The following is a 72,089-nucleotide window of genomic DNA, read 5'->3' on the forward strand; positions in this document are numbered from 1 at the left end:
GTATTGACTCGAAACTAACTAGCAAAAAAAGTGAAATTTCCTTTATCTGAGCTGATTCAAATTCAAATAGAAGTAGACAGCAACTGTTATACATCATCTAGCAAAATGGGGCCCGGATCCTGGGTCCTTTGGGTCCTTCTGTTACCCAAATAATAAATAGTCAAATAGTATAAACAATGCAAAACATCTGGGCCCGATCCTGGAAACTCTTACTAGCACAAGACATTCCACTGAGTCAAACTGATCCCTGTGCAGAAGCGCAGTGCCCATGCACGACTTAATCCCTCAAAACAGAGTGTAGGTGGCACATAAGTAGTATGGATGCACTGAGCTGACCTCTGCAGAGAGATCAATTTCTCCCATTGAAAATAGCCTAATTAAAATAAACGACATTACTAACCTCAGTAAGGGCTTGCAGGATTAGGCCCTTTCTTTGTGTCTAGAAGGAGATAAATAGGCAGCACAAAACCACACATGTAATTTGTCAAGTTACAAAAGGTTTCACCTACAATTTTCTTTAGTTGTTAACATAAAAAATTGACAATATTTGTTGATTTTGTTATCTGAAGTTATTACCATTAGAGAATAAACTTTCATGTAACAAAATTATATCTGCAAGAATCAAGAGTCTCCAAACTGGATTTCATTAATATTATAACCTTTACCAAATTAATATCGGTAGCACTATTTGGTTTTCTTTATAGGAATTTTTAAAAGATCATTCCATCCCCTAAATGTAAGCATTCACAGCTACAACTAAAATGTTTTGCTTTCATGACAAACTGCAGTAACTCTCAGGTGACCTTTTATAGCAGTGAAGCACATGCAAGTACTCAAAGAGTGGACTAAGAATTTAATTGGAAAAGGTATAATCTTTGTATATTCAGTTCATAGCTGTTTGGTTTTCCTTTGCATGTCATGTTATTACAAGTGTGAGCAATTATATGGAATAATAATAATTAACAATTGTAATTATGAAGATCTCTTTGCCCAAGAATGTACATTATAATACAATAAAAAACAGAGCCCTGTCTTGCAATCCCTATGCACTTAAGTGATTTTTGCATAGGTGAGGAGTAAAGATTATTCACAGGAGTAAAAGCTGAAGGGTCAAGCCCATAATTAAAACCCTTTTGCAATCCAAAAAGATAAAGACACTTGTAAACTCTAAGGATTTCATTTCAAATGCCTTATGGGGAACTGACAAATTCAAAGTGACAGGGGTGAGCAAATACATTGCTTTGCTGTTGTTCCAGTGACACCTGAGAGAAGTACAAGTATTCCCCACACTCACTAAGATGCAGCCACTGAGACTTCATCCTCTAGATCAGTGGTTTTCAATCTGTGGTCCACAGCTCCCTGAGAGACCACAGACTATGTCTAAGAGGGATCTGCAAAAGGTTGTTGTTACCACAGAACAGTGGGTTCTCAACCCTGGGGGTACTCAGAAGTCTTCCAGGGAGCACATCAACTCATCTAGAAATTTGCCTAGTTTTACAACAGACTACACAAAAAGCATCAGCGAAGTCAGTACAAACTAAAATTTCATACAGACAACAACTTGTTTATACTGCTCTACGTACTATACACTGAAATGTAAGTACAATATATTCCAATTGATTTATTTTATAATGATACGGCAAAAATGAGGAAGTCAGCAGTTTCTCAGTATTAGTGTGTGGTGACACTTCGTATTTTTATGTCTGATTTTGTAAGCAAATAGTTTTTAGGTGAGGTGCAACTTGGGGGTATGCAAGACAAATCAGACTCCTGAAAGGGGTACCAGAGTCTGGAAAGGTTGAGAGTCACTTCTGGGGTCCGCGGACTACGTCTAAGATTTCCAAAAGCGGCCATGCTTCCATTCAAAAGTGTTTAGGGGTGTCTGCAAATTAAAAAAGGTTGAAAACCACAGACCTGGCCTACAGGACCCAGCTTCTCTGCTCTACAGATTCCCAGCCTACACCTTTCTAACTCAGTGGTGGTACTGCCTAGAGCTAAGCTCACTCCCACAAACCCTTTTACAAACCACTGAAAAGAGATTTGGAGGCTAAACATGTAAACATTAGGAAAAAACACTTAGAAGGGGTGGGAAAAAATCCAGGTGTTTTTCTTTAATTTCTTCCCCCCAAACTTTGCCACTTCTCCCCCTGTGCCAGAGCTGAAGATGGTACAGCCCGCTGCAGGCTTTGTCTTGGAACTGAGTTGATGTTAGCCTAGCAACCAGGGGAGAGGAGCTGGGCTGGGGAGATGCTGCTGCTGGCCCTGTTGTGCCCAGGCCAGGCAGGTTGCTAGGCTGGGCTGCCCTGCTCCCCCTCCCTGCCCATCGCCCCCTCTCACTCATGGCTGTGGACAAGGCTCTGGGCTGTGGCCTGCACGTGAGGTAGGTGCAGAAGTTGGCTGCAGGCTGAGTGCAGGTGAGTGGCTGGCAGCCTGCCCTGTGGTGGGTGTCCAGGACTCTGGTGCAGCAGCGTACAAGCCCCCCACAGCACCTCAGTGCAAACAGACCCGCTGCCCTACATCTCCTGCCCTTCTCTGAGCCTGGGGACTCGCTTTAAGGGAGTCTATCCCTCTGGGGGAGGCAGGGACTTTTGCCACATGTGTGTGTTTCAGTGAGATGTTTAGGGGCAGCGTTTTAACAATGGAGAATTTGCAAGCGTGTCTGTTTGCAGGTACCAGTCAGGTAATTGTGTATCTGGAGTCCATCTGAATGCACACTAACCCAGTTTACGTGCAGAAACCTGAGTGTGTGCATGCCAGTCAGGTAACTAAGCACCTCAGGCGTAGATCCTCAAAGTTGTTTAGGTGCCTAATTCCCACTGATTTTAATCCTCGTTACTGTGGTCCTGAGCCTGCAAACAGCTCCACACAGGTGGTCTCTGCCTGCACAGAGCCCATGCAGGATCAGGGCTATGATTTCCAAATACAATTGTGTGGGTTTTGTGCGTGCCAAGGATATGTGTCCTCCTGGGCACAATTATATTGAAACTTTGGCTCTTATAATCCAACACTGAATTATTTTAAATCTCCTCCATTCAGATTCTCACCTGGTGTGAGACACAGCCCAGTACTAATAATTAAGGCAGTCAGTCTCAAGACAGCGTGCTTTACCTTTTTTATGATAGTGTATAAAATAATGAAACTTTTAGCTTCATAACATAAAACGTGAAGATTTATTTAAAGTAATTGAAAAAATATGCAAAACACTCTTGTTATAATAGGAAGCCTGTGACACTAAGGCATCAAGAGACCTGGGAGTTAAATCAGCAGCAGCATCTTCACCAATGTGAGTGGAATTTTCAAAAGTGCTTCATTGACTTTGGAGCATAACTTCCATTGCTCCTAACTCACTTAGGTGCTTTTGAAAATCCCATCCATTAATTAATTGTATTCTTATGTATTTAATTTATTGTAATTGTAGGTGCAATTAATTGTATTCTTATGTATTTAATTTATTACTTGTTAAGTGTGCTCGGTGCTCTACAAGACACAAAAAGATCTAATGGCTCAAATATTAATAGATGTACAGTGAAATCCTAGCCTTATTTAAGTCAATGTGAGTTTTGCCATTGACTTCAGTGGGGCCAGGATTTCACCCATAATGTTTATTACACAGAGTAGTCCAACTGACTGTCCTGCCCCAGTAGTTGTAGGATCAGGGTCTTAAAGGGAGACACAGGTATTGTGGGAGGGAATAATATGGACGGTTTGTAATGTAGATGGGTGGTGGGGTTTGCTGTTGTCAGTTACTGATATGAACCTATATGAAAGAATACTTTCCTAATGGCATTCCATCACCTGCTTTTCACACCTTTTACACCTAATGAGGGACAGTAGCAAGGAGGATGCTGATGGTGATTTTATAGTTCAAATTTTAAAATATAAATTTATGTAACACAAATGGGAGAAAGTGACCTCCTATTTACAATTGTTTCAGCACCTTGTTGTGTCCATTTTGTTGGGACCAGTATAAAATTACCTTTGCCCTGCACAATAGTGATGTTTTCTCTCCCTGATTTGTGTAAAGTATTGAATCCAGAAAAGCTAACCTGTAAAGCCAAAGCATGCTCCTTTACTAATAAACATTATGCAGGGCCAGAAATCAACATGGCATTTTATGTGCTTAGGAGAAAAGCACAGACCCTGCCCCAAAGAGCTTATAGCTTAAAGGAGGCTAGACAAACAGAGAGCAGGACGAAGGACCATTAAACAAAGTACCAGGGATCTGTGAGTCTCTGTTCCTCAGATCAGAGAAACTTGTGTGGAGTGTCTTTCTATGATGCTCCTCTCTGGAGCTCTTCCCCAACCATCGTAGTTGTAGCCTGTAGCTATAGGCCTGTAGGCGCTATAAGACAATAAGAATTGTAAAGCATGTGTAATGCTGTACTCCTGGATGGGTTTTCTGCAGTGGGAATTGATGTGGGACCTCTGGATCTTAAAGCCTGAGTTTCTAGTATCTGAGTTAAAAGACCCAACTCTGTTAGCTAAGTCTGTACGAGGCTCATCAACCTCCGTATGTGGCCCAGCTATCACTGGAGGGGAACAGAGCCACACATTGAGTAGGGGTGGTTTCACTTGCTAGAGTGAATGTTGCATCAAGCATGCGATTGTTTTTAACCCAGGGTCAAAAGAACATTTGTGGAGAAGGGGGGAAAGGGGAGGCTACTTGAAGAAGGGAAGCATCTGGCATAGCGGCTTTTCCTATCCATGCATGTGCCAAAGCTTTGTTCCCCTCTCCTCCGTGCAGCAGGTGTGGGAGATGGGGGAGGTAAGGGGCCTATGTTATACTTGTGAGCAAGCTTCCATGTGGATTATGTCTGGTTTCCTTATTGCACAATGTTTTGGACATTTCTCTAGATAAGTTTCTGTTCTGATAACTGTGCTTACTTAAACAGGATCCATACTCCTTGGCTTGCTGAATTATACATTTATCTTGGTTAAATAAATAACCCATCCAAACAATGAATTTATCAAACGGACCTTTTCTGCCTTTGGTTGTGTTGGAGGACACTGAGGGGAACAAAGGGTCTCTTACACACACACAGCCATCCAGGCTCCATTGAGAGATACTAGAATATCTCCAACAGGAGATAGTAGAGTGTGCATGGTAATGCCTGTGCAGGGGAAGCAGGGAGGCTGGTCCATCTTATCTAGGGCAAACTCATTCAGTGGCTGGAAGTCAAAGCTAGACAAATTCCGACTGGAAATAAGGTGTACATATTTAACAGTGCAAGTAATTGACCATTGGAACAACTTACCAAGGGTTGTGGTGGATTCTACATCTCGACAATTTTTCAATCAAGATTGGATGTTTGTCTAAAGATTTGCTCTGGGAACTAATTTGGAGAAGTTCCTGCTGGATACAATGAGTACAAGGAGAGAATGAGTCTGTACCAATCAGCATGATATTTCGTGTTAAGATTACAATTTTGTGCTTGATCACAGGTAATGACATATCTTGGTACTCGTGGGCCTACATTTCCATGCCAGCATGGAGGTGGTTCAGTCAGCCCCTTTAGAATTCAGTCATGCAGAAAAATCGTTTAAGAAAGTACCCACCATCCTTTTGGACAACCTCGTGGAGGAGCCTCAAAAGGGAAATGGTATCCCCAATCACCTGCTGGAGTCGAGTAAGTAGTCTGCTGTCTGACCATCCTCCAGGCCGGAACATTGGGACAAAGGGTCAAGAACATTGTTACTTTTCAGAGACCCAGTCCTGCTCTTTTTGGAGTCCCATTCTGTGGCATAGCAGCTCTGCCTCCCTCCCGGCCTGGATGTAGAGGGTATGACCAGAGAAAAGGGGGCGTGCCTGTAATAACACTGTGATTGGCTAATCCCAAGCTTTTGGAATGGACCTTGGAGCCATCAGAAGCCAGATGCAATTTAATATTGTGCCAGGGGTGAGGCTGGCCTCTGAATCATGGATCCGCAGAGGTGGCATAAAGATACTTTCATTCCCCTCCCTCGTTCTGCGTCAAGTACAGCTCAGATAAGAGGATCCAGCCCTATATCTTTGTACTCTCTCTCGTGCATGGTTATGGTGCTACATACAGATATTAAATAAACGTAATTAATAGTAATGGCATTTAGGTAGCCCAGTCTCCTTCTTTCATGTTTTCTTATCTTTCATTGCAGAGATTTATGCAAAACTTCTGAGAAACAAGGTCATACAGGCTAAGCCTGCTGTATTGCATTATGGAGGGTATGAAATTGAAAAACATCACCAGCAGATCCTGGTATGTCTTGAAGCTGGGAATAGCTAATACATTGTAAAGGGATAATCCATGTACACTGTGCATATTGCTCAACAATCTTCTGTCCTCCTGGCCAATATGCCCTCCTGCCCTTTGGAGTCCTCTAACAGGATACTTTGCCATAAAGCTAATGGTAGATCCTCCCCAAAACTTTCCTGGGTCACTATGATTGCATTTGGCTGCACATGTGCTCATTAATCAAAGGAAACTTTGAAAATGCCTTCAGTCCTCTTTTAGAGGCAGTTTGATCTGGTGTATGGGGAGCTGGACTGAGAGTCAGGACACCTGGGTTCGATAGCTGCTTTCTACCACTTGCCTTTTGAGTCACCTTGGGCAAGTCATGTCTGTTTCTGCTCCCAGCCTTTGTCTGTTTTGTCTGTTTAGGCTGTAAGTTCTTTGGGGGCAGAGACAGTCTCAGACTATGTGTTTGTTAAGTGTGCAGCACAATCTCAGTTGGGTCCTAATAAGTAAATATTACTCTGGCTGCCAAGGGTTGTTCAGGGAACTCCTGATGCCCTGAAAAGTGCATATGGGCTCTACCCAGTTTTGAGGACCTGAGCAGCTACCTCGGCAAGCATCCTTCCTTTGGGAAAGCTATTCTGTTCTAACAACAGCTGCTAATGTTGCTTATAATTGGGAAGAAGGCTAATATAACCATTGATCTTTGCTGGCAGAACCACCACTGTTCAAAGTTTTGTGATCTAAATGAAAACTCCAGAAACCTCCAGAAAATAAAGTTATTTAATTTCCTTTTGTCTGAAAGGCCTCTATACAAAGTAATTATAAATAAGTAATTTCATTTTCGAATCCTTTTATATTTAAGGGAAAAACACTTTGAGCCAGATTCTGATTTGACAGATAGCATTTTACTTTCCAAGTAGTCCCACTAATTTCAAAGAGATTGCTTGTGGAATAAGGTCCAACTCATCATGCGGAAGGTATTAGGAGTTGGTCCTCTGTGATTGGGAGATTCTGCATACAAGACTTAAACAATTTTCTTTTTTAAATCAGCTACCGGTTGTGTTGTATTTTGACATTCTGAACAAGACTATAAACTCTCTGAAGCAGGACCACCTTTCCATTATGTGTTTCTACAGCACCTAGCACACTGGGCTCCTGGTCCATCTCTAAAGTGCTGAGTCACTGTGGTAATTCAAGTGATAATTAATAACATTCAACATTTTCTCTGTCAACATTCAATCTATTATTTCATGGTTTAACAGACTGTCTTTGTTAAGTATGGTCTCAGAAAAATGCAGCTTTACAATATTCCCAAATGTTCTTATAAAAATAATTTTTTTTGTCTTCTACAGAATCTGGTAAATATTTCTGGTGATGTCATAAATCTTCACATTATACCGCCCCAGACAAAATACTTTCAGATCAAATACAACAAAACAGTGAGTGTCAAAAATAACCATCAGTTTGTTCATATTTGATTTTGCACTTGATAACATTGCACACAAACAGCATTAAAGGGCCTCCTCGTTTATAATCTGTGTTATTTTATAGCATCGGCTTGTCCCCGGCTTGTCATTTGCTGTTACAGTTGATTTTTGTCCTGATGAGTGGCGATATTACTATGACTGTATCAGAATTCACTGTCCGGTAAGAAGTATCTCAGATAAAAGTGTCTCGTTCTGGCTGTAATGTAGTACAAATATTTTACAGGGCATGATAATAAAGCATAGACATTCATATTACTCCATAGTCCTCTTTAGTGCATCATTGATCTCTCTTTCATTATGCCCAATGTAGACCGCCTTACTTTTTGGCCTGCTGTCAATCAAAATAATATTCACTGCAAAAATACATTATTATCCAGAGCCTGGCACAAATCCACAAAAAAACATCAACTATTAGGACACTTTGATATAGATGGCTAAATATGGGTACAGGTGCCCATATTAAGGCATCCAACATTTTTTACTCTAAATTATTCATGGACTCTGAAGACCTCAGAAAAATGTACTAGAGTTGTGGGCCCTCAGCCTGGTTCAATAATCCTTTCTTCCACAAGTCAGACTGTACTCGATGCAGCTTTCACAGATGGTAACATGGTAATGCGTTAGCTGAGCAGACGTGGGAGAGCTCCAGACATAGCTTCTAGAGGTAGAGAAAAGCTGAGGGGTACTTAGAAAGGAGCGAGGTTTCTACAATCTCAGTCTATGAAATGCTAGAGAAGGCGTTACACATGTCTCCTAACTGTTAAGTACTGCTCAAAAAGGTGCTGAGGTCACCGGATAGGCACCTGATTCCTGAAGTGTGATTCTAAATTAGCCCCTCTTTCTATACATAACATTAATGAATTCTGTTAAATCAGTACTTTCCCCCATTTCTTCCAGGGAGATGACACTCTGCTTGTTCCTATCCATGGCTACCCTGCTGTGAATGTTGTAGAATTTCCATCATTTATAAGCTTATCAGATGTTTCGCTTGGACAGAGGTGAGTAAAGGTGACAAATCGGGGTTTTTTTTAAGGCTTGCAAAAATTAAAATATCTATTTTTTGTTTTTAATCTACTGGCTAAACATAAGACCTTAGAAGTTTTAATTAAGTCACCTACCATACATATTGCAAAACCACTACACAGGACTTCTTTTCAAGAGTGTGTTCATAGAAGACTGAACTCTGCGTAAACTAAACCTCTATAGAGACATAAGGCCAGAACCTCAGCTACTATCAGTTGACATTGATTCACTTTTGATCTAGCTTTGATTTATCTTTAAGAGTGAAATCCCCCCTATGCAGGGAGCCAGCATAGGTCTTTGCTCCATTTAAGATGTATTTTGAGAATCTAGAAATTGACCGTAAGGTCTGGTCTGCATACAGTTTTTGTATCAGTAGAACTGTTTTGGTTATGGGTGTGATTTTTTTTTACTGAAATAGTCACACCCACCCAGCACCTAATTATACCAATATAAAAGTGGCATAGACCAGAACACCTTATTCCACTTCTCATACAGGAATACGCTAAACTCAGCCCCAGAGCTCTTTTTATTCACTTATCTTTCCGATTCTAGAAACTCCCTCTCCAAACAATCAACCTCCGCACATAAATGAAATTCCAGCTCCGCAACTGGGCAACCCACTCACCATGAACCCTGAATCTGCAGTGAGCTACACAGAGTTATTTCCAGCTCAGAGCTCTGGTTATGTCTTAGGCTGTGTTGTCCCTAGAGCTCCATGACTATGTAATTGCCTTGGTTACAACAATATAATACAATGATCAGATGTTTAAGGCAAAGTGCTCCCTTCTCTTTTAACTCCCAGAGCAGGTTACAGTTAAGACACAGGCTGTAACTGAAAATTGTAAAATAAAGGCACTCACTGTTATTCTTTATTTCCCTAACCTTTTAAAAGTATGCTTTCCAAAGGAGCACTGTGTATAAAATGCATTCCTTGCTAATCAGCAGGACATAATATCAGCCAAATAGTTATTAAAAGCAGGAGTAATCTTGTGTCAAATAAGTTTCTAGATTTGCAGGATGATCTCCAGGGTTTCACCAAACCGTTGTCCCAAGTTAGGCACATGAGAATAGATGCACACAAAAAAAGACACAACTTTAGAAAGAGTGAGGGCTTATTTCTCATTTGGCTGAAACCCTCTTTACACTGCCAACGTGGGAATGAGAATCAGGCCCTTGCTCAGTACTAATAATTGCTCCAAGGCCCCGTCCTGTGTTTAGGTGCTCACCACTTTACATGCTTGGTCTCCAAGGACATCATCAGTGGCAGAACTCCCAGTGACTGCAGTGGGTGCAGAATTAGATCTTAAATGACTCCATTATTGATTTATGTGAATGAGAACTGAACAACAAATTCACATTCGTTTTCAATCATTAGGGATTTTAAAGAAACACAGATAAACAAAATTTGCCCCCAAATTTAGATTGGGTAGAAAATAAGCTTTAACAAAACCGAAGACTAATAGAAATGTTTGTATTAATTTTTTTTTAAATTCTAATGGAAATGGCCTTTTTAAAAGTGAACACTTCCTTCACTATTGTCAACTTCAGCTTTGCATCATTGTACTGGTGCATAAGACACGAGAAGCGAACTTGAAACTAGAGATAAATTGTTTAGTCTATGTTCAGTGTCCAAGCTGAGGGAAGTAGAATAAATATTGAAAAGCAAATTCAATTTTTAATATTTATTTCAGCTTCGAGGTATTATTTGTAGAGGAAAAGAATGTTTATTCATCTCTGATTGTTAACCTGACAGTGTCTCTTTAAAAAACCAAATGAATAAAAAGCCGTAAGTGTCCTAGAGCTATCCCCTTGTTAACAATTGTCCAGAACAATGGGATTGGGGATAGGTGGGGCTACTTGCAACAGCAACTCCTGTTCTCCAAGTGATACAAGGAAAAAAGCATTGTTTAGTTCTGAACTAAACCATGTTTTTTCCACAGATTGAAATGAGGCCTGTCTGAAATGTGGACTCTCTAACATGATTTTCCTTTTTCAGCTGGTACTTTAACAAATGACCTGTTCGGTTGTAGTGAACTGCAGCCAACGTGTTGTGGCAGTTCTGAGTTTGTTCCCAATAATTCATTTCCAGAAGGTCTTTAATTAGAGACAGTCATATTTACAGCCTTGGAAAATATGTAACAACACTACCTGGTTCTTGTTACTGATTCCAGCTGCGATTCCAGCTCAGAGGCAAGAGTAGGTAGGAGAATAACATTCACTGATTCTGTCCTACGTAGATTTATACACCACGCTCATCTCCACAGTATCTGAGTGCTTTCCAATAAACCATTGTGCAACATACTTAACATATGTCATGTGTGGTTTGTTCTGTTCCCATGATGGCTGCAGCCTAGGGCTGATATCTGTTTGTATAGCCAGTGTGGGTCTAAATTTGAATGTTAGTCTTTACTAAATGGTACAGATTGTAAAACATACAGGTGATGTCATACAGCAATAATTAATCTCTTAAAAATTATATTAGATAAATTTAAATGTATGCGTAGGAGAAACTAAGTATAGGAGATGGAGAGCAACACAGCAATTAAGACAATATTATCCTCTCATTTTCTAATCTGAAGGTGTTCTAAAACGACATAGTAGTTGTGTAACTATCAATAGTCCGTCTCCATGACTCCTATATCTTGCAATGCATGCTCTAGATGGAGAAAATGTCATTTTCCAGATGTGAGCCTGTAATCACTGATTATAATTATTACTAATTTTTCTTTCACAATTCTTCCTTTCTTCTTTTGCAGCAAGGAGTATGTGATCCCTTTGCAGTGCAGCTGTCCAATAGAGTTTGAGTTCCATATCGATTACATTCAGCCTCACAAAGCCTTTACCATTCAGCCAATCTCAGGTAGACCACATCTGTTTAAAGCTCTGAACATCCAAATAATTGTTTGCTATTATTTATGACTGTGTGCTCAGTGATGTTCTGAAATGCACATTAGAAGATACAGTCCCTGCCCCCAAAAGTTTGCAGTTAAACCCAGACTGTGCAGTTGAAACATAGCCCCACCCATGCATATAGAAAAACAAACAAGCAACTTTGGTGGAAGATCAAACTGTTTGCAGCTAGTATATATCTTTCCTTTCTAGCATAAGTCCTCTGTGGGTGATGTAGACCCAAGTCTCTTTGGGTGATGTAGACATGAATAGGATCTGGAAGGTGTGTCTTCTAAAGCAAGTTTTCCGAGGAGTTAATAGCCACTATTTTGGTGTAACACAGCTAATTCCAACAAATAATTAGCTCATCCTGCTCAAGAAATCTAGCCACTAATGAAGACCAGTGGTGCAACTCTACACATGGTGTTTGATATTATTGATGATACAGAGAGAGAGAGAGAGAAACTAACAAAAAGGCAGCCATGCTGGTCTTTGCTTCATTAAAAATATCAGAAAAACCTAATAAGATTATTAATATACCTGGGTCAGTAACAAATCTAGTGATCTGCGTATGATAGATGACTGCATTATGTAATCTGCATATGATATACAGCTGCATCATGGCAGAGTAATTTAGAGCTGCTTCAGCACCACTTTGTACTTCTATAGCCGTATAAAGAGGCCTAGCATAACTGAGAATCAGGGACTATGGGTTTTACAGGAGACAGGTGCTGAGCACAGAGCATTTGGATGTCATTTAGTCACATATTTTCATGTATCTGCATATGCAGAAGAGGCAGACCATTATGAGTCAGACAAAGATACCATACACTCAACTGGTTTTTTTGTAGTGTGAAGTTACATATACAGCGGTGCCTAAAGATGCAGATAGGCACCTAGTGGGATTTCCAAAAGCATGTATACAGGTTAGGTGCCCAACTCCCATTGAAAATCAATGGGACTTAAGTGCCTAACTCACTTAGGCGCCTTTGTAAATCCCACTGGGCATCCATGTGCATCTTTAGGCAGCTAAAGATCTTTGTAAATCTGGCCCTCGGTGCCTAAGTCATTCTGAAAATGGGACTTAGATTCCTAAGTCACTTAGGTACTTCTGAAAAATATACCCATCTCCCGTTATACTGTGATATGAATGACATCCTATATCTTGTTAAATATTCAGTTTAATAAAACTCATCAATGGAAACAATAGGAAGGAGATACCACTTAACTCCTTCAAGTTAGACTATCTGAATCACAGTGTAGTGTCACAGCTACTTTCTGCACACTCTTTCAGTTAGGCAGGTAGGAAAGTGAGAGCTTCTCTTCTCTAAATAATCTACATGATGCTCCAACAAAAGAGCATTTTCTTGTTTACTTAGTTATCCACTTGTTTGTTACATCTTTTTCCAGTAGAGGAAAGCATCATGTGAGACAAATGGGTATTGGAAATGTAACAGATGGTCTGGATTTGTTCCCAGCACTGCTGTGTAGAATAAATTCCAAGAGAATTAAACTATTCTCCATTCCTAGAATTAGATCCAAAATGTTCATTAGTTACAATATGACAGCAACAAAGTCTTGCTTTCCCAAATCCAAAGGGACAGACTTAGTATCCTCAGCTTCTCTGTCCTTGCAAATGGAAAAAATGACAGTAAGAAGATAGTAAGAGCTAAGTGGGTAGAGGCACAGACAGCAACTGGAAATTTTCATCTCCTTGTAGTAACATTCGCTCTTATAGGACAATAAAGGGAAACATCTTTCAAATTTAGGGACAGACTTTGATGTCCTTGCCCATATTGAGTAGTACCTTATGCCTCTTAGGGTATGTCTACACTACCCCCCAGATCGATGGACAGCGATCGATCCAGCGAGGATCAATTTATCACGTCTAGTCTAGACACGCTAAATCGACCCCCAAGCACTCTGCCGTCGACTCCTGTACTCCAGCACCACAAGAGGTGCAGGCAGAATCAATGGGGGAGTGGCAGCAGTTGACTCACCGCGGTGAAGACACCATGGTAAATCGATCTAAGTACGTCAACTTCAGATACGTTATTCACGTAGCTGAAGTTGCGTAACTTAGATCAAACTGCCCCGCCCTGTGTAGACCAGGGCTTAATTTACCTAATTACTCTTCAACATAAAGCTTCATTCCACCACAAAATTAGGTCATGTTAGAACACTCCTTGTGGAGTCATGTTAGTTAACATAATATTAAGCATGGTATAAATGGGACTACCCTTTTTAAACATGGTGTCATGGACATGCTTAACTCTGTTTCCAATAGGGCTCACCCATGAGCATTTTAAGTATGAAGGTCTCTGTACACACTAACTGCTAAATCATGTTTAACATTTTAATTAACATGGCTCCTCAAGGTCATGTTCTAACATGACCTAATTTCCCAGTGAAGAGCAGCCATAAGGGTAATATAATCTGGCCTTTATTTCTGACATATTAACAGTGAAACAGTTTTAAAATTTACTTGACTTGGATGGATTTTCATTCTTACCTTCAGATTAAACTAATACTAGGATTCTAGCACATGCGTGGATTAAATTGGGACACCCAGAAACCCTGGTTACTCTTAAAAATGTAGGCCACGATCCATTTCAGCACTTTTTATTGGGCTTACTCAGAAGTAGAGTGCTCCCATGATTTCAGTGTAAATGGAATGTATTTTGTTCCCATGTACAGGGATAATTCCAGCCAGTGGGAAAATGGATGTGGTTGTTAAATATGCACCATTTGAATATGGAACAGCACAGATGAAAATGCAGTTGTGGATTGCACAGTTTAACTCAAAACCCTATGTATGTGTATTCACAGGAACATCAACACCCCATGTGGGTTTAATGTATGTGCATTTGATTTATCTTTGAATATTTTTGCCCATTTCTGTTTTAAAAATACCTTAATGAAACAAGATTTCATGCTATTTTGCCATGCTACTTAGATTGTGTTATTAAAATGCACCAAATATCTTGATTGCCCATCATTATGCTTAAAATGCAACTAGACTGCATTAAGTGAAACTTTAATGAATTAAAAATAACATACAGCATTCCACCACATATTGTTCCACCGATTGAGATGCAATCAGCACACTAATCACCAAGGCCTTCAGAAGCAAGGGGGCAATAAGATATTTTGGAACATCTCTCATCCTTCCTGGGAATTGTAAAGTAGCAAGATTAGGAAGTTACGTGCTCATCATTGTAATTTGAGAGACACCATCACAATCTTCTTGTATATCTATAAGGCACAGACAGGCATGTGGTGGGCTCCTACTCAGCTCTCAGAATACTGATTAAAGTTGTGTCTTTTCTTCTGAAATCTAGAAAGGAAGAATTTAAAACACATAAAACTCTCTCGGAGAAGAAAACAGTGTCACTAGGAAAACGAGTGATACGGAGAAAAGACCATTTAAAGCATCCACAATCCAGCCAAATTCAGAAAATAAAGGTACAGAGAATGACTAACCAAAAGTACCTCCAGGGGCTGATACTATTCCTTATACCTAAACACCACACACACAATTTATTTCTTCCTTATAATTTTTATCCCACAGGAGATTGAATACCACAATCTGCGATTCCCAGCAGATTTATCAAATCCCTATGCTGTGGCATCGGTTTTGATTCAAGAGCCTGGCAAATTAAAGATTAAACACTTGAAAGAAGGTAACATAATGAAACAATCCAGAATAAAATAAATTTGAGGGGGCTTATCTTGTTTTTTAATTTTTAACAGAACTCCATGATGATTTCTGATGGAGAGCTTGGCTTCAAAACGGCTGGCATAATATGACCCTAGTTTCTGAAGAAAGTGTCACCTTAACCTTTCTTTTGATTAATTATTGCAGCGGTCAGGTTTTCCCATCAAAAATGTATTTTCGTTTTACACAGAATTCTGGTTTGAGATGTGGTGGAATAATTATCTGTTCTTGTCCACAGTCCTGTACCAAGGTAATGAAGGTGCAAAAACAAGACAGATGAAGGAAGCTGTATTTGAACTAAAAGTCAAACAAGATATTCAGGAAGAAGCAGCAAATCAGCTTAAGTGGTGAGTGTTAATTATTCATTTTTAAGCAAGCAAAATTTATTCATGCTTAAAACCACCATTTCCGATCATGGTAGATTAATTTAACAAATGAGTTGCTTTTATTTTATTCACATTCTTCTTCCTGAGAGGAATCTGATAAGTAGTTAGTAGTAGTAGCCAATAAGCACAGTGATTTTATTTTGACAGCCATTCAGAAAGAAAGCTGCTGAACATGGTCCAGATTCCACTCCCATTTGTCCTCATCCTGCACCAATAAAGTAAATGGGAGCTTTGCTATTAACTTCAGTGCGTATAGAATCAAACACACACTGAGTTAAATTAAGTCAGTGGAATTAGACTTGTGTTTAAAAAAGCGTGTAAGGCCCCAGTCCAGCAAAGTATTTAAATGGGAGTAGTCCCATTTAAATCAAAGGATTTGCTGGATAGAAGCCTTAGAAAGAGGGCTGTTAGGTCCATTATCTTTTAAATAAAGCAAACTGCATGTTGCATCAAGGATTTTTCTCATCTCTACTGTAAATGCAGGCAAGTTCATACAGGTAAAGATCCAGTTTCTATGAAATTTAAGAGAGAGATTATCGAAGAACGACAGCAGGAAGACGAGCAATACAAGGTTAGCCTTCACTGTTTGTTCTGCATTTTTTAAATCATTTATACTTTTGGACTAAATAAAACTGACTAATGAACGAATACCCTGTTTGTGATGGCTGCTGGCTTTATGAAATAGGTTGATACATACCAGTGTTAATGATGCTAATTCCCTCACCTATTATTCCCAAATCCTTATTATCGTTATTACTATTTATACAATGCCTTGTATGTGCATGGCTCTGCACAGAACATGTGAAAAACTTGGCCTTTGGCCTGTAAATAGCTTACAGCCTATGAGCCCTCAGCCCACCCCTGTAAACACTCTCAGATGGGAATAACGTTATTCACATGAATATCAATTGACAGGTTTCACAAGTACTCCTGTTTTTATGAATATCAATGGGACTCCTCATGTGATTACATTATTCACATATGTGTTTGCAGGCTCATGCCCTAACATCAGGCACAACTATGTGAATTAAAACAAAGGAGGAATAGGAAGTAAAATGAGGCATACAGTAATATAAAATAAGGATGTCTTATTAGCTGCATGTTCATCTTTTGGATTTCACTCTTTTTTTATATGTATTTGTTTAATGTTTAATACATTCAAAAGTTTTATTTGAGCTGATTTAGGGAAACATAGTTGAGCATGAGATTAGGAGAAGATGGCCCTGGATTGGAGGGGACTAAGGGATTTAACCATGTGCAAGAGATGGGACAGTAGGGGAGAGGCATTGGGATGGGGGAAGAGAACAGGAGAGAGAGGGGGAGAGGTCAGAAATGAGGATCAGGAAGACAAACCCAGGTGGCATAATGAAACAAGGTAGGGAGAGTCACATCAGCTGGCAGTGAGGAGCAACTCAAAAGGTACCATTAAATCAAATGGCAGAGGAAGTTACTCTTAGGACAATGAGGAATTTAAGACAGGACAAGGTAACCAAATGACAGCAATGGAAAAGTCAAACATCAATAGCCTGGCGAAAAGTGGCACCATTAATTAAAAGGCACGAATCAACGTTCAGTCCAATAGCATGAACGGCTTTTACAGCATGGTGAAGTTAAGTGATGTCAGCGCAAACTACTAATTGAACAGTGATGTGAAAGACTTCTATAGAAAGAGTACCGTTAAAAGCAGTGGCAGATGAAATACAGAGTGGGAGGTTACAGAAGGTAGGAAAACTGCAGCCAATATGCAGAAGGACAATGAAGGAGCTCTCTGGTCCAGTGCTGCTGAGGATTGGAAGTTGTTGCTGTGTTGGTTTTGTAGCCCATCTAGCAGTTGGTCTCTGCTGCACAGAAAAGTGGGTACTTTGTTCTTATTAGGCCATGGGAGAAGGCAGTGGGTGCAACTCACTTCCTTGATGCCCGACCATGCTGGGGGTCTGATCCCATACCCCAACCCTTATCCTGAAATGGGACCTGTCCTCCCAGACTCTTACATGCATTGGAATTCAGTGGATGTTCCAATGCCATAGTAGCTGCAGAAGTGGGACTTGAGAGTCAGAACATTACTTAGTTTGACTTTCTAAAGTACAGTGATCATCATCTCCCTGAAATGTATCAAGTGTGCATTTTGTCTACCAGTTTAGTTGTGGAATGTTACAGTTGTGATTAACTATAAGTGACGAAAGAGCATATAAAATACTTTGCACTAATGTGGACCTTCTCACTGATGGCAAACCAGATCGAAAGGGGAGATCCCATTATAGAGAGAGAATTTCAAAGGAATAAAGTGGAAGTTTCTTTCAGACGTTGTATCCGGTCTGTCGAACAGGTACGTCCACATGGGCTATTATGCTAATACCGCATACCTAGCTGTTCTGCATCATTTGCTTTTCCTATTAATTTGAGATCTCTAAAATGTTTATATTTGTGTTTCATTTTCAGTGCTACTTTTAGAACGTTAGGACCAGCTGCTCACTCTATACATAGGACAGCACAGTGTGGGAAACACTGCATGGAGAAATATGCAGGCCGATGCATCTGTTGTAATTTATATGCTGCTGTTGCTATAAAGGATGACATGTAGGCCCAACCTGCGGTGCAGGTTGCTTGTTTATGAAGGTTCTCCTAGGAGCAATTCGCTCACTACCATTGGACCTATAGGATTTCTGGTTGATCACACCCTTTTCTTTAAATGTTTCACCCTATGGTGAACTTACTGAGCCAATGTCATTACCCTTGGGTATCTGTATGTGTACTCTTGTACAATCTACAATAGGATATCAGGCCAAATTCTGATCTCAGTTCCACCAGTTTATATCTGGAGTAAGGGCCAAACCAGCTTGCACTGAATGGAAAAGGAGTTTTGTCATTGATTTCAGTGAGACCAGGTTTTGGCCCTAATATCCGTAAGATAAAAGACGTTAGATTAGATTTACACAGGTATCAAGAAGATCAGGATCTGGCCCATCATTTTCACCCCTATTATACCACTAATTGGTTACATTTATGTAGTGTTCCTGCCTTGCTTCAGTGGAGTTTCTCCAGGTTTACACGAGCACAACAGATGAGTATGTTGTGTCTCTGAATATTTAACAGTGGCTTCCCAGTGAACCCATTAATGAGAATTTCAATTTAAAAACTGAGAGTGTGCTATGGCCTAGTACCAGAATTAGTTTATTATTTGACTGGACATTTTTAGATGGTATAACCTCAATGCTAGAAAATATTGTATGGATTCAGTCCATGGAATGAATGCTAGATATTCCTCCACTATCTAATTAAAACAACTAAAACCTACCTTTTCACTTTCTGCGTGCTCTGCAGTGTCCAAGTGTCCAGCCCAAGTTTGACCTCCTCCTTAACGATCCTTGGGCCAACAGACACAGGATTCTAAGACGATTTCAACAAGCAGCTCGCCGGGTAACGTGAACAATCAAAATGCAGTGTAATAGCAACGTCTTGGGAAACACACAAAAAAACCCACCAATTTAGTTTGCTGTCTTCAAGGAATCTACACACTTAGCCCATTGGTTTCACTGTTTGTCATAAATGTGCCACAGCCTTTCCAGAAAACAAAGGGTTTAATAAAAATCCATAAGCCACTATTAGAATAAATCAATGTTAAACAGAGATAAAATGTTAAAGGCTCCAAATTTAGAATTTGTAAACAAACAAACTGATAACTTTTGCAAAACCAAATTCGAAGAAAAATGGTTTTGTGAAACTAAAAATCAAATCAATGAAAAGTTATCTGTTTGGATTTAAATATTACCCTGCAGTTCTACCATTCATTTCCATAAATCCAAATGCAATGGCCAGTGTAGGTTCTCCATCTCTTGATGTCTTCAGCTCAAGACTGGATACCTTGCTGAAATGTATGCGTTAGTGAAACACGAGTTATTAGGCTCAATGCATGGGTAACTGGGTGAAATTCTATGATGTGTGTTACATAGGAGCTCAAATGGACTCTTCTGTCGCTAAAATCTATGACTCTGTGCTGCTACTTCATAATGTTGTGTAAAGTGTACCCAAGTGCATGTTAAGACTTCATTGCTCTACAGGGGCAATAACACATCCATGGTCCTGTCCTGCAACAGAATCCTCATGGGCAGATCTTTGCCTTCACATAGATCCTATTACAGGATGAAGGCTTATATTTACAATCTATATTTAAATTGACAGTACAGCCACCTCTTCAGTCTTCTGTTTTATATATGTAATGTCACAGTTAGCTGGTCTTGAGTCAAAATATATGCAGCAAATACATGCATCCTGCCACACTGACAAAAAAACCCAAACACAGAAATACCCTGGGACAAAAATTATACAATACATCAAAAAACTCCTTTCAACTGAAGTCCAAGTGACCTGTGAGGAATAAATAAAGCTGTCAGTACTGCATGTCAATATAAATGTAAATTGTAGAGTATTCAACTTAATATTAACGTGAAAACTTTAAATAATTATCCTAGGTCCTGATTCAGTGGCGGCTAAATCGTGTATTACTTTTGTTCCGTGGACTACAGAGGGACATCAAAGAGCATAGTGATGAAGAAAGCTCTGTATCAGGTAAAGTGTAGGACAAGACATTTGCATTTTAGCTTATCTCAATTTATTGCAGTTATTCCAATAGCACCCACAATGTGTTAGGTATAGCTCATGCACACACACCTACAAAGACAGTCCCAAGAGCCTGCAATCTTGGGATGGAAATTGGACATGGGTATAGTTGAAATATGTATGATTTTGATACACATTATTTACCGGCATTAAAGAACACTTTAACAATCCTTGAGAGCCTCAAAGCTTATCTGTTATTAGCTGGGCAGTTATTTTTAGCATCAAGCAAGGAGTGGGTCTTGAAGAGGGACTTGAAAGGGAGACGGCATTGACCGTAGGGATCAGCTCAGTGAAGATGTTCCATGCATAAGGGATAGGGTGCTAGGTGTGGAGATGTTTGTCTGAGAAGCAGGCAAACAGGTGGAGAAGGCTGGTATCATTGGTGGAGCAGGAGAGCCGGAAGGCAACATGAGAAGAGGTGAGCAAGGACAAAAAAGGAGGGACAGAGTTGAGAAAGGATCTTGAAGGTGATGAGGTCAGAATGCTTGAACTTGGTGCAGTAAAACCTGGGGTGGGACCAGAATATACAAAGCCATCCATCCAGTGCTGCTCCTTTTGTCTCCTGTCACTGTTTCTGAACAGATGCTTAGCAGTAATTGTGTGACATTGGTCTTGGCTCTTGATAAGCAGAGAACAGCAATGGATCATTTCCTCATAGTGAAATGGAAGCGGTAGTACAGAAACGCTACTCATTTTATAACAGCGGGGAAATGAAATAAGCCTTTGATAAATCATTGAGCTGTCCAAGACAAGGCCAGCCCTGGGGTGCATCGATGTCCTAAGTGATGATGGAATTTTAGTCTCTTCCTTCACCATTCTCTCCTTCCTGCTTACCACACTGTTTGGCAACCCACCTTGTCCATTGTCCATGTCATTTCCTTTCCCAAAGGAAGTTCTTTTTTTCTGCAGTGGGCAATTGCAGTTCCCCAAAACCCATCACAGTAATTCCATAGGTGCTTTAAAGCTGAGGTGCTGTGGCAGCCAGTACAAAGGATTCTTAGGTGCATCTGTGGGCTTAAATATATGCCCTGCAGCATGAGCAGAAACAAACAGACAAGAAAACCTTTGCAGAAAAGGGAAACAAGTGGGCAAAAATTCTACTGCTAGAGAAGAGCAGGTTGGGAACGGCTTGTCATTGAATTGACCCAGCAATCCCAGTATGGTGCCTGCCTCCTCTTAAATGAGCTTGGCAGAGTTAGATTTTTGTCATTTTCTCATTTTGATGGATAATGTCAATGTTTATTGTTACCTTTTTTTAGTTTTATCAATTTTAATTTTAGCAGGTGTGGGAAATAATGGGGGTGAGTCAGACAAGGGGGAGACAGATATTAACTATTTAATGACACTAGGCACAGATTTGAAAGTTAAAGTTTTGTAAATGTTAAAATACAAATTATACAAAATATACAAAGTAAACATACTTAAATCAAACTAATATGTTCTCAAGCAGCATTTTTCTTCCTCCTATCTGTAAATTTTAGAATATTATTGATGGAAATATTTTTTTCAGATTGTGTTTGTCTGGTGAAATTCATGTTTACCAACATTTACCAATGAAAATCAAATGCTTCCAAGTCTACTCTTAAATGTGGCATCTAGAGCCTTGTGAAATAATACCTTACAATTTATATCAAAATGGCTGGGCAAATCCTGACTTGGGAAGAAGTTAAAAGTCTGTGTTGTGATTTGTTTTTGTTTTGAGATAATATCTTAACATTTATTACAAGATCTTGATTCTTTCTCTCCATGAGGCAGAAAACAGCAGTTTGAAAATCATCAGCTCAACAGCTACGGGTGAAGAGCATAAGAGCGTTGCTTTCAACATGTCTGTAGATGGCATATTACCTTTCAGATTCCCAACCTACCATCCACCTCAGTGGTCTGATGAACTGGTAAGTCCCTTGATTATAGTGGCAACAAATCAGTTACTAGAAATGAAAGATCTGATTCTCATTTACGCTCAGGCCACTTTACCTGAAGTGGGTATAAATATGATACCCAGAGTAAGGTAAAACAGCATTAGTGTGAATGAGAATTTAGCCTGAAAGGTTGGATCCAGATTTTCAGCTGCTATAGTTGGTGGAACTATGACAATGTACATTAGTTGAGTATCTGGCCCTGGAAGTATAAACACCATGGTATTAGTTCTGTTATACCAAATACCAGGCTCTTTCTATAATACCATAGATGTACATACTTTACATACATATGAAGGCAAGGTCCCTGCCCTAGTCAGCTGGTTAAAAACTATTATTGCTCAATAATTTTCCTCAACGTTTTTAAAGTTTACATTAAAATATGCACTCTGTATGATCTCCCAACTCTGAGCAATGCCCAGCACAGTACAGTGCAGAGTCAGAATGAGATAAGTGGCTGTAAGGGTACTAAAAATATCCCCAAATGTCGGTATCACTTAGTAACACACCTTATACTCTTGTTTCCTAGAAAGAATGAATTCCCACACTGCACATTATAGAAGAGAATCAGTGCATTAACCTTTCTGACCAACAAAAAGGTCATTTCCCTTTCTCATATTAATTTTTGTCCTCAAATACAAAGAGCTCTCTAATGGCCAATACTCTTTAGAGAGCTCTGTTCTAAGATCATGTGTTTGTATCTGAAAACTGTCTGTATGGTTCGGCAGGTCTGGAGCTCCTTGCAATACAGAATCATTGAATGGATTTACACACTGTTTGTATATGAACCAAAGGTTTTAGATCATCTGCAACTTCTGTTAATCACCTGGTTTTGTTCATCACTTGCAGGGTCCCTTAAGACAGGTTTCACTGTGTAAGATTCTTTAAAGATTACAGTAAAGATCCCATTGACCTCACTGGGAGTTGCAACTTTATGAGTAAGGGTAGAGTTGGGCATGGAACCTTTATTCCATTTCAAGAGTAGTTGAAGATGTGCTCTTTATTTTAAATTGCTGTAGAGACACAGACACAGATGAAAAATCACACAAATGGAGTCCTCTTGCACATAACTGGCAGGATTCCTCCAGGGGAGAGACTGATCTTGCAGAGTGCATGGGATAAGAGATACACAACAATATCACATGAAGAAACAGACTAGCTCTGACACTGATATAGGTTAACCCCCATATACAAAGAGTCAAAGAGGTGGTGAGACTATCTAACAGGATACTTATTAATGACAATACCCAGCTCTTATATAGCCCTCTTCATCAGTAGATCTCAAAGCGCTTACAAAGAAGGTTAGTGTATTTATCCCAATTTTACAGATGGGGAAACTGTGGGACTAAGTGACTTGCCCAGACTCATCCAACAGGCCCGTGGTAGAGCCAGGAATAGAACTCACATCTCCTTAGCCTGTGTCCAGTGCTCTATCCATTTGGAAACACACTCTCCCCTTATTTAGATGCTACAGTGGTAGCTGTCTTACAAGTATTTGTGCTAAAGGACTAAAAGCATGACTAAGGCTAAGATTTTGTCATGTTTTTTTTCGTAAAAGACACGGACATGTCACAGGCAATAAACAAAAATTCATGGAAGCTGTGACCTGTTTGGAACACTCCCAGCTGCTCGCCCAAGGCGACCTCTCCCCACGCAAGGCTGTCTCCCGTCACTGGAACCCTGAGGAGGGCCCCCTCAGAAGTCTGTCACCTGTCGCTGGAATCCTGCCAGGACCCCACAGGTTGCCAGCTCCAGAGTCCCACAGTTCCTTAGGCTGAAACAGAGAATGTCTCGGAGGTCTCTGGAAGTCACAGATTCTGTGTCTTCCATGACCTCCATGACATAAACATAGCCTTATGCATGATGTGTTCAAACAACAAACAAAGGAAATCATGCATATGGCTAGACCTATTACAGCTTTCCGTAGGCTTCTGGGTTAAAGCCCAAAGAGTCTTTAACTTCCTGGAGAACATCTAAGCGCCTATCTGAGCTGAGGACCATTGCACATTGAAATGCCAACAAACCATAATCCATGAGGACTCCAAAATCAAGGCACATGCCAACTCAGAGAATTCATCTGTGAAATTCCTTGGATACCATAGTGGCTATATGAGAAAAACAAAACACCAACTACTGTTAATTCAGACAATAGGTTTATTAAAAGTGCTGGCAAAACAGTGAAAAAAAATGGAGTGTTACGTTTTATTAACTGCCCTTTACTGCCCTCAAGTTTATCATAATGCAGCGATGGCTGGAGCAGATTGAAATTTTCTGAAATTTGATTTTTTTGGGGGAGAAAAAAATTCACTGAAATTTCAACAACCCAAAAAGACAGGAAGAAAATGCTGGTCAAATGTTTCCAAAATTCTTTTCCCATTTTTCCAGCTGGCTGGACTGATGACTTATTTCAGCTGAAAAAGAAAATTCCCAGTATATTATCGTCTTAAAATACTGTATTGTTTCAGGCTCCCGATGGTCTTGGTCCAGTTCCTGTTAAGTCTTTAGACATGAAAGTCAAGCACATTCACCCGTTCTACGACTTAAAGGTGAGACAATACAGCTTAATCACTCGCCTGTATCATATTGCTTTCTTTCATTAGGGTCAGTGTGACATAAGAAATACGCTGCCGCATTTTGTGTAGTGCCCGTCATTCAGGTCAATAGGAGTTTTGCCCGAGTAAGGACTGTGGGATTTATCTTTTGTTAACTCCCTAAATGCGTGGACTCATTTGCAGTATTAATGGAGAGTCGGCAATACAGAGCAGTACAGAAGTGCACCACCCTAGTGTGTGATCTCGTCGAGCACTGCACCTGCTATGACTTCTTAAATAGGACTACTTGCATGGGAAAGGGCTAGTGACATAGTAAGGATCTGCAGGGTCAGACTCTCCACACTGAGTGTCAGTCCATGTGCTCACCAAGCTGATGAAGACCACATCATAGTTATGAGGTTCTGTGTCCCCAGTGGATGGTGTCTCCAGTGTTCTGCTCTTCTGCTCTCTCACCTTCCTTAATCGTAAGTCTGAAGACAGCCTTTGAGAAACTATATGACTTGGGCTTACTTCACACATGATCCTTTGTAGAAAACATCTAGAGTGAAAACATTTCTTCACAAATTCATTTGACTGTACAGGGCTTAAGTATTCCTGCTCAAAGTTTTCGTCATATGTCACTTTCACCAAATGATGGTCCAAGCCTCTGTTACAGCAAGAAACATGTGAAGTGTCTATGTTAGAGCTGGAAAGTTAGAACACACTGACCTTGATATGCATGTGTTACAATAAGTCATCTTCATTTGTACCTAGGTTCCTCAGCACTTCAGCATTATGGGGTACCAACCATTTTGTACACACTATGCATCAACAAGTTATAAACCTCAAAATCTTTCCCGACCATTAAAGCAGGGAGCCAAGGTAACAAGTCAATCAACATCCATTATTTGGTTTCATTGCATAGCATTTTGCCACAATATTTTACACCAAAACTCCCTCTGCACTCTGAAAACATTTGTCTTCTGACTTGTTCCAGGATGAGCTGATCTCAGTAGTAACTTCTCTAAAGCCACAGCTCAGTCCTCCCTCGCCACAGGAGGACCTACGCGAACACCCAGAAGAGAAATCCTTGGAAAAGACCACGAGCCTTTTAAACCTGGCAGCTCCCAAAGCGTTACTCCAAGCTCCAGACAGTCACTCACTTCGCATATTTGTAAGTAAAACTCGGCTCTAGTAAAGCCTCCAAAGACCGGAGGGAAATGTACGTTTGCTCCACTGCAGGGCTGGTTAGGAATTGGAAGACAATTACCCTCCTTAGGTTTATATATAAAAACTGTGTGTCACAGGGCTAGATGGTGCTGTAGGGCACAGCCCTCCTATGGAGGTGCCAGAGCCACACTCCCCCACCTCCAGGGGGAGCAACAGGTAAGTGCTGAATGACATCCAGAGCTCCCCAGCACACCCATGACCACATTCCGTATGGGCTGCAGCCTGTCCCCCGCTCATCTGCAGGTCAGCACAGAGGAGAGCCATAGCTTTGCCTCCTCTCCAACCCCTGTGTAGCATCGTGCACCTCCTTACATGGGATAGGGTTGGCACAGTTCTCCTGCACTCAGGGTCTGCAGTTCTGCCTGCTCTTTAGGCAGAATGAGAAAGGGTTGGAGAGAAGGAAGGCTCCTTGGATTCTGTGTATGCATCTTAGAGTGTTCTATAGTGCCCATGATCATAGGTGGGTTTTCAAAGGTATTTAGGTGCCTAAAGACACTGCTAGATGCCTAGTGGGATATTTAAAAGTGCATAACTCCCAGTGAAATCAATGGGCCAGGAATGGTCCCAGGTAGTGTCTGTTGCTAGCCATGTTCCATAGGGATCATAGGACAGACATGGACCTGGGGTAGAGGGGAAGAAGGTGAGATCAGGTGTTGAGTTGCACTAAAGAGGCAAAGTGGGCTCTAGGTGGTGGAGGTTGAGCTGGGAATCCTTTTCTTATTAATGACAAGAACTGACTTTTTCAGTGACAGATTTGCTCAAAGGACTCAGAATTATTTTTTTTTAAATCTCTTCTTTGTGTTTGTTTTCAGAATCCTACTCCAGGACTGTATGTCTATATGCAGCCTTTGGATTATTCAGAAACAAACATTGAGTATCATCTTTGCCCTCATCCAAAATACAGATTCACCAAAGAATATCCCACAGGATCCAGCATTCCAATTACACAAAAGAAATTTCTGCATCACAAGGTACAGCTTTTGGTTTCGGCGAAATATTAGTTGCAAAGGGTTTAAGTCAGCAGAGAATTTGCCTTGTAGACTCAAATAGAATATAAACAATTATCCCAAATGGAAGATGTGTTATGCTATTAATGGCATACGCAGTTGATTAGCATTTATGGGTAAATGTGATTGTTCATTGGTTGAAGCTTGTTCCTCCCTAGAACTTCTCCATGTCCTTTCTGCAGCAGCCCTGAGGATCGCCTCATGATTTCCCTCTTTTAACCCCCCACTGCCTCTCCAGGGCCCTGCACTGGAGCCAGTACCTTTTCAGATGAAGAGAACTGAAGCTCAGTAAACACAGGCTTTAACCAAGCAAAGCAAGGCATTCCTCCTGCACGCATTTCTCCCACCCTTCCTTTCTTTACTGATTGCATTTTACCAGTATGGTTACTGGGACTGTTGTCATTTCAGGAAGTCATTCGAGGAGTAACGTCCTGGAGACGATTCCCATCAGTGGTTTATTCAGCCTTGTCTAATGCTCCCACCCTGGCAAGCACAGTGATGCATCATTGGTAAGAAAGAATTTAAACATCAAACACCTTCACTCCGGGCCATATTCTGCCACCCTTACTCATATCGACCACTAACTAACGCCACACATTGTCCCACTGAAACGGAGGACTATGTGCAGAGTAAATTATTACTCACTGGGCCCAATCCATTGAAGCCAGTGGAAAGACTCTTATTGACTTCAGTGGGCAGTGGATCAGGCTCAGTGTGAGTGGGGGGGTGTGCAGAATCTATCCCTGTAAGTGGCATTTCAGTCTAATAAGAGCAACCTTATGGACTAAGACTGTTCTCCACTTCAGCCCCAGGCACTAGGGTGGAGATGCTAGCAACTCAGCTCACCATACCCTGCATGTGTGAAGGTGTGAGCAGGACACGTGACATCTAAGACACATGCATCTGATTGTAACATCTCTCTCTCTCCTCTCCCCACTGCCACTGTGGGTCACAGCAGCTTTGCTTTACTCACCTTGCTCCCATAGTTCTAGCTCCGCAGTGGGGAAGAGGGTGACACTAATTCACTTGGAGCATAGCACTTAGGCCTCAATTCAGAACATACTTAAATGCATCTCTGTTCAGCAGGGCATGGACCAAAAGCCCAATGAAGTCAGTGGGAGTCTTTTAGTCATGTGCTTAACTAAAAGCAGGTACTTAAGTCCCCTGGAAGCCAGTGAAATGTAAGTACGTGCTTAAAATAAGCACATGCTTCAGTGCTTTGCTGAATCAAGGTCTTTAGTACCTACTACAGCTATCTGCATTAGCAGTGTAACACACTCATAGCTGACTAAAAACCTAGCTTTGACCATTTCAAAACCTGGGAACCTAATGTTAGGTATCTAAGGCACCTAAATAGATGGCCTGAATTTCAGAGGTGCTGAGCACTCAAAGCTGCCATTGAGGTTAATGGGAGATGCAGCTGCTTTGAAAATCAAGCTGCTTATTTAGGTGCCTAAATATATACTCAGGTGCCTAACTTTACCAATTTTGGATCTAACCTTTAAAGAACAAAACTGTGCTTTGTTGACTCATGTGTCTGTAGCAGGGGCGGGCAAACTTTTTGGCCTGAGGGCCGCATCGGGTTTCATAAATTGTATGGACGGCCAGTTAGGGGAGCAGGTCGTGGCCCGGCCTCTACCTCCTATGTGCCCCACCCCTGGGACTCCTGCCCCATCCAACCCCCCCATTCCCTGATGAGCCCTCTGGGACCCCTGTCCCCTGACTGCCCCCCAAGACTACCACTGCCCCATCCAACCCCTCCTCTCATTCCTGACAGTCCCCCTGGAACCCCTGCCCCATCCAACTACCCCTTCTCCCTGTCCTCGACTGCCTCCTGCTGCCCCATCCAACCCCCGCTCCTTCCTGACTGGCCCCCGGGATCCCTGCCCCCATTCAAGCCCCTGTTTCCTCCCCAAGCACCTCCACATCCCCGCCCCCTGACCACCACTCTGAACTCCCCTGCCCACTATCCAACCCCCCCTGCCCCCTGCTCCCTTATCGAGCTGCCTGGAGCACCGGTGGCTGGTGGTGCTGGAGCCGGGCCACGCTGCCACCGCCGCCACCACGCAGTACAGAAACTGGGTCAGGCCAGGCTCTGCAGCTGTGCTGCCCCAGCAGCTCACAGCCCCACCTCCCAGAGCATTGCGCTGGCAGCAGAGCGAGCAAGCTGAGGCTGCCGGGGAGGAGGGACAGCAGAGGAGGGGCCGGGGGCTAGCGTCCCAGCCAGGAGCTCGGGGGCCGGGCTGGATGTGGAGGCCATAGTTTGCCCACCCCTGGTCTATAGGTAGCTGATGTATTTGCTTTCCAAAGTATTTGGATTTTCCAGACTATTTATAATGTGAAGATCCCCAGAACATATTTATCATGTGCCATTACCCTACCCTTCTCATCTCAAACATATGATTATGTCATTTCCACAGTAGTGATCCCTACAATTTAGATATGCTTCCAATAGAGGTACCACCAATGCTGGATGACTTACCAGAGAGAGACAAGGAAAATATAATTGGCTGGTAAGTTTCCTCTCTATTATTTATTTAATATAATTTGCACTGAGTTTTTAGCACCCATGTGTGTATGTGTGTGTACATATAGCATGTGTATAAAAACACTCACAGAGCAACAAAAAAGTACAGATGGTTCTTCTCGCATAACACAACCTTTTGTTTTCCAAAGCTAAAAAATACAGGACAGGTAAAAAATAATAATAGGTAAAAACTAAGTGTTTTTCAACATACTCATTTTTCAGCGAGACTGAAGCTGAGTTAAAAGTGGTTCTTACTCCGGATATGCTGAAAGCCGAATTTCCGCAGATTGAATCAGGGGAAGAAGTCAAAAGTAAACCACTGAGAGAGGGAAGGTAAATGTATATTTATTTAAATATAAGGAAGATGCTTGACAAGGAATTTGAGGGCACTTCTCTTGTTAAGGTTTATGTACAAGCTCATTGCTGAGGTCCCCTAGCAGTGCCATCATTAAGTTGATGTTCAGATCGTGCACTTGGAGCGGAACTGAATCCACTTGTTTCACACTTTAAGATTTGAATTTAATCTCCAAAATAAAACGCACTCGCTCTTCTTGGGCCAGGTGAATTTTCTATAATGGTTTTTTTGGTCAGATATTTACTGACATTGGCAGAGGAAATGAGTCCTTTGAAATTTCCCTTGGGATGGTGATGTTTGTTTAGACTTCCCCAGCGAAAGAGTCCCAGCTTCCCACACATAGTCATTCCCATGGTGTCTCACACACAAGCTGCTTTTCAAATGTCACATTTATAAACACAAAGAGCCATTCCGCTTTTTTTGGTATAACCTGGTCTCTGCAAGGAAAAGCAAAGGGACCAATCAAGTTCTGCTGGTGACTTCCATTCTCCAATACTGCTAGACTACATTGCTTCCACAGCTCAGCACAGGGATTCTGGGGAGCCAGGCTGGCTGGCGGGGGATGGGGAGCACTCTGGGGAATGGACAGGAGTTTTGTGGGTTAGGTGATGAGGGAAAAGTGTGGCTAACTCTATTTCCTGGCTTCAAAATGTATTAGATAGCAACTCTGTGGGGAGATAAGTGAGGGTAAGCACACCTGTGGGGGTGTAAAAGGGTGTGACGGGGGCTGAGAAGGGCAGGGAAGGTGAACAGGGCTAAGGTGGTAAAATATGATAGTGAGCACGGTATTCTGGAGGTAGGGGTCTTAAGCCAGAGGCAATGTGGTCTGGCAAAATGGAATCAGGTGGTCGTGTGTTCTAACCCTGGCTCTCTCACTGACTCACTGTGACTTTGGGCCAGTTGCTTCACTTCTCCATGCTTCAGTTTTGCCATATGCAAAATGGGGGTAATAAGGCTTACCTGCCTCCCTCACAAAGCTGTTGAGAAATCAACTTATCCAGAGCTTTGAATTTGCAAGCTGTGATTTTCAAAGTCACCTAATTCCCATGAATTTGAAAAGGAATTGAGTTTCCAAACCCCGTAGGCAGCGTATCATCCATAAAGCATTATATAAATGCCAAGCATTATGGCAACTATAATTACTGTCATCTCTGCATCTCAGTGTCAATTGATGATAATTTATAGTACATACACACCTGGGTTTACTTGTGTGTCTCAGTACTGCTTTCTCTGTTTTGTCTCACTGTATTGTTTAGAACATGAGGATCTGGAATAGTTTGTGTTAATAAAGAATGGCCTTTTTCTCCTAGCGATACACCCCTGGATGTTAAACTTGCTTCCAGTAACATAGTGGATACCTCGTCTCCTCTTTCTGGGTAAGACTGTGTGACTGTAAGATTCAGTCTTTTAAAATTCTGTTGTTTTCTACAAAGCTAAAAAAAACTCACCCGGCTTTAAATACATCTTCAATCAGGAGACAGACTGGCCCACAGCTTTAGAATGAACTCCCATAGGAACCAAAGACCATCACAGACCTCACCCCCTTTCACTCTAAGTGCAGAGCACATTTCTTTGACCTGGCTTTCTCTAACAAACAGGCTGGTGTGCGCATGTGTGTATGTTATAAAAAATCAAAACAAAACACTCCCTACTCACACTTCTCACCCCGGGGAGCGGATGAAAGAACAGACATGTGACAGGTATTAGTCACACAGTTTGATGCATAACTGAAAGGCACTTACATATTATAGTCGTGAACACAGCCTAAGAACCTCTATTGAACAGAGCAGAATATTGCATTAGAAATGTTCTGTTCATTGAGCTTTGGGTACTTCTGCACTAGCCAGAGGAGTCAGCGTTGTTTAGATTACTTTGCAGGTGATTACAAAACTCCCATTAGCATTAGTTATAGACCAGTGATTACATCTACTACAGAATATAGCGCTCTCGCTTGCCATTCTTAGGGTATCTCTTTGCCAACATGGCTGTGGGTTTTTTGGTTTGGTTTGTTTTTCACCTTCCTCTAAAGCATCAGAAATTGGCCACAACAGGAGGTGGGATACTGGATGGGGTCAACCAGAGCAGGGAATCCTCTCTCAGATGCCTGGCTGCTGTGTCTTGCTCAGTGATCACTGGCTGGTGGTTCGGAAACAATTTTACCCCAGGTCAGATCAGCAGAGACCTTGGGGGTTTTGACCATTCTCTGCAGCCTGGACTATGGATCACCTGCTAGGATCATCTGGGTATATCTCAGCTAATCAATTCCCTGCCATTGCAGGAGCCTCAGGCATTACTGGCACCTTGGTCTCTCCTGTTCTCTGCTGGGACACACAATAGCATATTCTTATGAGGACTGAAATGCTTTGGTCTCCCTAAAGTCACTGGCCTCAACATAGGGGTATCTGGGTGAAATTTAATAGCTTGCAATATAAAGGAGGTCAGACTAGATGATCTAATAGCCCATTCTGATTTTAAACTGTACAAAGCTGCTTCTCCATGGAGCTGATAAGACATGGAGTTTGAATTTGGTCTCAGGACACTTTATTGTGCAATGATACAGGCTCTGTGTCTTGGCTGCAGAGAAGCTTGTGGTTTGATGGCCAAAACAACCAGAATAAATATGAAAAATTATGATTCTCAGCCCAGTGCTGAGTTGCCCACAGTTGCTTTCTCCACATGGCTACACAGAGGACTGAGGACAGGCCTGGAAAATGGTAGAGCTTGGCCAATCCACAGGTCACAATCCCCATGTAGAGGGAAGAGGACACAGAAGACAGTAGCTGCTGCTACAACCAGTAGGCAGTAATACAGCCATAACCTGTATTTATCATTTCCTGCGTGACAGATTTGGGGAAAAGTTTCTTATTTGCTTTTGCTTTATGATGGGGAAATCAAGATTGTGTTAACAAACACTTAAGGCCCAATTCAGTGTCTTTCAATGCCAGTGGAAGTCCCTGGCATTCTCACTGGAAGGCCCGTTAGCATTATTGTGTGTGTGTGTGTGTTTTACTGGATTATACCATTTACATTTTTCTAAATACTCTTGAAATTGCTCTTAGTACATTCTTACCGTAAGGTAAGTCGTTAGCTCCCCAGTCAGCAGTTACCTGAGCTCAGAAGGAATGTCACCTTTGCTGTTCTTGTTACCCTTTTCAATACTGCATATATTCATGTAGAACAGCACTTATACAGACCTTACTAAAGTTATCTCCTGCCCTTAAAGAAAAAGTGACTATGACACGCTGCCATGAATGGCTCTCTCTTTGGTTTTATCACCTTTATATAATAGTTTACCTTGTTGTTATAAATATAAATTACATTCACCATCTCCTGCAGAGACCCGAGAAACCATCTGGACTGGTATTTACAATCCCAGAATAGCAAACTCAGAGAGAGACTGCAAGGACACATGGAGAAAATGAAGCAGAAAGCACTCAACAAAACCCTCATTCTGGAATAAGCTAGTTCACAAATTCCACAACTCTGTCACTAATGTGCTGTATCTCCACCCCACAGTATTGCTGGTTCAGGACTTCTGTGTCTGTGCAGAACAGGTATGAAATTATGTTCAACAAGGAACAGATTCCTGTGTAGGCCCGAGCATCCTCTAGTATAATCTCAGCTATGGCCCTTACTGTATATATTGCATATGAGCTTAATGATCTCTCTGTGAGGGATTCTTCCCTATATGCTCATTCATTGTGCATTGGGGATAAGTGCTGGAAAACTACCCCAGCACATGGATATTTTGTAGTTTTATATACAACTTTTTCCCTCACCTATTTAATGGACGTTTGCCTCTGCCACTAAGTACTGTTATACGTATTTTATCTGAGAATGTGTGCTGCTTTCAAATAAAATGTAAAAAAATCAACATGAAGAAATTGTTTGGATTTCATTAGTTTTTGTAGTGTTTGGATATAGATTTTGCACACATGCTAGAATAAATTCCGTAACTGAGCTACAATACAGCCCAGTGGCCTGTTCATGAGTTGTTGCAGGTGGGTTACTGAGGACTGGTCGACACTGGGAATTTACATCGGCCTAGCTACACCGCTCAGGGGTGTGACAAATCTACATCCTGAGAGATGTAGCTATGCCAACCTAGTCCCGGTGTAGACACTGCTAGGATGATGGAAGAATTCTTCTGTCGATTTAGCCACTGCCTCTGAGGCCATGTCTACACTACCACTTATGTCAGCAAAAGTTATGTCACTCGGGGGTGTGAAAAAAACACACAACCCTGAGCGACATACAATAGAACTTCAGAGTTACAGACACTTCGGGAATGGAGGTTGTCCATAACTGAACAAAACACAGCTCCAGCTCCAGCAGTTCACACTCGAGGCCAGGTTGCAGAGGCATCTAGACAGCTTCCTTGCAGGCAGCTTTTAAGCTTGTCCCCCTCCCGACCAGGGTGGTGGTGATGAAAACAACACATCTCCCTCACAGTGGGGGGGATGTCTGTGAAAACAGCACTCCTCACTCCTGGCCAGGAGAGGGTGGGTGAATACAGCACCCGCGGCTTACAGGAAAGCAGCACAGACCCCAGTGCTTCTCCTGCTCTGGCTGCCTTGGGCTGGCAGCAGGAGCCTACAGCTTTGCCTGCGAATCTCAGCGTATTCAACTCCTGGTAGTGGGTGCCTTGTGCGTGGGGCTGGAGGTAAGGAGAATGGTGGGGACAGGCAGCCCAGATGTGCCTACCTTTAAGATGCAATAGAGTCACAATACAGTATTTGCTTTTTGTTGTTGTTCACTGCTGCCTGATTGGTTACTTCTGGTTTCACATGGTGTCTAGTTGACTGGTCAGTCTGTAATTCTGGTGTTCGTATCTTTGAGGTTCTACTGTAAGGGTCACTGGCACAAGCGGTAGCAGGCAGAGCCTTATGTCGGAGGGAAAGCCTCTTACCTGCTGACATAGCTACTGCTGTTCATGGAGAAGGTTTTATTATGTCAGTGGGAGAGCTCTCTCCCTTCAGCATAGGGCGGCTACACAAGCAATCTTACAGTGGCACAACAGTATCAGTACAGCTGTGTCACCGTAAGCTCACTCATATAGACATGGCCTCAGGGAAGTGGATCACCTACAGTGACAGGAGAACCCCCATTGCAGTAGTGTGTGTCTACACTGAAGCGCTACAGCAGCTGTGTGCTGTAGCATTTTAAGTGTAGACATACCCTGACTCTTAACCTCCACCCTAAGTTGTTCACTCAAGCTTTGTACTAGGAGGGGTGAATTTAGCCCTGTTATTGTCCACAAAGAAATAACATGCAAGCTGGTCCCTATAACAGGGCAATCTGCCCCTTTGATATCTGGGGGAAGGAGGGGAGATAGGGAGCAGCGCCCTGCCCCAGAGAGCAGCCCAGCAGACAAATGATCAGCACCTCATGATTGGCCCACAGTCTCACCTGGACAACAGAAAGCTGAACTCAGCTCCCTGAAGGGAGGGGAAAACCAGGAGAGAGGATGCTCTGTGGTAACCAGAGCAGAAGTCTGCCAGCCACCTGCCCACCCCGTTCCTGTGAAGCCCCTGGTTTCAGAAAGGTCCCTACCCAGTGCGAACCCCTAGTGAGGCTGTTGTTTGTTGTTGTGCACTTTTCTTTCTTTGTGAAGAAAATAAACAGAGCCCCCCCTGAAGAAAGGGACAGAAACTTACTCTGAGTGCGGCCAACTGTCTATCCCCAGCTGGTGACTAGAGCCACCTGTGTACAGTCCCCTCCAGAATCCAGCAGTCAGGGATGTAACTCCTTGCTCAAGTGTCTTGCAGGTGGAATAGATTGTGAGGTAATGAGAGAGCTTCTGAGGGAAGGGAAAGCTGGTGTTGAACAGGGCTTATTGACTAGGAGAAAGGGAGATAGGAAGTAGTCACAGGAACTCCGTGACAGGTTAGATGGGGGCTGGCTTTGCAGTAGGTTAAATAGTGCTTGTTTATTCTCTAGTTTGTGGTATACTCAAGTTAAAGCTTGTCTCATGTATGTTTATGACCAGCACTGAGAGAAAAAGTTCTCTATGCTGCCTGATTGGGCCCCTTAAAAGAGCTCCTTCACCCAGTGTGTGTGGTCTCGTCTCTCTGGAAGAAAGTGTGCTCCAAGGTATTACCTAACACACCTTCCCAAAGTTCAAGCAAGGATGTAACTAAGGGAGGAGTTATCCTAGGGGGAAGTTAAGTATAGTGCCCCCTTACCTAAGATGCATGTAACTTTTTTCCTAGTGCCAAGCAGCTGGTATAAAGCAGTTCTTTGTCATGGGCAAGTAGTATGTTGGCATGTTTGTTTGGTTTATCCAGGGAGAGCTGGTTATCCAGTTGGAAGAAGAGCCTGAGCTATCTAAAAGCTGAAAGTAAAAAGCTCGAATTCTATGTGCTGTGAACCTGTAAGGTAGTGAAATGCTGCAATGTACACTCCATGTTAGGATTGCATGCCAGAAATACTTACTCAACATGCAGTCCCTTAGAAAACAAATTAGATTCAGAGAGAACAGACAAATGCTGACACAGACCAAAAAGCCCAAGGTGCTAGGAGTGGTGCCACCAGGGAGTCTGTTTTCTCCTGTGTGTGTGTCAGACAGCTACAGCAAGTCCCAGCCACGTATTTCTTTGCTGTCTCAGAAAGGCTAAGTAGGAGAGTAGGTTTCTGCTAGCTGCCTAATTGCAGTTGCCAATAAGGCAAATCTGGACAGTTGCAAAGTACTGGGTTTCTGTAGAGTCTCTTATTTACAGTGTGTGTTTCAATATGAGAGGTACATGCTGCCTCCTTTTTCTATTGAAGGAAATCAGACATGTTTGCAACAGGCCTAGTGGGACTTGTCTCTTTAACACTAATTTGCAGGGTGACACCTGGGTTCAATTCCCGACCACGGTAAAGACCCCCATTAGAAAGGTTGATGCTAGACTGAGACAGCACAAAGCAGCCATGTTTCTGTTTATAGCGGTGGTGGAGGAAGGGGTCAGAAAGTGGGTGGGGAAAGGGATGTGGCCAGGGCAGCCAGAGAATGTGTTGCTAAAACAGCTCTCAGAGTGCTGTTCCCAGAACTGCAGTTGCTATGCAATCATGGTAGTAATTACAGCTGCCCCCCAACTGGCAGAACCTCAGAACCACCCATTAGGTCTTCAAAGCAAGGCACCTTGCTTCTGCGTTTTGGGGTTTGTAGGGCCGGATATCAGCATGCAGAGAGGAGGTGCTTTGTTTCTACAGCCCCCAGGGACAACTCTAGCAACCACTGCACAGAGGTGGTCTATTCGCCATACCTTTTATCCCTACAGCATGAAGGTGTGGAGCTGATTCTATCACCCAGGGTGACCCCTTGTGCAGCAGGGGGAGGGGGCATTAGGTCAGCTAATGTCCCCTTTGTGCCCCCAGGAATCTGACTCTTTTTGCAATATAGCAGACTCTTCAGTTATAGGAAGTTGTGTTTCTGCAACACGCCACAGTTGGGCAAACTGACTGGCCACATATTTGGAATCTACCCCACAATAGCTGCCAAACATTTGCTTCCATAATCTATGACTGCCCCGTCTGACTACTTCAAAGTACCTGGATTACGGAAGCACTAGGTATATAATTCGAAGTTCTATTCTGTATCCTACTAGCATATAAATGTTGGTTTTGCTTATCCCACATCAGTTAAAAAAGTACTCACAGTTGGAGCTGGTTGGAGAATTTTTCAGTGAAACTTCTTTTATAGGAAATTGCTGATTATACTAAAACGCTTTGGTTTTGACCAATGTAGCAGTTTCAATTAAATTTTTCGAAGACCCACACCACACTATCTCAGTGATTAGGACACTTGGGATGTGGTAGACACCCAAGTTCAAATCCTTGCTTAGCCTGAGTCAGAACTAAGTTGTGGGAGACCTGGGTTAGTGACCTAACCATTAGGTATTGGCAATGGAGGGGGGGGGGGTGTTTGATTGCAAATCCGGTGCCAAAAAAAAACCCCAAAAATGGGTGAGAGAGATTTTGATTTTGTCCCAGTGTGGAACAGGAAACACTTTTGAAACCTCAATTTTTTCATGAAATGGGGAACTCATTTTCCCCATAGCTCTACACATAACAGGGATAGAAGGAACTTAGCTTCCTGTGTTCTTCCTAAATTGTATTCCATGCATCCCCTGCCTTAGCTCATGTATTGTACATTTGCTTAAAAAACTTGAAACTTGCCTAAAGAATAAGTGTTTCCTGAAGTGTGTCAGCCTCTGAATGCAGAAGTTTTCTGGCATGCACAAGTTATTTCTATGATTAAACATTATTTTTGTAAATAAGCTAGTAGCACTTTTTGAAATAATATAGCTCAAAAACAAGAACTGTTTTAGTTTCCCTAGGAGAGGCCACTTAAGTTGCCTACTGGAGAAGCACAAAATCCTTTTAGAAATTGGATATACACAGCAATACATCAGAAACAAACCAATGCATGGATCTGAAGAAGTGGGTTTTTTACCCACAAAAGTTTATACCCAAATAAATCTGTTATCCTTTAAGGTGCCACCGGACTCCTTGTTCTTTTTAAAAAAGGTAACTTAAGTGTTCTTGTAGGGAAACTTGTAGTTGTTTTCCAGACTAACCCCATAATACTATGTGTGTATTTAACGCATGGTTTTCACCCTAGAGAGAGCGAGAGAGAGATTATGACCATATAGACAAATATTTCAATACACTCTTTACTCAGGCTAAACTCCCACTGACTTCCATGGGGCAGGAACATGTAAATTGATATGCAGGATGTGGTAAATTTGTGCTGTTGGAGACAAGTCAATCTGCCTCTTCCTCACTTACTTTGAAAAGGATTCATTGGCTAAACTATTATTTATCTACCTTCTATTGGTACATTAAGATGTATTCATCTTACCTAGCAAATGCCTGTCTCATTAGCTGAGCTAATATATATTGAAATTCTGAATCATGCTTTATCACTTACCCCTGTGATTACCTAAAATATGAGCATTGAAAAACTAAATTAGCTTAAAATGTGCATTTTAAAAATTAGGAGACTGTTAATGTTTTCATCTGCAAATCATCTTTGGGCTAGAATGCTAGATAATTTGGCATTAACGTCACTTTTTGTTCATAAGGGTATGAAAAGCCATCAATCTCTTTAAATTGAATGACATTTTATAGGGTCGCTGGGGAAAAACTGCAGCATGTGTCTGAGTTAAAAGCTGTGTATGAAAATATATTTCAAATATATAAGGAATCAGTATTTAAATGTACATTTGTGCAAATTTTTAAGTGATTTTCTGAATGCAAAATAACAACACTCAGGATTTGTATCTTTTATCATCATTAATCTACTAATCTCACAACAACATCTGGGGGCCACCAATCAGATCCCCATTTTGCAGCCCAAAAATCTCAAATGTGGGTGTTTGTACTTTGGCCCCTAACCCCATATTTAGACACCTAAATCAATGGCATGATTTCCCCAGGCACTGAGAAGTAACAGCTTATGTGCTGAAGTTGCCCAAGACCTTTAAAAATCAGGTTTTTAAAAGGGTGTGTAGATTGGGGAATGGGTGGGAGTCCCTTTTCCTTTAAAAACCCCATCATGGTGGCAGTGGTCTCTCAGGCCTGATCTACACTACTCGTTTAAATCGATTTAAAGAAAGTTAAATCGATTTAACGCTGTACCCGTCCACACTACAACGCCCTTTATATCGATATAAAGGGCTCTTTAAATCGATTTCTGTACTCCTCCCCGACGAGAGGAGTAGCGCTAAAAGCGTCAATACCCTCTGGCAATCCCACGTGGATTTGGGAACGTCCCTGTGATCCACCAGTGCTTGCAGCACCAATTGAAAAGTACCCTTGCGGTTTAACGTACTGGGTGCCCTCGTGCTCTGATGCCGAGTGAGATATGGGTTCCAATCTATGGCCCCCACCAGTATAGAATCCCATTGCGGCAAAGCCATCCACTATCACCTGCACGTTTCCCAGAGCCACAAATTTCGTAGCAGCGCTTAACGCTTGCTTTGGCTACTTGCTCACAGCTGCCCCCACAGAGATTTGCCCACTCCAAATTGTTTCCGACTGACGGTAGCTGTCGGGCGTTGCAAGCTTCCAGAGGGCTATTGCCACTCCTTTCTCCACTCGTGAGGGTGTGCTCTCATCTGTATAATATGGCGTTTCAGGGCAGGGGAAAGCATGTCACAAAGTTCAAAGAAGTGCTCTCTACGCATGCGAAGTTTTGCAGCCACTGGAATCGTCCACACCTGCAAACTATGCAGTCCCACCTCTGTGCTTGTTTCTCCACCCAAAATCTGCGTTCAATGGGTAGAACCTGCCCCATTACCAGCAGATAGCTCCAAAACACAGGGGCTCGCGGATGGGAGAATTCAGTTCCAGTCCTCATCGCTTTCTCCGTCGCCGTGCTGTAGCTGCCTCCTCTCTCCTCCTGCCTTTGCAGTTTCATGGTCAGCATAGACAGCACGAGAGTGCACGAGGTTGTTGACAACATTTCACGATGCATTACTGATCTCAGCAGGGTCCTTGCTTGCTGTGCTATGGCGTTGCTCAGTTCACCAGGGACCCCAGAATTACCGTCCCAGCCCTCCCAAGCCACACAAGCCAGACAGTGAAGCCATGGAAGCGACCTCTGGTGAGTGTACCTTTGTAAATATCTATGAATCGCTCTTGAGGTACTCAAAAGCTTTTGCAGAACATTTCTGGGCAAGGCAGCCCTATTTGGTCCCTATTGTATGACACTTTTCCACGCCATGCATGTAGCAAGTAATTTGGAATCATAGCTTCACAAAGCACAGCCGCATATGGCCCAGGTGACCGCTGGCATTCCAGAAACATACGTTCTGCATCCTGCAGTGGTATTCTCAGGAGAGTTATATCATTCATTGTAACCTGGTTGAAAGTTCAGGACTTTAATTAGGGGGCAGACATGGCGATTTTCCTACTGGGCAGCCGCTTAATCCTTCCTTGCTCGTAGCAAAAGGGGGGGGGGGGAATGATAGCGCTGAGTTTCTCAGCGTTTGGCGAGCAGGAATCTTCCAGGTACCAGCCACGATCATTACCAGTGATCTTACATGATAGCAGCCATGCGGTGGGGGAGGAGGGGAAAGAGGGGGTTTGGGTTTGCTGGTTCCTCTTAACAGGAACAAGGCATCATAGATCACTGTGTATATGAACACTGAGAAGTCAAACAGAAAGCCTTACCATGGCGCATGGAAGCTTAATTTGGATGCCTGGACCTGCGTCTGTGAGATCTGCAACACCAGAGCCACAGGCACTCAATATTAAACGATGCAAAATGCGACCTTGTAGTGAAATCACATGTGCTATGTAAGGTGGATAGTGTTATTCACTGTGAAAGAGTACAAGCATTGGTTCTGTAAAATGTATCTTTTACATACTTCTCTCCCTGTTTTCCCTCCCCATGCAGCTGCACAGTTGTCCGGCCTCCCTACGCCGTCCCGAAGGCTAGCTCAGATAAGGTGGAGGAGGAAGAGAACACGAGATGAAATGTTCTCAGAAATCATGGAAGTAACCGCAATGACAGAGCTCATCAGAATGAGTGGAAGGATGTGCTAGCAAAGTACAGGAAAGATGCCAGTGAACGGGAGGATAGGAGAGACGCTCGAGATGAGAAGTGTAGGCAGGAAGATCAGTGGTGGTGGCGGATGCTATGCTGCAGCTGCTGCGTGCTCAAACTGATATCCTCCAACGCATGGTGGATCTTCAGGAAGAGCAGTGGGCTTACAGAGTGCCGCTGCAGCCCATGTTTAACCACCCTCAAAGCTCCCCACGTTCCATATCTCCTCACCCAGACGTGTAAGAACACTGTGGGGGAAGGCTTTCTGCACCCCGCCCACTCCCCCCTGGACAGTCCAAGCAAAAGGCTGTCATTACGTTGAAATGAGCTTAAATGGCCTTTGTCCTTCCCTCCTATCCCTCTCCCAAAGCACAGCAGGCAGGGATACCTTGATAATTCTCTTGCCTCTTTTTTATTACTTTTTAATAAAGAATACATCCAAAGGGGAGGGTGGGTTGCTTACAGGGACTTTTAAGAAAAGATATACATGATTTTTTAAATACAATTACTGAATGACTTTTAATAAAGAATACATGATTTTAAATGATACTGACTTTATTTCCTTCAGCAAGCTGTAAGTAAAGGGGAAGGGTAGGTTGCTTCAGGGAATCAGTCAAATAGAGGCGGAGGGTTCATCAAGGGGAAACAACATCTGCAGTCACACCATATTCCCTGGCCCGTGCTGAAACTCGTTTTCAAGGCTTCTCTGATGTGCACCGCCTCCTGGTGTGCTCTTCTAATCGCCCTGGTCTCTGGCTGCTCGTGCTCAGCGGCCAGTGATTTGCCTCAGCCTCCCACCCCGCCATAAATGTCTCCCCTTACTCTCACAGAGATTGTGGAGCACACAGCAAGCAGCAATAACAAATGGGACATTGGTTTGGCTGAGGGTCTGAGCGAGTAAGTAATGTTCGCCAGCGCCTTTTAAACGGCCAAATGCACATTCTACCACCATCCTGCACTTGCTCAGCCTGTAGTTGAACAGCTCCTGACCACTGTCCAGGCTGCCTGTGTATGGCTTCATGAGCCATGGCAATCAAGGGATAGGCTGGGTCACCCAGGATAACGACAGGCATTTCACATCCCAACGTTATTTTCTGGTCTGGGAAGTAATTCCCTTGCTGGAGCCGTTTAACAGAGTAGTGCTTCTGAAGACGCGAGCGTCATGAACCCTTCCTGGCCATCCCACGTGGATGTTGGTGAAAACGTCCCTTGTGATCCACCAGTGCTTGCAGCACCATTGAAAAGTACCCCTTGCGGTTTACGTACTGGGTGCCCTCGTGCTCTGGGCCAAGATAGGGATATGGGTTCCATCTATGGCCCCCCCACAGTTAGGGAATCCCATTGCAGCAAAGCCATCCACTATCACCTGCACGTTTCCCAGAGAGTCACAACTTTCGTAGCAGCGCTTAACGATTGCTTTGGCTACTTGCATCACAGCAGCCCCACAGTAGATTTGCCACTCCAAATTGATTCCGACTGACCGGTAGCTGTCTGGCGTTGCAAGCTTCCAGGGCTATTGCCACTCGCTTCTCCACTGTGAGGGGTGCTCTCATCTTAGTATATTGGCGTTTCAGGGCAGGGGAAAGCATGTCACAAAGTTCAAAGAAAGTGCTCTTACGCATGCGAAAGTTTTGCAGCACTGGAATCGTCCCACAACCTGCAAAAACTATGCAGTCCCCACCAGTCTGTGCTTGTTTCCCACAGCCAAAATCGGCGTTTCAAATGGGTAAACCTGCCCCATTACCAGCAGTAGCTCCAAAACACAGGGGCTCGCGGTTTGGGAGAATTCAGTGTCCATGTCCTCATCGCTCTCGTCGCCGCGCTGCTGCTAGCTGCTCCTCCTCTCCTCCTGCCTTTGCAGTTCATGGTTCAGCATAGACAGCACGAGATGTGCACGAGGTGTTGACAATCGTTCACGGATGCATTACTGATCTCAGCAGGGTCCATGCTTGCTGTGCTATGGCGTTGCTCAGTTCACCCAGGAAAAAGGCGCAAAATGATTGTCTGCTGCTTTCACAAAGGGAGGGGTGAGGCTGTACCCAGAACCACCCGCGACAATGATTTCTGCCCCATCAGGCACTGGGCTCTCAACCCAGAATTCCAAGGGGCGGGGGAGACTGAGGGAACTATAGGATAGCTATGGAACGGCTACCCACAGTGCATCGCTCCAGAAATCGACGCTAGCCTTGGACCATGGACGCACACCATCAAATTAACGTGCCTAGTGTGGACGTGCACACTCGACTTTATAATATCAGTTTTAAGAAACCGATTTTAGCTAAATCAATATTATCCCGTAGTGTAGACGTGGCCTCAGAGTACACCCCTTCAGTGTCAGACCTCCTGCCTTCTCTTATCCCAGAGGGTAGAATTCCCCAGTTCTCCCACTCTTTTAACCCATGCCCTGGGTCAGTGCCCTATGCCTGCTTACTCAGCAGCTGTGACTGAGCTCCAGCAGCTGTAGTTCTTTCCTTCCTGAGCCTGTGACTAGTAGTATGCAGTGATCAGGCTGCTCCATAAACTAAACTAAACCTATTGTTTGTTTTAACAGTAGAAACTAATCATTTAGAGGAAAAAGGATTTAAAAAACTGATGGTTGTTCCACAGTATAGGACTGATAGCAGATTTTGCCATTAGCACTTAATTGAAGATCTACAGGGATGCAGTCCCTATCCTCCAAGAAAGGACAGATACCCAGATCCACGGCTCCTGTGTTTACACATTGTGGACACAAGCTTTCTTTCTCTATAAGGACCCAAACCAGACAAGGCTTAGTGTTTTGTATTGATTCTATTACAGCAACAAAAAAGAGTGGAGTTGGAAGGTAGAAATTCAGCATAGATAGCCAGACAGATTTGGCAAGAATAACTTGCGCTATTCAGCAACCGCAGAAGCTACTTGGTCACTAGAAGGGCACTGTTAAGCAACACATATGCTGGTGCCTGGCAACTACATGAGTGCTCCAAATGTGGGATAAAATTCTTATGAGCATTCGGTGATTCTCTGTCACCGGCTTTAGGTGCTAGTGGCCCCAACAATAGAGATGCTATATCAATGCCAGGAAGCAATGCCTTCCTGTAAGGTATTCACTTGTCAGATACTCTCTCGCATGAGTATCATTCATGTTTTACAAAGGAGAGCTTTCAGGTGCACCTTATGGGCTAGATTCTGCAAGGTGCTACAGTGCTGAGCATTAATGAGATTGCAGAATCAGGCCCTAAGGATTGTATCTCATCATTATTGGGCATTCTCTTTTGCACCTTCTGTGATGAGTTAGTTTTCTCTGCTGTGAGAAAAGCTTTTCAGCTAGTTGCTAAGAGAGAGTTTAATTACACAAAGTTACTGATAATGGTGCCATTTTTTAAATCAGCTGATTAAATTTGTAGCTAGGGCTTCAGAATTCTTAACCAAATTACACTTGCTTCAGCAATGAATTGCTACCCTATTAAAAATATAAAATGTCACCAGCTTGGTCTCCCATAGTCTGTGTGTTGCCTACAAATCAATAATAATTTGCCTTTGCAATGATATTGGATGCATGTATCACGGAGTGAATTTTGAGTGCAGCGAGTGAAGAAGCAGAGGTTTAATTCACATTATTTTTAAAAGGATTGCCTACTGAATGCCCCATGTTTTGCTCTGAAAATGGACCTCATGCATCAGAACTGCTTTAAGCCATTATAATCCAGGCTTTTGCTTCTGCCCTTCCATGGTGCTTGCTGTTCTGTCCTCGCAATTAGTGTAATGTTTGGACATACTGTACTTGCTGCTTCTGGCAACACCACAGGCATGGGTGTCATGCATAGTGATATGCTCAGCCACAGTAGGTAGGAACCATTTACAGTCAGTTAGTGCTTTGAGATCGTTCAAGATGAAGGGCATTTTACAAACCATGGCCCCAATTTAGGATGGTACTTGGGGGCTTGTCTGCTCAAAGGAAATTGATCAGAACTCCAGAACAGCTATAGTCCAGAGCAGCTCCCCAGCTCAACATTCTGTTCAGGAACAAAAGTGGCTATTATTCCAGACTAATTAATGTGCTTCAAAAGTAACAATCCACACAGGGAGCTAAACCGGAATAGTTGTTCCAGTCAATTTTGCCATATAGACAAGCCCTCGTTTAAAGCATGTGAACGGTCCCAGTGAAGTCCATGGAATCACTCGTGTGAGGGGAGTGCTCAAGTGACTTGCTGAGTCAGGTAGATTCTGGCTTATAGATGTTCATACATATTTCTTCCCATATGATATGTAGCCTGGGTTTACAGCATGGGGCTCTCTCCTCATAGTGGTTGTAACCCAGAAAGGTCTCTGAGTCTACTACTGGCTTACCGCTAACTGACCCGGGCCTCTTTAATCCAGAGATTCTGTCCCCAACACCAATGATATGCCCTGGGGTGTCATGTTACATATACTTGCACATGGAGGATCACTTCACTAGTCACTGTTTGACAACACCTAGCGACACTGCAGAACAGTTTCGGCCATTCAACGCTGCCCCTCATTATTTGTCCACTCTTGTCTCTTCTCGCAGCTTCCTCCCCCTGCTTTCCCCCACCGCCTCTGCTCTGCCAGTTTCACAGGCCTTGTCTACCCATTTATCAGCTTCTACCCAAGCTTCCTTGTGTGTTTTTCCACAATACCTTTTCTGCAAGGACTGTTGCCCCTGATCTGTTCAAAACACTACTGCTCTTTCAAATCCCTCTTCCAGACATCTCTCTGCAATCATGCCTAACCAAAACAATCCATTAGTTAATGATGGTTATGCTGGGAGCAAATGGAGATAGATGGCAACTCGTGTCTCTCTAAATGATTGCAAATATACGTTAAAAGTGTAAATGCTTGTGCCCTTCGCTCCTCACCTATGTCACTAGTTTACTTAGATCCTAAGGTCTAAAGGCAGGGACCAGAGGTGCAGGCCAGACTCCCACATAAGAGGCACAACACAGAACTCACTGCCAAGTGGGAAGTGAGGCTAAGGTGACTTCAAGCTATGCTGGGCTGCTTGAGCAGCTGAAGAGCCACCGCGCATACTTAGGCAGCACGGGGGGGATAAGTTATACAGCCACAATGCTGCCCAGAATCTTCACAATGCAGCATGCAGGGGCCTCACCGCTGACACACCGTTCCTGCCCTCCTTCTCAGCCTAGCGCACCCCCAACTCTAGGGCTCCCAAGTGGGTCCTTGGGAGACAGCCTTATGAGGGTCTTCTGCAGCACCTGTGCCCAGGGAATTCTCTTCAACCCCTCACCAAGGCTTTTAGGATCCCCTCACATCCTGCTGTCCCAATACCCACAACAGGCAGGGCCCCCCCTACATCATTCTAGCCCTCTTACCCAGCATACAACAGCCAGAGCAGGCTGACTCGTGCCTTCAGAAATATTTGTAAAGCCGCTAGCATAATGTGACCCCACTCATGAGTGGCTGCTGTGGATGCTGTTGCATTACTACAAATTAATGGTACAGAACTAATTTCTGTAAAGCTGTGGGGCAGCCCTGGCTTGTCTAAGCTAAAGACTTTCTGGGCCATGATATGAAAATGACTTGAAGCAATTTTCTACAGAGCTACATTGTAACTCTTGCATTTATATATGCACTTTGGTGAGTGTATAATTGAAGAATACATTTCATATAAAACAAATGTGATTTGGTGGTAGAGAATCCTACATGCCTCATTCTTCAAATCCACATTCACCCCAAGAAAAGACTCACATAAGGCCTTGTCTTGAGTTGGGCTTTGCCCTCTATTCAGCCATAGGGGGCCAGGCATTCATGTCGCTGCATCAATGCAAACCCTTAGTGGGGGCAACAGGGAAAGCTGCTATTTGCATTGGTGGAGCTTCTCTTTGCTTGAATCCAGAATAAACTGCACTCCTGCGAATAGCAGTATTACCAGTCCAAAGTAAGCACTAATCTAGGTATTGCAATAGCTGGAATTGGGGAAATCCCCTGTCCAGACTTATGCGAGCCTGATGGGCCTTACACTCTTCAGTGGAGTTCAACAAACTTTGGCTATGTCTACACCAGCACTTTTCTCAGTATAACCTGTGTCACTCAAGGGTGTGGAAAACAAACACCACACACCTGAGTGACACAAGTTACATCGACCTGCGCGCTGCTGTGGACAGTGCTATTCTCTCCTGTTGACAGTGGGGGTGGTTTAATTATGTCAATGGCAGAGCTTGCTCCTATTGGCATAGAGTGGCTACACAGGAGATTTTACAGCTGCATAGTGAAGGAGCGGCATCAGTCCGGCTGTGCCACTGTAAGGTCTCTAGTGTAGACGTAGCCTTTGTCTCTCTCAGACAAACAGGGAAAGGCAGATGCAGAGTTCTGAGCACCCAGCCTAGAATCCCCAGCCATTTACAACTCAGGATTGTTAGATGAAGGGCCTCAGCCTCAGATCACATCTTAACCTAATAAACATTGTTCGATACTATTTAAATATAAATTAATCCATACTGCCGACAAGCTTAAGCCAAAGCTAGTGCCAAGTGAGAATTTAATTACAGACCAGCTCTTTATTCATGAGAGCAGGAAATGTTTAATCTAGCCAGGGCAGAATATATTAGCACTGACAAACATTGGCTGATTTTCCTAGCCATAAGTTATATTTATAGTAGATCCTGTGTAAAACAGAAACAACTCCAATGCCTTTTCCAAAGCTTCATTACACCTCTAGCTTCCTGTCTGGATGAACAATGAAGCAGAGAATGATTGGTGCACTGAGGTTTTATTTCTTGCCCAACCCTCTGAAGAATTGCAGATACTGACTTGCAATACTCCTAGCTTCAACCCCAGCACACCTTTAGTGTTGCTAGTGAAAGTCAACACCTTATTCACAATCTACAGTAGCCTGTCTGATCTTAACAAAAGCTTTCCTGACCTCCATATAATGCTTTCCATTAACTATGCATGGAGGCTACCTTATAAAGACTGTGACACATCCACAGTAGTCCATATAGTTAGCAAAGGCAATGCCACTGCCATGTACGTAGCTGTGAAACTGAAGGGAGATGTCATTCTGTGTGCTGCTCCTTTAAATTTAGAGGAGTCTGCCTCCCCATTGCCAGGGCAGCTGCCAGTTTGTGTCTCAGTTCACATGCAGAATGTCAGAAGGAATCACTCACTGTGTGCTTGCGGGCTCTCATTCCCATGGAACTTTACATACGTTCTTTCTTTAAGGCTGCCTTAAAACAAGTTGCAAACATCACTGGTTTGGCCAATCCATCACACAAACATGTAAATCAGGGTAGCTGCATTGAAGTCAATGGAATTACACTGTCTTACACCAACTCAGGTTCTGGCCCTCTCATTTCAAGGAGCTGAGCAGCTTCAGTGACTGCAGGAAGGTGCAGTGACTCATAAACTGCTGTCGAGCACATGCAGTACATGACTTTCCACAGCATTACTCTGACCTTTCTCTCAGTCAGCTGGCTGACTCTGCTGAAAGGCACGTGCATCCCCACCGTGCAATACTACAGCTCCTTATCAGGCACTTTCGGGCACTGCTGTTTGTTTCTCCAAGTTTACTGATGATGAATGAAGCTCAGATTGTTAAGCTCACTATTCTCACACACAATCACCTGACTCCAGGAGCTGGGACTTCAAGAAAAACACTGAATATTATGAGACTCACAGTAAAGTTGCTAGTGTTGGCATTCTGAAACTCCCCTGATGTCAATGAACCTGCACCAATTTACACCAGTTGAGGATCTGGCCTTGTATCAAGGGGAATTTATTAAGTCACTGTAAAGTCACCAGTTTAGTCTGGTCTTGCATTACCATTTGGAGTCTCTTCCAGAGAGTTTGGCTTTCATCCTTGAGTCTTCATAATCAGAAGAAGACAAGATGAGAGAACAACATGGCCTAGTTTGTTCACTGAACATCTCTTTATGAGGGAGTAAATGAAATAAACAGCGGAATCTATGTTCATGTTAGAGTTATTTTTCTGCCCTTGCTATTGGAGACCCAAACATTATGTCTATCTGAAGGAATTCTTGGCCACTTCCCTGATTTGGACTAGATTATCAGGCTGGAGTTGTACACTCTGGAGAAACACAGTTGTGCTTAGCTATCCTTTGAATCATTATCCTGTCACATTTATTTGGAGTAATGTGTTTATATAGATAGGCAGATAAAGATGTTTAGGAAAGTTAGCTTTACAAAAGTGACACACACTGAATTTTCTGCTTACAATCTGGATTTTGTCTCTGATCTTAACCCTGCTGAAAACAATAGGAGTTTTGTCATTGACAGCAGTGGAAGGGGGAAATCAGCCCTTTTAGTCTCTAATGCCTCTTGCTATGCTAAACAGTCATTCCAAAGCTAGAATAGGGAACTCCAAGCCCTAGATAATTTGGATCCTGGCACTTCTCCTTATGTGATACTGTGGCAGCTGAGCCCAGCTGGCACAAGAACTAATAGTCCCTGATTTAAACAGATATTGTCTCCAACTGGGGAGGTGAGCTTTAAAGTCACTCCTTGGTCCATTCTTTCTGGCATTCTACAGAATGGACTCGTATGGGCAGAAACACCTTGATGCAGAAGCTTTGGGACTGGGCAAAGACGGGAGGAATCTGCTAAAGTGAAGCTTCTCGGCCAATCACCAGCCATTTGAAAAGAAGCCTGTGCAGGTCACCGAGCATCTGTGGGCGCCGCTGGAGCCCCACGGGTGCTGCTTCATGGAAAAGATTCCCATAGGCGATCACAGCAGCATGTTGGCTCTGAGAGAGGGGCCCCCGCATTGAATCTCTCAAACACCTAGGGTTGTTTATATGCACTGACGTGAATCATCTTTACTCATCTATCACTCTTTTTGGTTTTAATAAACCCTAGCAAATCCCAAGGGAATGGACTATCAGAAATTTAGAACAGTCTTTCTAAGAATAACCACAAAGCTGGGCAAGCGCAGGGCCTCCTTCATTTCAGAGCCAGGGACAGACATACAGCAACTCTATCCCATATGTCCTCCAACCCCCATGTGACACTGACAATATCCCGAGGAAACCTTTGGAATAAAGATAAACTCTGTTGAATTAAGGTTAATAACTTTGGGGTACATGGCATTAAACATGCAGCTGTGTATGTGTTCTTGTGGCATGGTCTGTCCCTTCTCTAGTAGCAAGGGGGAATGCTCGTGAACATCCTCCATTATCAGCCTTTCAAGCCACCACTCTGGAGGGATACACGTACACTAGGGCTATATCCGTATCTAGAGAGAGCTCTACCGCTGACAAAAAACTTCCACCACCCTCTGAGCGGCGGTAGCTTTGTCGGCTCTCCCACCAACAAAGCACTGTTCATGTTTGCGCTTTTCATCAGTAAATTTTTTGTCATGGGTGGGAGAAGAGCAGTTTCACACCATTGAACGACAAAAGTTTTACTGATGAAAGTCCAGTGTAGACAAAGCCTAGTCCAAACAGGATTCTCCAGAGCCCAACAGACAAAGAAGAGACTTTTGGATAATAGCTCGAGTTTAAACTGGCTTATAGCCTTCTTCCTGATTCAGCAACCAGACAGGACCCTTGCTCCACAGAGGGCCTTAGGGGAGGGTTGGAAGGACTCGGCCTGTGAGAATCCATGTTAGGGTGAACTCTGGTAAGCCCGTTAGCATGCATAAAGTTTTTTTTATTGGTTTAGTATGTTTTCCTCTGTAATGCTTTTTACCTTAAGAATAAAGTAGAAAGAACTGTGTCAGAATTTATGTCTGTAGCAATCACTTATCAGTCTCTGAAGAAGCAGTAAGGAGGTCTGTTTAGGCAGACTGACTTTGCTGGGAAATGCACGGTGAAGGCAGGGAGCTGTGCAGCTTGGCCATGCCCTGGTCAGAAGGGAGAGAGACATGGGTCTCCACCCAAAAGAGGCAACAGCCTGAGCATGGGTGTCCTTGCTGAACTACTGAGGGGAAGTTGCCCTGTATGGTGATACCTGACCTTCCACACACACGAGCCTAGAGAGAAATGTTTTGTTTCAAGAGAAACATTCCACAAACTTTTTATAAATTGGAACAGAAATTTAGTGAGTTTTACAGGATGGGCACTTACTGCCCACCACTGATGTTGCAAAGTGAACAATGGGACCTAGAATGAAATGATTTTTCTGAATCTATTGCTATAGCTTTCACTTTTTAAATGCAAAACATATCTGTCACGGGATAGGTATACACCTTGTCATGAGGTAGGTACAACCTGTCACGGGGTGTTGGGTCATGGGCGAGGGGGGACGAAATGGGGATTTGAGGGCTCAAGTGGTGTAGTACCTCATGTCAACATGGCAGCCCTTCTACTCGGGGCAGCACAGCCAGCTGGCAAGAGTCTATAAAACTGGCCTTTGACAATGGCAGGTGTAGCCAGAGTAGGGGGACCTGGCCCCAACCTTCTCCACAGGGTCCTAAACCAGGGCCCAGAGGAGCCAGTAGTTTTGTGATCAGTCTCAGTCGCTCGTTGCTGCAGTCCCAATCCCTGAGTGCTTCCTACCCTGACTTCCAGTGACAGCAACCTTACGGCCTTGGCAGTCAGTTGGGTGTCCACTGGGGTCTCAGCACAGCTGGCCTGCGTGGCCTGGGGCTCTGGCAGCTTCCCAGTAGAAGACTGCAGTACACATCTGGTCTCCTTCCTGGCAAATCAGCCCAGACTGAGCTGAACTGCTCCTTTTTTATACTCTGGTTCCAATCGGAGCATGCCCAGCAAGGCTAAGGGGGCTAGGCTTCTTCAGTCCACAGAGCGTGGTTAACACCTGCAGAACCTGTCTCAATGTCTAGTAGATCAGATCATTTCCTCACTTGTCAAAGGTGAGAAAAGGTGCAATGGCTCTGAGGGGGATTGAGCGCCAGCAATTCCTAGGTTCTATTCCAATTTTTACATTAAATAAAAATACTTGATCAGTAATAAATATTTATGTTCCGGTAATGCCTAAAGGCCCTGATCAGCATTGAGGTTCTATTGTGCTGGGTGCTGTAGCAATATAGGGTATGTCTACACTTCCAAAAAAACCCAGCGGCAGTGAGTCCCCGAGAGCCCAGGTCTACTGACTCAGCTTATGCAACGGCATTAAAAATAGCCATGTGGGATGTTCCAGCTCAGGCTGGAGCATGGGCTCTGAAGCCCACTCCACTTGCCTGAGCTGGAACAGCTACAAGGCTGTTATCAGCACCATAGCACAACCCCCAGTCTGCAGACCCAGGCTCTGAGACTCACTGCCACTGGGTTTTTTGTTTGTTTTTTGCAGTGTAGACATACCTATAGGATAGAGACAATCCTTGTCCTGTAAGGCTCTTATACAGTATTTTCCATTTGTAGCTGTCAAAGCAAATATCATCTTCTTTTTATAGATGGGGAGACAGAAGCCCAAAGATGGATTAAGTGACTCACCCAAGGTCACAGGAGGTAAATAGCAGAGCCAAGAATACAACTCCAGGTCTCCAGACTTCCAGTCCAGGGCCCTATACACCAGACTCCCATTTGGGGAAGTCACTTTACCTCTGTTTGTCTCAGTTTCTGAGACTGAAATGCAGTAACACCACCACCTCACGGAGGAGATGTGAAGCTGAACTATATACAAGTTGGTAATGCTCTGAGGAGGCAAAGAGTGCTCGGTATTACTCTTAAAGTAACCATTTACAGTTGCTATTCCAGAGTTTGGAGCCCAGCACACATTGTTGCTATGGTGGATTTTATACATTAAATAGTTAATTTAAAATAGCTATTAACTGGGGCAAAGTTTCACTAGGATGGTGTGAGAGAAGAAGCAAGCTCTTCATAAAGTCCTGTTCACAAATGTTTCCCAAAAGGGCCTCAAAGACAAAACAGTTTGATTTTGACAACATGCTGGTGGAAATAAAATAATATGAATAGATCTTGGCTCCTGTAGAGGACTGACATGCCCTTGTTCAACATCAAGCTATTGGGCTTTGTGAAAGAGTCGCTGCATGAAATTCTATGGCTTGTGTTCTGCAAGATGTCTGACTTGATGGTCGTAATAGTCTCTTCTGGCATTTAAAATCTGTGAGTTATGAAATTCTCACAATTACAGAATGCAAGTACCTTTGGGAAAATAATGTTCCAAGACCAATTTTCCTCCACAAAAGGCTAAGAAATCCAGAAATAAATTTGGCAGTCCATCTCCTATTAAGATTAAATAAAATAATTATTTACATAGCAAGGAGGCAGAACTACCGTCATTTTAAAGTAATTGCAATATTGGTTAACAATGGAAAAGCCCTGTATGTGCCTGGGCTCTTGCATCTTTTTATTTTCACAAATATAAACATCTGCCTCTTTCCCACCTTGTTCCTTTAAATATTTGCCATGGTTTACCTATAATACTGCACCTACCAAATCAGGGCTTGGTCCAACGATCGAAATCTTTCACTGGTGTCAATGGGAGCTGGATCACGCTCTGACAGACTGTTTTTGCAAACTTCACAATCTGTACACCAAATCTGTACAGAAGGGAACTGTTCCATTGAATTCACTAGGACATCCCGCAAGAGCAGGGCTTGTGGGAGAGGGCACAAATCACGTTTTAGTTGTATGAATGTATTTAATGAGAGCCTTGGTTTAGCCTTAATACACAGAGACCAGGGGCTCAGCTGGTGTAAATCAGAATAGCTCCATTGATTCTAATGGACTACGCTAGTCCTGCAGAATTCCTGGCCCACTATATTTTCAATCTCGTCCACTATCTAAGCAGCATTGTTCTTGGTTACCTTCATCATGAGTTTAGAGCACTCCGCAAGTTTAAGGAGCACTATGCTTTACAAATGTTTACCCTACCAATCTTTTTTAAACTATTATTTTCTACAGCGAAATCTCTGACCTTCATTTACATGAATAAAACCTAACATTTCACTGTTGTAGATCCTGTAATTATGGTATGCTAGCTCTGTTTGCGATAAGAATTCTTTAATGCCTCTTAGAAAGTTATTAGTCCTTTCTTGCTTTCTGCCCCATTTACTCTGAAGAGATGATACTTTTCTGTTTTTCTTCAGAAAGGAAGACATGGCTATTTTTAGCCCCTTTTACATACTTGTCAAGATCACTCAATAAATATCTGAAAATAAGTTATTTTCCCTCGCTCTGTTTCAACTAACCTAGCAGCAGCTGCACGGATTGGAAACAAAATGTAGAAATCATTCATAATTTTCCTTTCAGACATTAGCAGCCTGTCACAGGTTCTCCACACACCACTGGGGCACCTTCTTGTGGGAATAGCTTCACCTGATCTGATGCCCCTTTCTGTCTCTGATTCACATCGGATCTCCTCTCATGCATCAAGATTTGCAGCACTTCGTCTTTGTAGCTTGGAGCATTCCCTCTTCGTGGCTTGGCCCTCCAGCCAGGTCACTATAGTTTCCCCCTTCCAGGATATCAAAGTATCACCGGACTATCTGTCTCAAGCAGCCTTCCATTCTACTGCCCAGACTGTGCCACTTCCCCAGAGCTAGTAGGAGAACGTGGGCCCACCCACTACTCTGGATACCAGCTAAGGGATCCTACAACTAAGGTCTGCTCTGTCCCAAAACTTGCTGCTATTTCCCTGGGCTGCTTCCTACTCTGTCTCTATTAGGCTTCCTTATCCTCCACCCTTCTGGGTAAACCCTTCCCTCAGGGCCAGGCTCCCAGGGCTTCTACTCTTTCCTCCTTTCCCTCCCTAAGCCCACAGAATAACTGCAATCTTCCACACTGCAGCCCCCTCCTATCCTCACTGCCTGACGCTATACCAGCCTGCCTGTTCCTGCCCAGCTGGGCTCCATCCTCAGTCAGTGCTTGCCTATCAAGCCTGTCTGTCCTTCAGGGTGTGGCCCATCCTCTTACCTAACTCCTTCTGAGCCACCTTAACCCTCTCTAGGCTAGTGTAATGCGAATGTCCTGCCACACAGCCATATATATATATATGTGATATTCTCCTTGTCTTTGATCATGCTGCACTTAACATAAACTGCATTACAGTACATCAGATCCTGCTCACCTTACAGATAGTCAGTCCCATTGGGACTACTTACATTCGCAAAACTGGTAGAATTTGACCCTGTGTGGACTTTTGTGATGGCCTTACTTGCTGCTGGCATAATACATGCCCACTTAGGACCCAACCCTACATTCTGTTCACATGCACTTCAAATACTCGCTCAAGGCAATGAGAGTCTGAGATGCACAGGGAAGGTAATAGACCTTAACTTATCAGGTAAAAAAAGGATGTATAGCTTAAGAACATTTTCCCATCCTGGAGAAGTCCCACAGAATGTAATAGAAAATAATAAACGTTTTATAAAATGTTTGGAATATCATGTGGACTTGAATAGAGAGTTCCCTATGATAGAATTCTTTAAGATTATTCTCTGTTAAAACCCCCGAGGTTCAGCTCTTCCGCTGGCTTACTCAACAAAGATACACCCATTTCAGTGTGGGGCTTTGCTGATTTAGATCAATTGAGGATGTGGCCCAGAATTTTTAGTAGAATTTCTATAGATCTGTTAATTTCTATATGAACCAGTGGTCCCCAAACTGTGCAGCATGCCCCCCTAGGAGGGCATAGAGGAACATTTTGAGGGCACGCAGTGGGGCCTGACCCGGCCCGCATGGGGGAAAAGGAAGGAGTGCCCCTTAGCCCAGTTCTGGCCCCAGCCACAGCTCCACTCCACCTCCTGCTCTGCCCCATCCCAGCTCTGCCCAGGTTCCCTCTCTGCCCCCAAGCCAGCTCAGCCTCTAGCCCTGGTTCCGCCCTGAGCTCCATCTTCTGCTCCAGTTCCTCTGCTGAACCAACTGATAAGGGGGAGGGGGGGTGACAGGAAAATTTGGAACACCAGTGGTATAACCCCATCAGTTGCATTTCCATTAAATTCCATAAGGCCAAGATTTTCATAAGTGATGAATGATTTTAGATGCTTTCATTTATAGGTGACCAACCTGAGACATCTTAAAGAGGCCTGATTTTCAGACAGTGGATACTCAGTGTTTTATGAAAATCATGTGACTTTAAAGTATCTGAAACTGGGTACCCAAAATTACTAGTCACACTTGAAAATCCTGTCCTGAATCTTTTCCATAAGGACAGCAATCTGCCTTAAAAAACTGCCATATAAGAAACTCCCTAACTATTCAGATCCATAACAAGTGCATTTTGAAATCTTTTTCGACTCACTATCCTATTTTGAATTAAGTTTTCCTGCAGCTGCTTGAGTAACAAAAGGACAGAGGTCTAATCCTATGTGAATTGCTTGTTTACTCTGGAATGGAGATGACATTGGGGAACTTTCCCAGCAATGACTCTCATATCATGTTTCCCTCAAAAGTGCAAAGAGCGCAACTGTCTGAAAGAATTCTGTCTGTTACAGAAATTTGACAGCTTTAAAGTATGGGATCATCAGCTGTCCCATGAAATAAGCTATCCCTGATTTGTAACTATTACTTCTTTTTTTTTAAGTTCTATAAAGTTCAGAGTGAAAGATGATGTCTAGATTGTAGTGGCTGTGAATGAAATTCAGTTGAGCCAAATTCAGCTCCTGGGATAAACAACTGTAACTCCATTAAAGAGTAGAAATAAATGTAGTATGGAGTATTTGAGCCAGTCAGACTTAGATTAGTAACTGTGAGAACAGCTAAAACCAAAGGGACACGTTCAGCCCTGAAGCCACTGGACTAAAACATCACTTTCAGAAAGGCATCCAATGTTGATGTGAAGACTTAAAGAGAACAGGAATCCATTACTTCCCTGGACAGGTTGTTCCAATTGTTAATCACCTTGACTGTTAAAAATGTGCATGTTATTTCCAATTTGAATTTGTCCAGCTTCAGTTTCAAGCCATTGGTTCTTAATATATAATGAAGCTAGTGTTTCTAGTCCTTGAATTGTAGATGTTTCCCAGAAAATTCAGCTCTGATGATTGATTAACAGCAAAGTCATTTATTCCTGGAGATTTACACATGAAATGAGCAATAGCTGCTACCTTGAGCCTGCTGCTCCTATGCCTGAGTTTCCTGATGGGAAACAAAGGATCGTTATGTGCTCAGTAAAGCAGAGGCCAAAAACATGATCACTCTGAAACCATTTAATTATAAAGGTGACATAGAAAGATAAAAAAATGTTTCTGCCTTTTTGTTTGATTTCTTTACAGTGTATAAAGACCTGAGTGCTGAGAGAGAGCGTTTAGGGGGAAGGAAGAAATTACTATTTTATATTAGAAATATTGGGTCTTGTCTCTTCTGTTTTAACAGGAGAATTCTGTAGACACCTTGTGGATTTAGAACCTCACAAGAAGCTGAAGACAGAACAAATGAGAGGGGAAGGGGAGAAGAAGAGGGAGGAATGATTATATATCTTGCAGGGGAATCATGTACAGCAGTACTTGGCCGTTATGGCTGCAAATCTGAGGACATCCACAATACTGGTGTGGGCTGGCACCAAGAAGTGAATTTAAAAAAAAAATTATTGCTAGGACAATTTATATTCTTCTAGCAACAGGAGATACATAGCATTTTGGAAAGCAAGAAATAAAAGGACAAATTGAAAGCTGAGTTAACCGTGATTCATGAAATAAATCTGCAGAGCAGCCCAGCATTTCTGATGCAACTAACAATGAAAAATGGTAGTCACAAAATAATTTCGTATGCGCTTTCCGTAAGAGCTGCAAGTTAAAGTGTCCAGAGCTTGAGACAAAATTTTTGATCGTTTCCTAGAGGCTTTGATGTTCACATAACTATCAGAACACTCCTTGTTATGGAAGACTCAGACCACCACCAGTCATCAGTAATTTGGGCCAAATTCTTCCCTCTGTAACCTCAGTGAAGTTTGACTCAGTTTAGTAGATGCAGTGCTGGCAGTTCAGCACCAGTTCCCGACTTAAGCGGTGCAGCCCAGATATACACCAGTCCAGGATCTGGCCCAGAATATCCAGCACTGCATTTATTGCGTCATTTCATTTATAAAATAAGGTGCCATAGTGACAGTGATTTTTAAGCACAGCTTCCCCCTGACTCCAATGGGGAATTTGATTAAGGACACAGGAATTGCCATATTATATATTGCCCTTCACTGGCTCCCCCTTCTGCACTGCATCCAATATAAACTTCTTGGGTGAAATTTTGGACCCACTGAAGTCTTTGGCAAAACTCCCATTGACTTCAGTGATGGCAGAATTTCACCTATTGTCGTTACCATTAGGGCCTTTCACAGTTAGCTCCTCCCTAGTTACCCACATCTGCTCCCCTCCACCAACAGTACCAGTCTCAATAGCCCATTTGTCCACTTCTCCCACGGATGTCTTCGTGCCTTGACCCTCCCCTGGTTATTTGATAAAGCCATTCTCCTGTCCCTGTTAAGACCCACTTCATAGAGACTTCTGATACCAATTATATTGATGTCTCATTCAGAATTAAATGACTCAAAAACATCTAGCAGTTCCCATAGGGGATTGAGGTAACTATTACGTGTTTCACACATTTTTCCATTTGTTTGTTGTACACCCACTTGTCAAGTCTGTCTTAAATTAGATTGTAAGCTTTTTAGAACCGTGACTGCCTCATTTATTATGAGAAAGGGTAAACCAGAGTTTAAAATCAATGGCAGGCTATGGCCAGAAGCCAATAACTTTTATAACTTTCTGCATGCCACTGTCTGGGTAGTGGGTCACTTTCATAACTTCATGGAGAATCACAGTAATTTTGAGTTAGTCCGGACTTTCAGTAGCAAACTGATTGAGCAAGTGTCACCCCCTCACTGAATCCATCAGACACCGCTAAATAAGGCTGTTCTCTGCTTAACTGCTGAAGAAACAAGCAGCCTTGAAAAGGGAAAAGCAAAAGAGCTGAAGTTGCACCTAGTAAATAATATGTGGGGCCCAGAATACATCCTCTGTTTAAGGAGGAAATGACAGCCTAAGTGATATGGGAAAGTTTGTAGATCAGCAGCTGGATCTTTCCTCTTTATTCTGGGACAGAAACAATTCATCATAAACAATAACATCCTCTGGCCAGATGAAAAGCAGGAATCTTAATCTGCATGCAAAAGTAGAATGTGTCTATACTGAACAAAACTGGGAGCCGTCAGTCAGGAACAGGACAATGAGTGCAGCAGGCAGGACCGCTGTTTCTCACAACTCTGCTCCAACCTATGATGCTTTAACTCAGAGATAAAAACCTTCTTCATTTTCTTTCCAGCCTTCAAGTCATGAGATGATTTTTTTTTTCACGCTCCTGTTCCCCAGACTCAAGGTCCCTTAATTGTCCTTCATTCTTGGGGCTGAGTTCTCTGGTCCAGTCTAGCTGTGCTCAGTCCAAGACTAGCCCCTGGTTTAAAGTAGAGTAGCCTCAGGGCTGCTATACTTTATGCCAGCTGCCCGAAGTCCACAGAGACAATTCTGGCAGTCAGGGATCACCAGGGCATAGGAACACCCATGCAGCAGGAGTATAAGGTGGGTGAGTGATACAGATGTTGCTGCAGTGGCTCAACACCATGTGGGGATTCTCTTAGGCAGGGGGAATCCTCAAAGGTACAGTTAAGTCAAGTTTACAGCTGTTATGTGCCAGTGGAGCAGTGCAAAATAGCCAGGCTCACATATTAACTGGTTCCATTGTGTTTTGGGGAGCATTCTTTGGTTTATATTGTGTGTTTCCTTTACCTCTGTGTGACTTTGTTTATTATTAACCCTTAGAATGCTGACATTTTCCAAGCTGGTTTCACATTACTACATAGGAAACCAAACTTATAAAATGTGTGATGGGTATGATATAAAAGGCATATTTCAAGAATCTGGAATGGCCACATTCATAGGCACTGACTTCCTCAGGCCTTGTCTACACTACCAAGTTTTGTCAACAGACTGCTGTTTGTTGATCCAAACAGTCAGTGCATACCCACTGCAAGGTGACTTTTGTCTGGGAGAATGCCCGGTTTTGGGAACAAAATACATCCACCCTCATGAGAGATTAACGTCTTTTCCCTCTACATTTTTGTCAACAAAGTGCAAGTGTAGACACCACGTTTCATTTCATCGCTTTAATTGGCCTCCAGGAGATGTCCCACAATGCTCATCCTGATCATTCTGATCAGCAGTTTGAACTCCACTGCCCTGCAGCCAGCTAAACAACCATCCACCCCTCCTTCTTAGAAGCCCTGAGAATTTTTGAAATTCCATTTCCTGTTTGCTTGGCGTGGAGAGTTCTCATTGCATCTTCCCAGGTGACCATGGTGGATTATCTCAGCAAACACTCTCCCGTTTGGAGCACTGCAGAGCTATTGGCTCTGCTCAGTATGAATGGGAGAAGATGCTATGCAGTCCCGGCTGCGCTTGAGCTGCAGGAATTGGGATATCTACAGGCAGATTTTCCAAGGCTTGTGTGAAAAGGGCTAGGATCGGGACATGCTGCAGTACAGAGCGAAGATAAAGGAGCTGAGGAAGGTGTACCATAAGGCAAGGGAGGCAAACCGTCACTCTGGTGCTGCACCTAAGACCTGCCGGTTCTACAAGGAGCTGGATGCTATCCTCAGTGGTGACTCCACATCCATCTCCTAGAGCCCCGGAGGGCATGGAAGGGGTGGAAAGAGGACCAAACCTGGAGGACGAAGTTATTGATGAAGAAGTGGAGTTAGATGGGGAGGTGCAGCTCCCAGTGGGGTCGCCCCATGGAGCAGGCAGCCAGGAACTGTTTTTCACTCTGGAGGTGTCTAGCCAGTCTCAGGAGTCACTCTTTGGTTAGCAAGAAGCAGGAGATGAGACTCCTGGTAAGAGACTGTGGCTTGTATAGTGGGAGGTGGGTTCAGGGCATAGAATTGTGGGAGGCTGGCTTTGTTTCTGTGTGCTGGACATTTCCCTGTGCAGTATGGTGGAAATCAGTATGGTGGAACAGGATGTTGATGCACACCGAGATCTCACGGGAATCCTTCAGAGAGATCTCCAGGAAAGTTTCTGGAGGCATTGAGCAAGCCTCTGCCAAAGGTTCTGTGGCAGAGCAGCTTTGTTCCTTCCCCCATTGTAGGAAACTTTCACGTGCCATTTGGCAATCACTTGTACAGGAACCAAAGCACCACACAGACGAGCAGCATAGGGAGCAGGGCAGAAGCCACAAGCATGGAGTAGATGTACCTTCATTTCTCTGCTTACCCTTAGCAGTGAGATATCTGCTAGAATTAACCCCACCTGTGGAAAAGTGTGGGAGAATATTAGAATTTGTTTCCTAGAATGCTACTCCACAACCCTTGCAAAGACTGTGTCCTCTTTTCCCCATGTGGAGCGCACACACACCCCACCAACACTCACAATTCTTTGGATGTTCGCAGAGATGTGTGCCTGCCTAGGGTCAGTGAGAAAGTGATGACAATGTTGCAAAAGGCGTATTTAACTGAAATGTTTCTATGCTGAATTTAACAACCCCGCTTCTGTGCATTGTCCCCTGTACTTCACCAGATGTAGCCTTCAGGAACACCTCACGCATCCCACCTGAGCATCTCCACTAGATAAGAAAGCGCCCAAGATGCAGTAAAGAAGACATGTTCTGGAAGGTCTTGCTGTGCTCCAATGCAGAAAAAAGGGAATGAAAGGAGTGCTGGGAAGCTGAATGGCAGGACAGAAAAGAGAACCATGCATTTGTGAAGGATGCTACTGAGCAGATACTAAAAATTATGGAAGATCAAACTCAGATGCTGAAAGCCTTAATCATGCTGCAGACTGAGCAGATCAGTGCTCAACCTCCCTGCAGCACCTTCAGAACTCTTTTCCATGCCCCTACCCCCCAAAAAAAACTCCACCTGCACATTCTTGTCCACCTTCCGGGACTTCTCAGCTCCCACGCTACTCTACTCCCTTGGACAACTTTCATAATGATAGCTGGACCTACACACAGCTGTGAAAGTCTGCCCTTCCCTGATTCCTCCTTTCCCACCAAGCATCTGTGTGTTTGTGTGTGCTGGGTTTTGTGCAATAAAAGCAAAGTTTCACAATACTAAATCATCTTTATTTTGTTTCTACAAGGTGAGATTGCAGACACCGCCAATACCTGCGCAGGCATTGAAATCACTTTATTATAGGAATATAAGGCCCCAAATGTCACCATTGCCCCCTACGAAAACTACATGGCATGTAACATTGAAGCAACTCACACAGAGATATATGTTACTAGTGGTCATTGTCAAAGTGCTGCCTCAAAGCCTCCCTGATTCAAATAGCCCCCCTCTGGGCTCCTCTGACAGCCCTGGTATCTGGCTGCTCAGAATCAGTGGCCAAGGTTGCACCATCCTTGAGCAAACCTTTCACCCTTAGCTTTACAGAGATTATGCAGTGTATAGTGTGTGGCTATGACCATAGGAATATTATCCTCAGTGAGGTCCAATCTGCCATAAAAGGCATTGCCAGTGCGCCTTTAATCTGCCAAAGGCACATTCAACTGTCATCTGGCACCTACTGAGCCTGGGTTGAACTGCTGTCCAGATGTCCCATGTGAGGTTTCATGAGCCATGGCTGTAAGGGGTACGGAGGGTCCCCCAGGATCACTATGGGCATTTCAACACCCCCCACTGTAATCTTCTGGCTAGGGAAGTCCCTGCTTGCAGCTTTCTCTACAGGCTGGTGATCCTGAAGATGCATGCATCAGGCACCTTCCCAGACCACCCCATGGTGATGTCAGTGAAATGCCCATGGTGATCCACAAGCACCTGCAACATTATGGAGAAGTACCCCTTCCTATTGAAGTACTCCATCGCAAGATGGTCTGGTGCCAAAATTGGAATATGTGTGCCATCTATCGCCCCTCCATAGGTAGGGAAACCTATTTCTACAAAGACATGCACTATTTCATGCACAATGGTCGACTTCCCCACTCCAAATTGATTAGCAGCTCACTGGTAGCATGTCTGGAATTGCCAGCTTCCACACAGCAATTGCCACATGCTTCTCCACCGGAGGGCAGCTCTCATTCTGGTGTCCTTGTGCCGCAGGTCTGGGGTGAGCTCCACGCATAGCTCCAGGAAGGTGGCTTTCTGCATTTAAAAGTTCTGTAGCCACTGCTCATCATCCCACACACGTGCATGACGATACAATCCCACCGTTCAGCACTTGTTTCATGAGCCCAAAAGTGATGGTCTACCCTATGCACCTGCTCTGTGAATGTCAAAAGCAATCCAAAGTTGCTCCTATCCATATCATGCGGAATGTCTGGTGCCTGCGAGTCTTCTTCAGTTAAGAACTTCACAATTAACTCCACTGCCATCTGCAATGTCTTCATGCCAGTTAACAGAGCAAAGGATAGCAGTGCAGGATCCATCCCTTCTCACAAAGACGTCAGGGCATGCAGCAAAGAAGGGCCTTTGAAAAAACACCCCAAAAGAAAGCCAGAAGCCTATGGAGTGCTGGGTCAGAAAGCAATGCATCATGGGACATTTGGCACTGTCCCAAGATGTGCCATGATCTACTCCGTCGTCCCACAACACCTAGCGAGAGGACTGTGGGACAGTGCTATATCAACTTTGGGGTATTGACATCACTTTTGTCAACACAGATTGGTAGTGTCAACATGGCCTGAATTCCAGGGGGTGCTCGACCCCTGCTCTGCCTCAGGCCCCACGTCGCCTCTTCCTGCCCTGTTCCACTCCTTCCCCCATCTCTCCCTGCCCCTTCTTCTCTCCCTCTATCCAGCACCTCCTGCACGCCGCTGAACAGCTAATCTCTGCGCGAGGTGCTGGGAGGGAGAGGGGAGGTGCCAATCTGCGGGGTTGCTGGTGAATGTTGAGCACCCTTATTTTTTCCAATGGGTGCTCCTGCCTATGGCCACATTACTCATGAATGCTTTTGTAAGGGAATGGAGAATTAAACCCAGTAACTTTAAGGAACGATATTATTTTCCTTGTTCTAATCAAATTCCTTGCTCACTGTCAGAAGAAAGTGACTCTTTCTGTGATTTTTTACCATTAGTGCATGACTTCCCCTCCTCCCCCGAGCTACTGTCCCAAAAGCCATTTATTCTGGGTTTCTGAGGGGTTGGATTGGGGGGTGGATTGGTTCATTCTTTGTAAACAAATGTTTCCTCAACTAAAATTACCTTGTTTGCCTAAGTTTCACATGTGTATTTAATTTTGTTCCAGCAGAGGAACATGGTAATGACTAAAGAATTTTGAAGTTTTGGAAATGAGATGGTGAAAACAAGCTGCTGCCATGATGTAATTTTCTAGACAGACATGTCTAGTACAGAAGAAACACGTGAGCTATCAATGTCTAGAAATCCAGCTGGCCAGACCTAAACTGCTGTTTTCTAAACACACAGTTGTTAAACTTTTCACATGCTGCAGTTTAATTTATCCTGAAGCCGTACAGTGCTATTTTGCCCCTGAAGTGAAATGACCAGAGGAAAGATTAATTCCAAAGTGCTTGCCAAATGCTACGTCAGAAGTTGTCTTTTTTTAAATGACAAAGAATGAATCACATGTTTAGTTGTTACAGATTTTTTGAAAAATCTCAGAATCTTACAAGAGAGTGGGAAACAATGACCCCATGTGGTACAGTGGTGCAATCTAGCAGTTACACGTTCAATCGGTAATTCTAACATTATATTCTAGCTCCCTTTTTTTTTCAGAACAAAAACTACCATTGTAGTCCGACCTCTGAGTCACCCTGCTTTGTTGAGCAAGTCACTCAACCTCTCAACTTTTGTCTCTCAATCTGGAGTAATAATGTGTATGTACCTCACAAGAGTATTGTGTCTATTACAGAGTGACCAGACAGCAAATGTGAAAAATCAGGACAGGGGTGGGGGATAATAGGAGCCTACACAAGAAAAAGATCAAAAAATCAGGACTGTCCCAATAAAATCGGGACATCTGGTCACCCTAGTCTATTAGATCAGTGGTTCTCAACCAGGGATACATGTATCCCTGGGGGTATGCAGAGGTCTTCCAGGAGGTACATTAACTCATCTAAATATTTGCCTAGTTTTACAAAAGGCTACATAAAAAGCACTAGTGATGTCAATACAAACTAAAATTTCATACAGACGATGACTTGTTTATACTGTTCTATATCATACACTGAAATGTAAGTACAATATTTATATCCCAATTGATTTATTATTTTATAATTATATGGTAAAAATGAGAAAGCAATTTTTCAGTAAGTGTCCTGTGACACTTTTGTACTTTTATGTCTGATTTTTGTAAACAAGTAGTTTTTAAGTGAGGTGAAATTTGAGGTACGCAAGAGAAATCAGACTCCTGAAAGGGGTGCAGTAGTCTGAAAAGGCTGAGAGCACTGTATTAAATTATAGGCCAGATCTTCAACTGGCATAAATTGGTATGACTCTATTGAAATTAGTGGAACCACACTAATTTGCATCAGTTGAGGATCTGGCTCGATATCTTTACGTCTACCTCTCTGTGCTAAGTATTATTATGGAAGTTGTTGCTTTGATTTTATTTTTTATTTTTATTTTTTTGCATTAAATGTGATACACTCCCCAGGCACAAGACTCAGTTCTCCATGTTAAAGGTTTGGATGGTGCACTTGAACAAATTTTACCAGAGAAAAGCAAAGTACTGGGAATATCTAGCATGATTCTGCAAGGTGCCTATATCCTCAATTCCCGCAGCATTCACCGGCAGTGGAGGGTGCTCAGCTTCTCATAGGATGCTCTCAGTTTCACGCATTGCTATGAATGAAGTTTTGCTTTACTTTCTGATTTGACAAATAAGTCAAAGTTACTTTAGGTCAGATGTTTTACCACAACAGGCAAGTAGAAGTACTTGCCACTTGACTCTCCAGGAGCTCACAGAAACAGCAATCAGAGAAGGCCCGGATAGAACATACTGCGTATCAACAATGGGGAATTAGTTTATAGGCCATGAATTAATACTTTTAAATAATTTGGAGTCCTTTGCTAGATACAGTGGTAAACATTCTTTTCCTCAGTTATTGGCACCAGTTTTTTCATCACCTTTGTTGGCATTGAACCAAACTGGTGTCTACCCGTACCTCAAAAATTAATCCCTTCTATCCTTTGTCATTCAAGATTTTTAAGTTCTCAGTGATTTTTAAAATGTGTTGCTCTTGCCACTGCTCTCTGCTCTGTTGAGTTGACCAGTAATTGTCAGCGATGAATTGCAGCAAGAACCGAGGCAGGGGATATTTATTAAAAGAGAACTGTGATAAATTCCCAGTGGTGCACAGCACTGGAGGAAGACTTTTTAAAACCATATTAGGCAATTTTGTACAGTTGGCATAAAGACACTGCCAACAATTTTCCTGTATCAGGTTTCTATAGGAAAGCTGTGACCTTGACAATCAATCCCTGATGGCTGGCGGCACAGGCACTGACTTTTGTTTTTGCCAGTGGATGCTCCTATCTGCCCTCCACCGCTGGGCCTCAGGGAGAAGAAGCTGAGTGGGAGTGGCGCCTCAGGGCCGAGCCTGGGGGAAGAGGTGGAATGTAGCCAGGACCTCAAGCAGGCATTTCCCTACACCACCACCACCTCTGAGTTTCCGTCCCCCCGCCCCCAGTTTTGTGAACTAGTTACATGCAGTGTTTCCAATTTAGTGATTATTTGAGAAAAGTATAATAGATTTTAAAAGTATGAACAGAGACTAGCTTCCTTAGACAGCTGTTGTTTTTATGACAATGTCAATACATTCATTTCAGTGATGTTGGCCAACCTAATAATTTCAAATTATGATTTGTAAGCAAAGTCTAAATGAGCTCTCCCTGAAAGGTAGTGATAAGCTGGGGGCTGGTGGGAAAGGCTTCAGGACCAGATTATATTTACATTCACACCTAATCTACCTAGGTATCCAGCAAACAGAGCTGTGTTGCCAAGTGATAGATTTTGGCTGGGGTTGGGTTACTAACCATTTGAGTGCGGGCGGGGGGGGGGAGGGCGTAATGAAATGTTGTTATTCTTAGTCTATGAGTAAAGGACAGTAGAACTGTACTACGCCTGTACTGATTGAGGGCTCGAGAGAGGGTGGGACAGGTGTTTTGCTTGAATCGTCTGCCTGAGTCAAGTACTATTTGACCTGCCCTCTCCACTGTTTAAAGATAGAGCTGATTAGGATCCATAGATAATCTTTTGTTTTGTTAAGTGACCACTACAGCTGAAATCACCGATAATCAGGTCTAAGTGCTTAGCCTGCTGTGGGCAGTGTTTCTGTGGAAGAGACAGCCCAGCCTGCACTAGCAGCAAGGTTCCCATACTGACAGCTCAGTTGAAATCACTCAGAGCTGGGTGGGAACCTAAGATTCCACAATAGCAGAGGTCCGTGGCAGGATGGCAGCAGAAGTGATGGCACAAGCATTGGCAACAGAGCGATGAAGTGAACGGTGGCACACATGAACAATGTGGCCGAGCGAATAGTGAGCAGCTTTAGAATGTGATGACCAACACAGTTCATGCACAAACATGGCCATGGTATCATACTTTTCTATTTAGAAGAGATACCACACACTTACATGGAGGTCGAATGTACGTCTTTGTCCATGTTCTCCTGGATAGGTTGAACACTGATTCCGAACAGACCCAGCATGTCGTCCAAACTTATCTTTCTGCAAGTAACTCATGACTGGCACATATGGTCAACAGTGAAAGATCTCAACAGTTTGGAGAATGGAAGACTTTGCTTCACCACACTCAAAAATTTGCATACATGCTGAATGCACTGGATGCAAATGGGTGTCAACTATTGTCATTGTGTATATTATCTTGATGTCAGTGGTAGCCAATAGTGCTTTCTAGATGTTCAAGTTACAAGACAATCGCTGCATCTCTGACACCACAATCTTAGAGAGTTAAATGCTTGGTCATTGGACTCAAACAGGATGGTTGCTTGTGCATTTGATGGAGCTGCAAACTTCTCTGGAAGACATGGTGGAGTACAAGCTTTGCTCAGAGAAAAGTGTAATCCTAATCTCTCCTATACACATTGCAATGGCCATCTATTCCAACTAGCGCTAGTATGAGCTGCAGACTCTTCAAAAGACACTAAAAAAGCTATAAATTTAATGTCTTCATTATATTCTTTTTTCAGCAAGAGTCCAAAAAGACTGAATATCTTGGAAAATATAGAAGATACACTGGGACTGAAGTTCAAATTAGTCCAACATGGGAAAACCCTCTGGCTTTCTCATGAGTGATCCTTGGCTGTTGTCTTAAAATTACTCCAGTGTTACTACTGGCTTTGAAAGTATCTACCAAGATGGGATGGATCTAAGCAGTGAGGCTGGTGGATTACTTTTGCTACTACATTCAGAGAAGACTGTTGCCGTTCTCTCTCTTGTAAGTCTGCTGTTGAAACCACTTGAGTCATTCATCCAAGCATCTGCTACAACAGTAGTAGATCTTTGTCCAGCAATAGAAGCTACAATTCGATCAATCAGAGAGCTATTCATTGGAAACGTACTGGAAGAAGTGAAGACTTCAGTCCATAAGTTGACTTCTAGATTCTACTCAACCTTTACATAGCTTTTACAGATCCCTGCCCTATAAAACACTGACAGTTGAGTAGAGTGAGGCACTACCAGCAATGGGGCTCCCATGTGCTCAGGTCAGAATACAGAATTTAAACACAGAGTGGAATATCATACGATGAATGAATGAAGATTTGACTTCAACTTATTTTTTATCGTCACTAGTGGCGCGACCCAATCTTTATGCTGTTTCCTGGGATGAAAGAAGTAGGAATTCATCTCTTGCTACTCTCAGTATCAACAGCTACAGTTGAGCATTCTTTTTCAATCATTAAACAGAATTTTGTGTTCTGAAAGAAGTCACCTTCTGCCTAATCATATGAATGAACTAATGAGCATATCATCTGAAGGAATGGAAGTACCAGACACATGAGAAGCCACCAAAGATGAATGCATTGCATTCAAGCAGTTGCTTAACAGAGTTGTGCTAAATTATAACAAGAAACCAAGAGGATGTAGATGTAGTGTTTCACAGAAGGCTTGAGTAGCCAACTCTAATTTGTGTGATGATTTTAAAACAGGAGTTAAATCTAATAAAATGGTCATGAAATATTTTTTAGTTTTTACTATGGTGCCATACAGGCCACCTTCACCCTAATGGTCTTACCCCACATTGGCCCTGACACACACACCCCTGTAAATTCAAACATCCCCCCTAATTTCAATTTCTGGGAAAAACACTGACCTCAAGGCCTCGGGGCAGACTGTGGGGGGCAGGGCCACAGTCCAGGTGCTGGGGCCCACAAAAGATTAATCCAGCTCTGTGGGTGCTGAGCACCTCCTATTTTTTTTCAGTGGGTGCTTGAGCCCCATAGCATCCATGGGGCTGGTATCTATGTCTGGAGGGCAACAAGAACTCAGATCCCGCAGAATGGGCCCCATGCTATGAATGTCACAAAGACAGGGATCTATAATGGGCATCAGAAAGTTTTTTGTGCTAGCAGGGTAGGGTAGGGTTGGGATGGGCCTTGTTCTCATTTATAATTCATACCCTAGGCACTATAATCTCATTTGTCTAATAATGTGAATTTCGGGTTGTTGATTTACAAGGGTGTCTTTCTCTGAAGTTCCCTGCTGTGTCAGCTTTTCACATGTGTCCCTCTGGACGTTAAAACAAACACCCAATGCAAGTACCATCAAATGGGTCTGAGACATCTCAAGAGATGCACTAACACAGGCCCTGATTTTGAGTACACTGAGTAGTACCTTACTTCACGAGTAGCCCTGCTGACTTCAATGAGACCTGTTTGTGGAGTAAGGAGCTGCCCAGTGTGCATAAAGCTATCAGACTCTGGCCTTCAGTAATTTATTTTTAGAATATTATGTAATTCCTTTACATTCTGGGTTTACAGATGAGCGTAGAAATGATACTGCCTGCTCATTTGGAAACTCACTATGCATATATAATTAACTACAAAGCTCTGTCTGGAACTTACCTGAATAGTCACAGCAATTTCAACATGCTGTGGAATTCAGCATTAGTTTTGCTGCAAAAGAGCTGGATTTAGGTGCATTGTGCCGCAGCATACACAGAACACTACTTGTGCCTTAAAATCTTAGGGCAGGCCCACCCACCACCCTCAGCTGTTTGGCGGCATGCCAGAGGCTCTGGGAGTGGGAAGAGGTGGGGCCAGGGCCAGCTCTACCATTTTTGTTGCCCCAAGCAAAAAAAAAAAAGCCGCTCGGACTGTTCCGCCCCTTAGCATGTGTCGCCCCAGGCACATGCTTCCTCTGCTGGTGCCTGAAGCCGGCCCTGGGTAGGGCAGAGGCGCACTGTCTCTGCCCCAAGCACTGGCTTCACACTCCCATTGGCTGGTGCCTGCAAGTGAGAGCCATGCAGAGCCACTTGTGCTCCTAGGAGCCAGACCTACTGCTGACTGCTTTGGGGGGCAGCACAGTCTGCGGTGCCAGGACAGGCAGGAAATCTGCCTTTGCACCCCTGCTGTGCTGCTGACTGGGAACTGAGCGAGGTAAGACCATGCCCCAATCCTCTGCCCAGCCCTGAGCCCTTCCCACACCCCAAACCCCTCATCCCCAGCTCCATTGGGTTGTGGGCATCAACAATTTTCTTCAGCTGGGTCACCAGAAAAAAAGTTTATAAACCACTGTTATATTGCTTCCATCACATACGTCATCTAACATTAAATTGTGAGATTCTGTCTTGTCTTTTTATTTGTACCGTAAAGTGCCTCATAAACCTGAGTACTGGGCAAATCATAATGATCTGACGCAGACGCCTCACACCACTTCTCTACAAATAATTTTAAATATCTTCATAGTTAATCCCAAAATTCATCTCTAGTAGTTTCAGACTCACAGGCAACTGGATAACTCTCTCTTCTACTTAGTATTCATGTAGAGCAGGGGTCGGCAACCTTTCAGAAGTGATGTGCTGAGTCTCCATTTATTCGCTCTAATTTAAGTTTTCGTGTGCCAGTAATACATTTTAACGTTTTTAGAAGGTTTTAGGTCTCTTTCTATGTCTATAATATATAATCAAACTATTGTTGTATGTAAAGTAAATAAGGATTTAAAATGTTTAAGAAGCTTCCTTTAAAATTAAATTAAAATGCAGAGCCCCCTGGACTGGTGGCCAGGACCTGGGCACTGTGAGTGCCACTGAAAATCAGCTCACGTGCCGCCTTCGGCACGTGTGCCATAGGTTGCCTACCCCTGATGTAGAACACATTTTGGCACAGTATTTCCTGTATAAAGCAACAAAGAGTCCTGTGCTCCAATATGTCAGATAGTCTATAAGGTGCCACAGGACTCTGTCGCTTTTTACAGATCCAGACCAACAGGGCTACCCCTCTGATACTATTTCCTGTATGTCAGTCTTCCTTTTCAAAGTATTAATGCAATACCTTTTTTGATCACCAGATGGCACCAACGGCACACTGATAAGTACAGAAAAGAGGAGGACATCTGGTACATGGTCATTTTTGTCAGCTTTGAGTTTCATTGCATGTGGTCAGATGAGAGGAGCTAATTATCACTCAGACAACGTAGGTGAGGCAATATATTTTATTAGCTCAACTTCTGTTGATGAGAGAGACAAGCTTTCAACCTTACACAGAGCTCTTCTTCTTCTTAATATCCTGGGGCTCACGCAGCTACAATGCTGCTTCTCACACTGTAAGCACAAATCCATTAGTCCCAACTTTGATTACACCTTTGTAACTACTATTGGACAATGACCCCCTCATTATGTCGCTTTCTAT

At 43.2% G+C, this 72,089-nt stretch overlaps 1 protein-coding gene across 3 annotated transcripts; it reads left to right on the top strand.

Annotated features, from left to right (window-relative positions):
• The first annotated feature begins 2,240 nt into the window (after nt 1-2,240).
• Nucleotides 2,241-34,556, top strand: CFAP221 (cilia and flagella associated protein 221). 3 transcript variants are annotated; one of them, XM_032794019.2, is made up of 26 exons: nt 2,241-2,414; nt 5,226-5,362; nt 5,443-5,627; nt 6,133-6,233; nt 7,565-7,651; nt 7,764-7,859; nt 8,597-8,697; nt 11,479-11,582; nt 14,309-14,468; nt 14,953-15,076; nt 15,183-15,294; nt 15,568-15,676; nt 16,199-16,286; nt 17,952-18,041; nt 19,037-19,132; nt 20,185-20,281; nt 22,088-22,224; nt 24,714-24,794; nt 25,554-25,661; nt 25,777-25,953; nt 26,822-26,980; nt 27,425-27,525; nt 29,437-29,529; nt 29,766-29,876; nt 31,209-31,274; nt 33,235-34,556. In XM_032794019.2, exons 3-26 carry the CDS (start codon nt 5,489-5,491, stop codon nt 33,356-33,358), a joined length of 2,661 nt encoding a protein of 886 aa, XP_032649910.1. In that variant the 5' UTR covers nt 2,241-2,414; nt 5,226-5,362; nt 5,443-5,488; the 3' UTR covers nt 33,359-34,556. The 3 variants fall into 3 exon arrangements, with proteins under 3 accessions (XP_032649910.1, XP_032649909.1, XP_032649911.1); XM_032794018.2 differs by having other exon boundaries at nt 2,241-2,380; XM_032794020.2 differs by lacking the exon at nt 5,226-5,362 and having other exon boundaries at nt 2,241-2,380.
• Nucleotides 34,557-72,089: the final 37,533 nt, after the last annotated feature.

This window comes from Chelonoidis abingdonii, chromosome 10 (assembly GCF_003597395.2).
Source record: "Chelonoidis abingdonii isolate Lonesome George chromosome 10, CheloAbing_2.0, whole genome shotgun sequence".
Taxonomy (NCBI): Eukaryota; Metazoa; Chordata; order Testudines; family Testudinidae; genus Chelonoidis; species Chelonoidis abingdonii.

What these genes read in the sequence shown, in the direction of transcription:
- CFAP221 (XM_032794019.2), top strand. Translation starts at nt 5,489, where the DNA reads ATGGAGGTGGTTCAGTCAGCCCCTTTAGAATTCAGTCATGCAGAAAAA. An exon ending in GATGTTTCGCTTGGACAGAG is followed by an intron (nt 8,698 to 11,478) that starts GTGAGTAAAGGT and finishes CTTCTTTTGCAG; the next exon opens with CAAGGAGTATGTGATCCCTT. An exon ending in GTCACTCACTTCGCATATTT is followed by an intron (nt 25,954 to 26,821) that starts GTAAGTAAAACT and finishes GTTTGTTTTCAG; the next exon opens with AATCCTACTCCAGGACTGTA.